Source organism: Panicum virgatum, chromosome 4N (assembly GCF_016808335.1).
Source record: "Panicum virgatum strain AP13 chromosome 4N, P.virgatum_v5, whole genome shotgun sequence".
NCBI lineage: Eukaryota > Viridiplantae > Streptophyta > Magnoliopsida > Poales > Poaceae > Panicum > Panicum virgatum.
The window spans coordinates 10,005,435-10,073,990 of record NC_053148.1 but is presented as its reverse complement, the minus strand read 5'-3'; the positions used below and the strand labels follow the sequence as shown (position 1 = coordinate 10,073,990).

Below are 68,556 nucleotides of genomic sequence, written 5' to 3'. Positions count from 1 at the left end.
CAAACTCCTACTTTTTCCAAAGAGTTGGTGTGGTGTTTGCAGACTGAAACCGTATTAGGCCTAGTTTGGATCCTTCAGTTCCATGACTAATTTTAGTCCCTGGACTAAAAACTTCAGTGTAACACCCGAGTGTTAAAAATTGGGATTTAACTGATTAATTAGTGACCTGAGTTAATCTGTCGCAAATCAAGTCGAAACTCTGCTCAAACTCAGTTTCATTTCCTGGAGTCTGGGGAAACCGGAACCTCCGGAATTGGACCCGGAACTTCCGGAAATATCCGGATACTCCGGGTATTAGACCGGAAACTCCGGATTAACCCGGATACTCCGGGTATTCTTCCGGATACTCCGGACCTGAAGTGCTATATCACGTGTCCTGGGCATGGTGACTGTTCCCAAACGTTATTACTCCGTTTTTCACTCATCCTCACTCTCTCCACGAGCTCTTCCTCTCTCCTTAGCCCTAAACTCCAAATCATTCCCTCCCAATCCATTTCCAAGGCCAAAGAAGCTCAAATCGACGTGGGGAATCATCTACTCCAGGTATTCCACCTTGGGGCGGTTTCGTTTTCGAGTTTTTCTTGCAAGGGAAGCTTCCTCAAGGTACCCAAGCTAGGGCTAAGTGGTTTGATCGTTTTAGGATGTGTTAAGCGATTTCCTTTGGGTCAATCATCTTCTTATGAATCACTCTACTAGGATCTAGAAGGGTTTCAAATTTTGTGGGTTGGTTTTGCCTCAATCAAAGTTTCAGTTTTGGGGGCAAAAGTTGTGCCAAACCCGGATACTCCGGGTATTATCCCGGATACTCCGGAAAATGTCGTCCCGGAAACTCCGGGTTTAGGCCCGGAGACTCCGGATTTGGGAATCCGGATGCTCCGGATATGAATCCGGATATTCCGGGTTATGCAGAGTTATGGACGTTGAGTTATTCGGTTAGTAGTAATTATGATAGATTGGGGTTTATTTCAAAGTTTCAAATTATTTTTGCATACATTCTTATATCATTGCATACGTGTAGCCGCTGCCGCCGAGGGAGCCGTGTACGAGGTGGTTGCGGAGCCACAGGGGCAGGCCCCGGAGCAGGAGGACCATGGGGAGTCGGACCAAGGCCCAACTCACCCCAGTGTTGAGCAGCAGACGCAAGACAAGCCCCGGTGCATGTCCTATTAATTTAAATTATGATTCACTATGTATATGTTTTATCTAATACTTGTGCATTACGTTTTAGGAATTGATTGGAACCCTAGCTGCATGATCCCTAGAATTCCTTGAGTTTTTACTAGTATGTCTAGGTCGATAGGGGTGCCATGCTAAGTAAGCCCGGTAGAAGTCGGGTGACTACGTGTCACTCGCGAGACACAGGAAACTTTAGAAGACGAGTAATTTCCGGTTACTCGCGAGATACATTATTATCTTTATACATCAGTATTTGTGAAATGGATTGAAATGGATATGGAGATGTGAGACCGGGCGGGGATGATGGTATTAGGTGTGACAGCAGGACAGGGTTCCTGGGTGTCTTAGCCCCGTCCGTGTCGATTAAGGACCGGTCGTTGTGGCAGTGCTGATCGGGGATTGAATTGTACTAACCGCATGCCGGGAGTAGGAGGTAGTCGAAACTGGTAAGCCGAGTACTGCTTTGCTTCGAAAGTATAGGAACCCGCACCCAACTCCTGGGGCGAGTAGAGTAGTCGCGGAGAATAGGGATGCGTATGTTTACTTTTGGTGGTCTCACGTTGAGCTCGGCTGACCATATATCGTTGGGCTGGTTCCTGTAGTTCGAGGCGGGGAGGGGAAAGGTTGGTGCATGGGGTCCGACGGGGCTTTTGCGTGCCGTGTTGGTTAGGTCCACCTTGCAAGGTTAAATCGGATCAATTCGCCGTGTCTCGCGGTTATAAGGGCCTTGATCTCTTTGCTGCATCATAGCAGAATGTTAGAATGTGAGTTATGTATAATTATATAAAATGTTGAGCACATTGAATCATGTTTGCCTGCACCACCATGATTGCTATAGAGGGTCTATGCAAATATTAGGTGAGAGTTCATTTATATAGAACCTGGAGCTAAAATAATGAAAGTAAGGAAACTACTTTAGTCGTTCTTTCTGCAAAAGTAACCACCAGCCAAAAGCCTTGCATGTCTAGTTATGTGGGCTAAGTTATACCCACTGGTCGAGCAAGTCTTGCTGAGTATTAGAATACTCAGGGTTTGTTGCCACATTTATTATTACAGGACACCCGGACGTCGACTTCTGCCCCTGTTGTGTCAAGTTCATCCGTCGGGATGCAGAGGGGTGGCAGGTCGAGGAGCGAGACCCTTAGGCTAGGGCTTTGTCGGGTTGTACACTCGAGGGCAGAGTGTTCGGCCTTTTCTGTTTTTGCGCAGGCCGGTCTGACCGGTCATGGTTAGTCAGGGCTTTAGAAGGTTAGTGTAATTGTAGGATCTAGTCTAATTGGATTTCAGTACGTCGGATGTAAAGTTTGTAAGTTATGCAACTGTTGTAAATTATGTGCATATTTGAACTCGGGTTGTAAAACCTAATGTTTCGTCCTCCTATAGTGTTGTATTTTTAAGTATCATGTTGTACTTGTACCATCTGCGCCCTCCTTCACAGGGGACTACCAGTGTTGTTTCGATCGGGCCGTGGGTTGAGAAAGGATCGCCAAATTAAGCCGTTAAGCTAATGCGCCCGATGTGTTCAAATGACGGCCATTACGCTTAATTAGAGTTTTAATTTGGCGGTTCCGTCACATTCAGTCCCTTTATGTTTAGAAACAGAGACTAAAAGGGATCGAAGGTCATTAAATAAATTGTACAAAAAACATGTTACCCCTACAGGTGCAGGTTTGGATGGAGATGGTGGGGGTAGCAGTTGGAAAAGTAGGTCTTCATCAATATGCATTTAGTCCTAATAAGGTCTTTTGTCCTTATGAATTTTAGTTCCAACATACGCTTTTAGACCCTTTTAGTCACTTCTGTTTGTATTCTTAGGGACTAAAAGTGCAGGGACTCGTGCAGTGACTCATGCATTAGTCATGAAACCAGGACCTTTTTAGGTAACGTCAGGGATCCTAGCGCGTGCGCATAACTTTCTTTTCTCTGAACCTAATAAATCCTCAAAGGTAACCCCAGTGATCATCATGATCAATCTCTATAACAATGGTTTCTCCGGGTCTCGCTAATTTACGGTTGACCGTAGGGAGGGGTTCTCTACGGTCGATCTCCCGACCGTTTTTTTTCCATTTTTAGTAATTTTTTTGTCGTTTTCCGATTTTGGAAATTTTTTGTAAGAGAAATTTTGGTGAGAGAAATTTTTTTGACGAAAAATTTTGGAGACCAAAAAAAATTTCAAGCAAAAAACAGGAGAGCAGAAAAAAATTTCAAGAAAAAAAATTGGAGAGCAGAAAAAATTCAAGAAATTTTTTTTGTATCATTAAAAAATATTCATCCGAAAAAATCAAAGGGATTAAAAAAAATTGTTGAAAATTTTTTGAAAAAAAAACTGGATCTGGCGCAGCGGCGGCGCCTCCTCCCCACCCCGCCGCCTCCCCTCCACGCCGCTGGCCCGGCACCGCGCCTCCCGTCCCTGCCGCCGCCACGCCACGCCACCCCTCACCTCCGTGCCGCCGGACCGCTGCGCCTCCCCTCCCCGCCACCGGCCATGGAGCAGAGAGAGGCCCGCTATGCCTCCCCCTCCCCGGCGCCGGCCATGGAGCAGAGGGGGCCCGCCGCGCCTCCCCTCCCCCGCCGCCGGCCATGGAGCAGAGAGAGGCCCGCCGCGCCTCCCCTCCCCCGCCGCCGGCCACGGAGCAGAGGGCCCCCGCCCGCCTATCCTCCCCAGCCGCCGGTCATGGAGCAGAGAAAAAAGGGAGGGGGAGGAGGAGGGCTGGCCATGGAGCAGAGGAAGGGAGGGAGAGAGAGGAAGGGGGAGGCAGAGGGAAGGGATGGGGAGGAGGACGGTCGGCCATGGAGGAGAGGAAGGGATGGGGAGGAGGACGGACGGCCAGCGCCGGATCCAGATCCAGAATGAGAAAGAGAAAAAAAAAGGATAGAGGAGGAAGGGAGCAGGTGGGGGAGGGGGATCACGTGGTGGGCCATGTCAACCGTAACTTTCCTTGCGTGCGGTCATCCGGAAACTCAGCATTGCGGGTTCCTCCGCGACTTTGGCCCAGAACTCAGCCTTTCCCCACGCATCTAGGCGTCTAGCAGTCGTTGGCGACGTACGGTACTCACTGTGTGGCACGTACGTGCACGACACAACTTCTAGCTAGACCGTAGGTGCAGGGACTCCATCCCCACCCGTTTTCTCCATCGAGATCGCGCGCGGTTGTCAAAACCTACCCTCTCCTCCGATCCCCGTGGCACGCACGGTTGGTGACAGACTGCGCGGATAGATCGAGAGATGTGCGTGTGCCGCCGCTGGCCGCCGACGGTAGCAGCGGCAAATCCGTGGTCGGCGCCGCTGGGTTGGACGATCGGCGACCGCCGCGCGCGGCAGCCATCTATCCCTGCAGTTCCTGTGATCCGACGCGTCCCTTGTGCTGGCTGCTGCCTGCCGCCGTGCGCCACGCCATCGTCATGTCAGAGGCGACGACCTGATCGACGATGAGTCGATGGCCTTTTTAGTTTTCGTTCACCCAGCAGTGACAGTGAGCATACAGTGCGCGCACGCACGAGGGCGACCAGACGAATCTATCCCCTCTCTGGTCAGACCGCACGCACCTGATTTGTGTGGCCGCCGATCGAGGGAGGCGACCTTCTTGGTGGGCAGGCTGCGTGCGAGCCCCGGCCGGCACGGCGCGGGTCGGTGGCCAGGGTCAGCGCCGGCCGGCCGTGCGCGCAAAGCGTCCATGCATCCAAAAGGCCCGGCCGACCTGGAGAAAACTACGGCGCCGGCAGCGGCACGGGATCTGACCCCCCCCCCCCCCCCCCCCCCCCGCGACCCGCGCGCGGGCATCTCCACGGTTCCCATAGGTTAACCGGCGGCGTTTGCGACGAGCGCCCCGCCCCAGTTCGTGACGAGAGCTAACGTCCCTCCGCGCGTGCGTGCGATTCCAATTCTTTCTCTACTACGCACTGCGTGCGACCTTTTTCAGCGAAAAAAAGCTCTCTGAGGCAGACGAGCGGGTAGTCGGTCGGAGCTCGAACACCAGTCCTGCATGCCATTGAGCAAAGGTTGGAACCTCGGTCCTTTCTCTAAAAAAAAAGGAAAACTTTGGGAGAAAATGAGTGAAGCTGGTGCAGGAGCACGATGATGATGACGAGACAGATTCCAAGGATTGTAAACTAGGACGCAGCCAGGAACAAGTGCTGACGAGCACGAACACGAGCGCCATGGAACACAGGAAATGAAAGAAAACGCAAAAGGCGGACTTGGCCACGGAAAAAGGAATTTATCCGCGTCATAAACTAGTGCATTTCGGCACGCCATGAGTACGTGCAGGAAGCCATGGAAGAGCGGAAAAAGAGTGCGCAGCGCGTGGGAGTGGGCGGAGGCTAGGCGCGTAAGCGGCAGAAGCCGACGCGAGCGCCGTCCCGGCGACTGGAAAAGGGAAAGGCCTCCCCTCCTGGAGAAGCAGAAGCAGCTGCGAAGGCCGAGATGCTCTCGCCTACGCGCTTTATCCGACGCTTGTCCCCGTCTGCCCAACGCTCGCGGGGGCGCGGTCCACTGGACCGACCCCAAGCAAAGGAGGCAACTGGCAGCAGCTGATTCCATCGGTTGGGGACCAAACACAGCAGCGGATCAAGGATTGGCTCTGGTTCATGTGTTCGTGGGACACGTGGACTTCGTGCATGATTGTACTAGCTAAAGTAGATATAAACTCTGATGAAAATATCACTCTTTATTTCAATATACAGGAAAAGGTCTCATGAATTTAATTTGGTTGCATACTATCTAAGGTGGTTTCTAAACAACTATTAAAAATACTTGTTATTTGTTTTTTTCTTTTCTTTTTCAAAGGTAGCATAGGAAATTCCAAAGTCTTCTATTATTATGAGAATGAAAAAAAGGTTTATGCATCATGATTTAGGCAGAGTAGCGGTATTACTACCATCAAAATAGTCATTCCTTAAAGCTATGGCTTATATATTGCACAAAAAGACACACCTTTATCTAAAAGGAACACAAGTAAATGAAAATGCAATGCTTTGTGACAACAATCAACGCGAATATGAATACAAATGCGAATATCATAGACCACACTATGGAATCTATGGAAATATCTGAACTCTATAACATCATTTTCAATAGAAATGTCTAAAGCTTCCATGCATCTTGAACAAAGACTGTCAACCGACGAGAAGAATTTGAAGAAAATTTAACAAACATTGAAAACATCATATGTCAAACATTGAAAACGTCATGTGTCAAACATTGAAAACGTCGTGTGTCTAGTCCCAGTCCACGTTCGTCAAACCAAATAGTAAAAAAAATTTGAGCCCTGATGAATGAAAAATCCAACGAGCAACTAGAAGCTCTAGCTCAACGTTTAGTATGTAATAAATTTTAATAGAACAAGAAAAATCTAAAGAATTTTCCATATATATCATGTGAATTCTATATTTGTTTCTAAACGGTTGTTTGATGACCAGGGTACAACATACAACAAACTTTACACGTGGAGAGTATGATCCAAATTCTTCTAGTTTGTGGGTGAAAATAAAATACGTGTACAATCTATCATATTAGTAGTTTGAACATCATAACTTCAGTCTATTATTACTTTTCTACTTATCATATTTTATGTGAGAATTTGTATGGTAGAGAAAGGTGCATGTCTTATCTAGTAAATTGTAATAAATGAAGAAAGGGAGACTTTGTACAACATGAATGGAACATGTGAGTTGCTTAACCAAACTATGGGCCGTCCTAAAATATCTAGTTGAAAACAATTATCTTCAACAGAATTGTCCTTCCATTTATCTAGTAAAAAGACTATGCAACCCTATGAAGAACCTAAAAACAATAGAATATGTAAGTCTAGTGTTCTAGTTCCAGGTACTATAGTTTCCATTATTCATCTCAAAAAGGAAATAAGGACTCATGTATCTAGACTGGTTTAGTATTATTCGTACTTCCTAACTGGTTGTGAGTGAATATTTCTTTCTTTCTTTCTCTAAGAAATCATAATAGGAAATCCTAAAGTTGCCTATAGTTTGTGAGTGAAAACAAAACTCTACATACGATCAATTGATGTCAATGGTTATCAGGGGCAGAGCCGCCTTTACTCATAGGGGTGGCCGGACCCCGATGAAATCTGTCAAATTCCATATATATCACTGTCCATCTCTACAGTACTCATCGGGCTAATGAAGCTGACTCTGGTTGCGTAATCGACTAGCTTCGCCCTTGATGGTTATGCATATGATTTATAACATAACAAGTATTCCAATTTCAATAGTCATTTACGAAAGTTATAACTCATGTGGCAAAGAAAAATGCATATTTCTACCAGAAAGAAACATATTTGGATGAACAAACAGAAATATTTACATCAGCTATCAACACGAATACGAGCAGAACATGTGTATCTCTCATAAATCACACTATTGAACTCTATGTAAACCATCATTATTTCCAGTTGAATTTTCTAAAGCACTTGTGAATCTTAAACAAGGAGTCAAGGACCGATCATTGTACCACACGAAGAATTTGAAGGCACTAACAAACACTAAAAAAATAGTCAAGTATTCTAGACCCACTCACCTTTATTCACACTGAACAGGAAAAGATTGAAGCCTCCTGAATGAAAAAAAAACTGACAAGCAACTAGAAGCTCAGGCTCAACGCCAAGTGTCTAGTCCCAGTCCACATTCTTCAAACCAAACAGTAAAAAAATTGAGCCCTCTTGAATGAAAAAACCAACGAGCAACCAGAAGGTCTAGCTCAACAATTAGTATGTAAAAAATTGTTAATAGAACAAGAGAAAACTAAAGAATTTTTCACATAATATCCTATGGATTCTAGATTTATTTCTAAATGGTTGTTTGATGACCAGGGTACACCGTACAACAAACTTGACATGTGGAGAGTATGATCCAAAGTCTTCTATAGTTTGTGGGTGAAATTAAAATAAAATAAAAATGCGTGTACAGTATATCATATTAGTAGTTTGAACATCATAACTCCAGTCTATTATTACTTTTCCAATTATCATATTTTATGTGAGAACTTGTATGCCAGAGAAAGGTGCACGTCTTTATCTAGCAAATTGTAATAAATGAAGAAAGTGAGATTTTATGTCACATGAATGGAACATGTGAGCTGCTTAACCAAACTATGGGCCGTCCTAAAATATCTAAATGTGAAAACAATTATCTTGAACAGAATATATTGTCCTTCCATGCATCTAGTAAAAAGACTATGCAACCCTATGAAGAACCTGAAAACGATAGAACACGTAAGTCAAGTGTTCTAGTTCTATGTACTATAGTTTCCATTCTTCACCTCAAATGGGAAGTAAGGTCTCATGAATCTAGACCGGTTCAGTATTATTCATAGTTTCTAAACTGGTTGTGAGTGAATATCTTTATTTCTTTCTTGCTTTCTTTCTTTTCTAAAAAATCATAATAGGAAATCCTAAAGTCTTCTATAGTTTGTGAGTGAAAACAAAACTCGATCAATTGGGGTCAATGGTTATGCATATGAATTTATAACATAACAAGAGTATTCCCATTTCAATAGTCATTTATGAAAGTTGTAGCTGATGTGTGGGCGAAGAAAAATGCATATTTCTACCAAAAAGAAACATTTTTTTAGATTAAAGAAAAATATTCGGCCTTTACATCCACAAGCTGATGAATACCAAAAAGAAACATATTTGGAGGAAACAAAAACACTTTACATCAGCAATCAACCCAAATATGAGCGGAACATGCGAATCTCTCATAAATCACACTATTAAACTCTATGTAAATATCCAAAAGCTATACCATCATTTTTGGTAAAATTTTCAATTTTCTAAAGCACTTATGAATAGACCGACCGTCGTACCACACGAAGAACTTGAAAACAACTTAACAAACACTCCAAGATAGTCAAGTATTCTAGACTAACTCACCGTTATTCACACTGAACTTGGAAAAGATTGAATCCTCCTGAACGAAAAAAAAAAACGATAAGCAACTAGAAACTCAGGCTCAACGCTCAACCGCCTGCCCAAGCCAGCATCACCAGTTCACCACACAGACCAGATACCGGTAGCCGGAGGCACAAGAGGAACAGAGGCCACAGACTCCGCAGCAACTTTTTTTTTTTATCACAGCACACAGACACAGCCAGACACCCCCGGTACCCATGCACAGGGTTTGAAATTTCGGCGAAATTTCGCCGAAATTCGGCGAAAAATTTCGTTTTCGCTACTTACCGGGAAAAAAAATTTCGGTATTTTTCGGAAAATTTCGTTTGAAAATTCAAAATTCAAAAAATTTCGGCCAAAAGTCACCGAAATTCGCCGAAATTTCAGAACGAAATTTCGTTTCCGCTAATCACCGGGATTTGCAACGAAAACGAAATGGTTAACCCTGCCCATGCACCCTGTCCACACGCCGAGCGGAAGCGCTCGTGCCGCGTGCCCACCTTTGCGTGGCTTGTCGCGTGGTCCCCGTGCCCACTCGGCAACGACACTGACGGCGGCAACGACAGTCAGACAGCGGCTCCTATTAATAGGCAGCAACTCCTCCCCCATCTGCTCCAAATCCAAGCTCCTCCTCTCCCCTCGACCTCTCCTGGCAGACATCGACGATCCAAAGATAGCGCAACCGCCTCCCTCTCCGATCTCCCCCTATTTGAGGATCCCACCGAGACCTCCTCTTCTTCTCCCACGGCACGATCGAGGACCCAAGAATCCAATTCCAGCCGAGAAAGAGAAAGCAAGCAGGCAATTTCGAGAGAGATTTAATCTAAAGGAGCGATCTTTGAGGCAGGCAGAGGAGAGGATCAACATCCATGGCGGCGGTGATGATGGCGAGGCAGGGGCGGGAGCTGCAGCGGTACAGCGACAGCACCGGCGGGCGCATCGTGGTGGGGTGCATCCCGTACCGCCTCGGCGCCGGCGGCGAGGTGGAGGTGCTGGTGATCAGCTCGCAGAAGAAGGGCCCCGCGGGGGGCGTGCTGATCCCCAAGGGCGGGTGGGAGCTGGACGAGTCCATGGACGAGGCGGCCCGGCGCGAGGCCGCGGAGGAGGCCGGCGTGGTCGGCGAGACGGGCCCCGCGCTGGGGCGGTGGTGCTACCGCAGCCGCAGCTACGACGCGACCTACGAGGGATTCGTGCTCCCGCTGCGCGTCACGGCGGAGCTGGAGCGGTGGCCCGAGATGGGCGCCCGCCGCCGGGAGTGGGTCTCCCCCGCCGAGGCCGTCGCGCGGTGCCCGCACGCGTGGATGCGCGAGGCGCTGCAGCGCTTCGCCGGCACCGTCGTCGCCGGGGCCGGGGCCACGGCGGCGCTCCTCGGCTCCGCCCTGTAGCCGGGCGCGCGGGCTCGGCTCCGGCCTCGCGCGTTTTTCGGCCGGCCAAACCCGGACGCGCGCGCGCGGCGGGAGGCTCCGGCTGCACGGAGACATGGGTAACGGCAGTAGATCGACGGTGTGGCACGGCCATCGTACTGTGGCCAAATCGATGTCACAAGGACACGGTTTTGTACAGTCCTGGCTGGTTGGGGATTTTCTTTCGGAAGAAACATGTAAATCTGACGTACTAGTAGTTGACACAATTCTTCATTGTGACACGAGCAAGGAATTTAAAACGGCAGCAAAGATTCACCAATCTGACTCCCTCTCATTCGCCGAATCGCAGCTTACAATTCTTCATTGTGACACGAAAAAGGAATTTAAAACGGCAGCAAAGATTCACCAATCTGACTCCTAGGGGTGTCAATTAGAGACTCTCAGTGCACTTCTAGCATTTTTTAGTTCAAACTTTTGTACTATTTTTCAAAATTATATTTTATTTTAAAAAATTAGTGCAAACTTTGAACTAAAAAGAGTTGTAAATGCATCACCAATTTGCATCTCTACAGGTTCCCTCTCAATCGCCGAATCGCAGCTTCTCGTTCCACACCCGTAGGATTGCTGCATAATTTTGCTGCTTTTTGTGAAGCTGACAAGGCAGCGACGTGTTCGATTGAGGTACGCACGCCAAGATACTTGGAGAGATCCATTCGTTGCGATCGCGAACGAACGTTGAGCGAGACGTCCGTGTGTCCTCGCTCACTGGCAGCTGGAGCAGCAGGAGCGCCGACCGTGCATGGCCAGTTGTGTGTGCACTGTGTGTGTTGACGGCTCGGGCCGGCAGAGCGGAGGAGCTGGATCGGGATCGGCCAAGGAGGTTGAAGCTGGAAAAGGGGAAGCAGGGCCTTGCCTGATCCGGCGAGGCCCCGATGAGCCGATGAGAGTTGGGACGGCGTCGAGATGCGGCTACGGCGCGTGCCCCGCCCGTCCTCCCCGACACCACCACTGTCCTACGTCCTTGGATGGAGTGTCTTGTCCGAGTAGCAGCGGGGGCCACACGCCCAGCGGCCCAGGCCACCGGGGAGGAGATCGCGACGCCCCGTCCGTCACTCTCGCTCGAATTTCGGTACGTTCCTCGTCTTGGCCTGTTTGGCCGAACGCGGGCGAGAAAAAGGCGGCGGATGGAGGATGATGGCATGTTTTATCTAGGAATTGTTTAGTTGCAAAATTTAAATTTTTAAAACTATTCTATCAGAAAAAAAATTTATATATATGGAGTACTAAATCTAGATAAAATAAAAATAAATTGCATAATTTACTTGTAAATTACGAGGCGCTACATCCAACTAGGCTGTTTTGCAGCTTTTGCGAAGCTGACAAAGGCAGCGATGTGTGCGGTTGAGGCACGCACGCCAAGATATTCCGAGAGATTGCGAACGAATGCCGACAAAGGGGCCATTTAGTTCCCAAAATTTTTTGGCCAAATTTTTTTGTCTCCTCTTTGAACATATGCATGAAATGTTAAATATAGTTAAACAACAAAACTAATTGTACAGTTTGGATGTACACGATGAGACGAATCTTTTGAGCCTAATTAGTGCGTGATTAGCCATAAGTGCTACAATAACCCACATGTGCTAATGATGCAGTCAAAGTCCTCAAAAGATTCGTCTCGCGGTTTCCAAGCGAGTTCTGAAATTAGTTTTTTAATTAGTGTCCGAAAAATCCTCCCGACATCTGGTCAAACAATCGATGTGACTTTCGAACTAAAAATTTTCACTAACTAAACACCACCTCGGCTGTGTTTAGATGAGGGGAAAAGGGGGAGAAAAAGTCGCATCAGTCACTGTAGCACATTGTAGCACTTTTCGTTTGTTTGTGGTAAATATTGTCCTACCATAACCTAACTAGACTCAAAAGATTCGTCTCGCAACGTACATCAAAACTATGCAATTAGTTTTTTTATTTAACTACATTTAGTACTCTATGTATGGGTTATTTGCTATATTTAATGTTTCGATGTGATAAGAGATGTGATGGATGTGATGGAAAATTTGGAAATTTTGTGGGAACTAAACACATCTCACTGGGCCGGCAGAGCGGAGGAGGCTGGTCGGGATCCGCCATGGGATTGGAGCTGGAAAAGGGGAAGCGGGGCCTTGCCTGCAGGATCCGGCCGGCGAACCCGGGCGAGTCGACGAGAGGGATGAGATGAGACGGCGTCATCCTGTGGAAACGGAAACGGAAACGGCATCGCCATGCCCAGTGACGTGGATGCTGACGTCACTGTATAAGTAGCCGCTATCATCCCCTGGCCAGCCTCTGTGGACGTCGGCACGCCGTGTCAGCTGGGCTGAGCGCGGATGCGGACATTTCGGCGGTGCCTGGGGGCGTGATCCATGCACGCGCCTCCCTGAAAAAAAATAAAGGAACGACACCATTGGAGTGGAGTGCGGTGGAGACGGGTGGGTCGGCAAGTTTGGAGGTACTCGATCACCCGCCTGGGACCGACCTGGGCCCTGTTTGGTTACTGGGTTCCAAAACTTTGGATGCACAATCTAGAATTTTAGATGATGTGTGTTTGGTTGATCCAAAATTCTAGATAGTTTCAGCAAAAATTGTTAGATACACCTCCCGTTTGGATCCTAAACTTTGGATGCCCGTCGCGTTTGGAAGTTTGGATTATTTCTGTCTAGACTAGAATTTGGAGCCCAGTAAGCAAACAGGCCCTGACCTCGGGTCCACCGTAAACCCTCCGCCGCGGCCCTCGGCCACGGGCAACCGGACGACGGACGCGACGCGACGGTGGTGGTCGGAGAGGATGTGCTCTACCACCGTCCGCTGCTGCGCAAGGTGGCAGCAACGGAAACCCCCCGAACCTGGTCGAATCGAACACAGCACAGCAGCTGGTTCTTCGACCAACGAACTTGTCGCAAGGAACATCGGTTATGCTACGGTAGGGTAGCTTCTTCAGCTTCGAGCAGCGCAGGGGTTACGGCTGGCGAGGAGGATCCAACATCCAAGCAGCTCACACACACACACGCAATGCCTTACAACATCGATATAGCCTCCCAAAATATAAATTAATTGTTACTTCTGTTTACAAAATATTTAAACTGTATAAAACTAGATTTTGATAGGGGTGCCAATTGGTAACCTTAGGTGCCTCTCCAATCCTCCATAGTTCAAAACTCTGTACTAATTCTTCAAAACGATATCTTAATTTGAAAAAATTAGTACAAAATTTTGAACTAAAGAGGGTTGGAGGTGCACCTAAGGGTCACCCATTTGCACCCCTAGATTTCGAGATAAATCTTCATGCCATTACTTAATATCTGATGCATAAAGTCATTAAATTTGGCCAACTTTAAAAATTGCTAGCCCGCAACAATCTCAAAACGCAACTTACTTTGGTCATACAGTGAATACGTGTCTCGCATTAAGGTAAAAGTGCCACTAGAGTTACTAAAAAGAAAATGCAAAATAGATATTTTTAATATCTCAACTTTGCCCCATGGATCAAGTTTATCTCTAAACTATAAAATTGGTCAATCTCCACTTTTATTTTTTTTATCAAACTCATCCTTGTGCTTGTGTAGTTCAACAAATTGACATGAAACTAATATGAAAGTTATTTCTGCCCTTGCCTCTGTCTTCCCCTCAATTTCTTAGAAATACTGACACAGACTATCCTATTTAGTGCTAGAATTTATAATTAAGTTGTCTAATTTGAGTACTAGAATTCAAGTTCTAAAAACCGGTGATCCAAGTTATGGGATTAGATAGGCCAATTTGAAATATGAGGGATGAATCGGACCCTCGTAGTAAAGTTGAAGGATGCAAATGCCTGTTTTATCTACTCCCTTAGTTCCAAATTATAATTCGTTTAAGTTTTTTATATTCCAAGTTTGACCGCTTGCCTTATTTTCCAAGTTTGACTGATTGTCTTATTCAAAAATTTATGCAAAATATCACTTTTTTATTGTGGCTTGATTTATTAATCAAAGTACTTCAAGAATAATTTAAATTTGATTATATTTGCATAAATTTTTTGAATAAAAGGAGTAGTCAAACTTAAGATTTAAAAAGTTAAATAAATTATAATCTAGAACGAAGGGAGTAAAAATACGAAGAGCAACTTTTAATGTTTCTTAATACGAAAGGCGAATTACAGACGGAGGTAAAGATATAAGTGGGTACCCAATAGTGTTATTTGGAGCAGTTAATTAATTACGATAGTATGTCATTTTAGTTAATTGTTCTTCCCAAATTATTTAGGTATAATATCAATCTAGTTCATTTTGTCAACTTCTTATGTCTAGGTCGACTCAATAATTTAAAATTTATCTAACTTGCATTCCTAGGCGGAGAGGATCGGACACGGCAGCATTAATTCCGCCCATAATCCCCCAGGTGATGATTACCCGAAGAAGATCAACACGGTGGCGATCGACCCGTTGATGGTGACGACGGATCGCGATCCACCACACCCTTGAGTCCTTCACCGTGGGGCACGCTCATACACACGTGGACAGCCGACGACCGGGTCAGCGCTCGCCAAGTTGACCGGTCGCCTCTTCGAGCTTTCGATCATCGCAAGCTACAGCGCCACTGGCCTGCTTTTCGCGGTCAGACCAGGGCCGGACGTGCGCCGGAGCTCCTCTGCTCCTCTAGTCCTCCACCGGCCAGCTCCATCATCGGCAAGTCAGCGTCGGACCGGACGACGACCGCCGTGGCCGCGCCAGCTCCGCTCACGGTCTACGCGGGTCGGATTATTACCAGGATCCAGGCTCGTGTGAGTTGTGCAGTGCTGTGCGTAACTGTCATCCGTTCATGTGATGCCGACAGTTACGGCCTTACGGGACGGAGTAAGTACGGTAAGAGAGCTGTGTCAATGTCGCCATGTCGGCAAGCCCTGCCCCTCTGACGAGCAAGGATGGATTTTTATTTCTTTTCTCCTTTTGACTGAAGAAGTTACCGGAGTCGCATTCAGATTCAGGATATTCCGGCACGTTGCTGTCTCCGGTGAACGCGTTAAACTGGCAGCTCGCAGAGAGGAGTGCCGTGAGGCACTTCACGAGTTTCTGAATCGTGGGTCTGCAATGCCAGTGCTGTTCAGGAGAGGTGCTGCTGGTTGATTCCAGAGGCAGTTCTTTTTCTGTAAACCTGATTGGTTTCTGAAATTGCCTTGGCAGCTGATGGACTGATGGTTGCAGCAAGAAGAAGATGCATAGTTTTTTTGAGCTGTATATATGTGCTGTTGTGGTGGATACAACGGCGACACGACTCGGATGGGCATGCGTGATTGATCACAAGTCTTCAAAGCGGTTCTTTAGAGCACCTTTGAGTTGGAGTAGACGCGAGCATAAAACAGTGAAGTGGCTGGGCTCGTCACACAATCAATCCAGCCGAAAAACCGGCCCAACCCAAATGGGCACACAATCGAACCAGCCAGAAACTTGGCCCAATCAAATGCCATGCCTTTTCCCTTCTTCCATTCTCCACTTCTCTTTGAAGCTTGATCAAGGGTATGAAGTACTAACAAAAAAAAGACTTATATACATGTACTTCCAATCCTTTCAATTCTTAGTACATTCTGACTTCTGAGCAGCTACCACCCAGTGAGCACCGGGAGTACAGGCTCATATTGCTATTTGTTTTCTGACAAGGTTCGTTCCTTTGGGCGTGCCCGTTGATGGGGGTGCCCTTGAAAACCTGATCACTGAATTCCAGCTTTCTCAGGCCATGGATAGTAGGCAACCACCCGACCTACATCACCATCAGTATGTACCATCCACATTCCGGAGGAACTCAATCAAAACACACTAGATCAGGCCACTACTTCAGTTTGAATAAATCCAGACCATAGTGAACTTGATACTCAGTAGATTAAGCATCTGTCTGGGGAACAGGCAACATTGTTTAGAATGGACAGATTCATGCACAAATATTTACAAGGATGATTATGTACACTAATTCTTTCCAAGCATATCACATAGTCGACCATGATGGTTAGCAAGCACCTTCCACATAGGATGGCGGCACCAGTCTTCAGCTAAAGTGAGTAGGGATGCCCACTGTTCAGCACTCTGCGGATGACGTCGGTGTTCCATCCAAATACAGAATCCGAGGAGCTGTCAACACGTCCAAGGAAAAGGGTCACCTGGAGATCCAGATATATGTAGAGAATCTCAACAAAAATTTGTCTGGGCCAACTAAGGATAGGCCTTATCACAGGCCGGTCAAAATCAAATGTAGCACTCACCTTGGGATCATGATCTCGTGATTGAAAATTCTGTCAGGGATGGCAGGAATGTGGTCCTTTTTTTCGTTGGCGAAGTTAATGATCTGGAATAGCACTTCATTAATTGAAGACTCCAATGCAGCACGCCTTGAGCTAGTCTCCTCCAAGGCATTCCCTAGGAGTATATTGTGTAAAATGTTAGTGTTACATTCCATATGACTAGGACAGCTTTATGCAGGCCGTGAAAGTTTAGTTAACCAAGCTACCTCCAATGTTTGTTAGCCCTTTGGAGCTGTTTGATTTGCTGTATCTTTTTGGGCTCATAACATGCAAATTGATGAACCATTGTTCCCAATAAATGCGCTCTGTTTTGTTCACAAACCAACCTGGGTTTTTGCTTTTCTCGTCAAAAAAGGAGAGGCACACCTGACATGTTCAGTTCAAACACAAATTTTAATCAGAACAAAGATAATATTGTTCAGCAGCAAAAGAAACAAAGTGCATAGCAATATAAAAATGGCCAGTGATAGCTGGTAGACATTCAGACCTGGCTTTTGCGATTTGGGTGCTTCTCCACCCAAGCAATGAACTGGTCTATCTTTTCATCTACTTCCTTTTCTAGTTCTGGGAGCCCACATTGGACCTAAACAGACCAAATCATTAAGCAGCAGCAAAGAAAATGCAAACAAATATGAAATCATATACTAGACTACAAACACAGCAAAATTTGCAAGGTAATCATATTTGGATGATACATCTGGATTCTGGCAGCATGATTAAGTTGGAAATTGATGTCATGCAGTGAAACCTAAATTTAAACGTTCTAAGATTTCTAACACACAACACACAAAAGATGTACTTGCTGTCTACAGTACATATGAATCAGTTGATCACTTTAAACTCTTAATTTCACAGCTACACATTAACATCAGTTAGCTCCCCGGGCAGTTCTAAAGGTGGGGAGGCTAGGGGGGCGCTCCCTACCGGCCTAATGTCCATGGATCCCCCCCCCCTCCCCTCTCCTAATTTTCTAGGCTGCGTCCGCACTACTTAGCTCCTATTTTGATTCAACGGTTCCAGATTACCAAAATGTAGATCTCAGTGATACTAGCAGTAATAAAGCTAACATTAGTAATACTGAAACATGGTTCAGGATGTACAGTTAAATGATACATTATGATGACATAACCGATTAGATTGGCCATAAGAATACTAGGAAACAGGAGAAGGCCTGCATTCTTGTACTTCACTAGTTCACTTCCCAATCATAGAATATGTAAAATGACAGAAAACACTCTAGTCACAGATTTGGGTTCCAAACATGTTTTGAAATAATCTCAAGTCATGTAATCTTGTAACTTACTGAACTCTCAACTACCAAATCTTCAGAAAATTTATGTCTTTGAAGAATATAGATTACATTCACCCTAGGAAGAAAACCTGGCTTACACTCATATATCATGAAAGAAGTAGTGAAAGTACATCTAGGAGACTTTGAAAAGCGAAAGCATTTATGATTCCGAATGGAAGTAGTATCATATGAATATAACTTGCAGCACAACAGCATCACATGCCTTGAGAAAATGCAATGAATCCAGATCTAAATAGAGGGAAATACTCACGTAAGTGATCTCAAGGAAATCACAGTCAACATCTTTGGGGCGAACGAGGCTGAGGGTTCTATGGAAGAATATGGTATGCAAGATGCCTGCAGCATAGCCATGTTTAGCATATCAATTAGCAAGCTGTGTAGCATAGAGGGCACACAAAAATACACCATTTTCTTATTACTAACTGCAGGACCCGAAGTTTGAGAAAAAGAGAGGCACCCTCATAGAAATGTCAAGAATTCGTCTAAGCGATGATGCACTTCGCAATTCTAAAGACCTAATACTGAGGCCCAAATATGAAAGCTTTAGTCCAAAGAGCAGGGGTCCATGAACTTAGAAAATCTGAAGAGCTCACAATACATAGGACTCCAGGACCTATATGAGCAGAGCAAACTTTTGAATAAATACAACACTAGTGTCATAATATGATCAAACGAAAAGTAGAAAAATCCTTACTGCGCTAGTTAATCTTTGCAATTCTTGTTGAGTTCCACTGGCAATATATCCATACATCATTATTTTTCCCCATGGTAGGAAGCTAGGTGAATTTACCCTAGTATCCACTAGTTTTCATCATTATTCCCTAATTTTGAAATTGCTCAACTCCATAAATTACTGAAGCCAAAACAACGAATAAGCATGTGAATGAATACAGCACATTAGGATTTCGGTGTGATGTTACTAGAATGACATTTGTTCTGTTGAGCCAAACAAAGGAACCCTTTTTTTAATGAAAAAGCAGAGATTGGAAGGGACTCACATCGCAGCACATCCCTGATCTCTGTTGTTTCCAGCTCCTGCGGCCCAAACAACCAGCAAAGCAGATAAAGAGAAAATCGTCAAAATCAGCGAGGGGAAAAGAATCAAAACAACCGGAGCGAATCTGAGGCAAGGGATGGGTTCGAAATCGGACCAGCTCCTTCAGCTGACAGGTTTCGCAGTTCATCTCCGCTCACGTCTGCAGATCGGGGCAGATGAAATCGATCCGAGCAAAGCTAGGTCTCCCTCACGAACAGGAGGAACAGTCGATCCGAGGGCGGAAGGATCCGCGCTTCCAGCAGTCCCCGATGGGGGATTGGGAGAGGTCCACGGCGGCGAGCCGGCGAGAGAGGAAGTTGAGGTGGCGTGCTGAAGCGAGGAAGTCGTCGGAGATGTTTACCTTTTTACTTTTTTCTCTTTCTTTTCCGAAACTGAAAACGGACCAAACGCGAACCCGAACGTATATACACGTATAGTACTCTCCAGTCAATTATTGTATGCTTTTTTTAGTCGCAAAAGGAAAAAAATAAACTTTTGAATATTTGATGCTTTTTTTTGTGGGTTTTACGTCCGTTGGAGATGCGTTCACCGAGGAGGAAGATGCTAGACTAGGTCATGGAACTGTTTTGCTTGTAATTTTTACGGAGGGAGAAATCCACTATTTCTAAGTAACAGGGATGTGTGCTTTGGCTATGATAAAAAATATTTTAGTATCAGAGTTAGGATTGAGTGCCTACCATTACCAAAAGGATAGATGCTCTGCCATGTGATTCCTCCCACTATCGTTTCACAATCCAAACTTAAGCCTTCGAGACTGGTTAGTTTACTTCCAAAATATTAGCATGGCAAAATATAGGCAAGTTATAAATTTTGGCACTTTTTATGGTATTTTGGCACTTACTTGGTTGAAGGCAAAAAAAAAACAGCTAACCTAGCCAAATGCTATTCTAAACTTGCCAAGGTTTCGATAAAAAAATTGGCATGTCAACATTTTTGACATACCCATATTTTGGCATCCAACCAAGCAGACTCTTCATTCTAGCGAGGAATTATTTTTGCTATGAGCGATAAGAAACATAACCCCGTATCTAAGAGAGATGCCTACCAGCATTAGTTGCCGAAGGTGATGGCCCGAACTTGTTCCTAGATATCACTGGATCATTGGACCTGAATTTTCCCCTGCTTCAAACAACCTTCATGCACCAAGCCTTCAGCTGCTGCCAGTTCTAATCGTGTAGCAAACCAGTGATGAAATAAATTGACGAGGAAAATTAGCTCAATTGCACTAGGAGCACGTGTAAAATTTGAAAATTGCGTCCCATGTGCTGAATTGAACAGTCCATTTGAGATTTATTCAGTTCGACAAATATGAAATGTCGCAAGTGTTGACAAAAAAGATGAAGTCACACGTCCTGGCAACCAGAAAACCGCACCCAGAAAACCGCACGACATGGTAACAATTTCATGATGCCATCTAAAATTAACAATGCCTTTTCATAAAAGAAAACATTAACAATGCACGAAGCAGCACATAAAAAATGGTCAGCCATGTCCAGCACATTAGCATTTTCTCTTCTAAATAATAATCAACTATGCAAAATGTCAATGGCCACCACTTTGGCTAATTGTAAATGTCACCCAATATTACAGAACAGCAATTGCCTTCACAAGATCATCACGCTATTTCAAAATTTGACAAGACTATCATTAGGCACACTTAGGTGTTTCAGAGCATAGACTAATCTGATTTTGTTACATCTCTACTACTAAAAAGATTGTAGTGTCCTCACCTCCCTTGTTTCTGCCGGCAGAACCATCCCCTGCCACGGCAAAACCAAGGTGGGCCACTCAGCTCCCACCCGACCCCGCCCTCCTCCCCACAGGGACGCCTAGCGCGGACGCCGGCGGGCAGGGGAGGGCTCAGGATTTAGAATTTGGGTATTCAACATTTTCAAAGGATAAAAAAAATTTTGGCCGCCAATGTGCGTTACGCAGTTTCCAAAGCCGCAGGCCGCTTGCGTCTCATCGCCGGCAGTCATCGCCTGCCGTACCGTTAGAGTTTGCTGCCGCTGATCGGAAGTGGAAAAAACGCAGCTACGCGGGAAGGAGAATTGGAATCGGGATGGATAGAGAGCTGGGGACCTGTAGTCGGTGCCAGTTGGGAGTCGCGGTCGGACTTAGAGGAGGGGAAGTAGGTCATTTGAGCCCAAGAGGCAACATGAGATTGGAAAGTCTATTTTGTGATGTTAGATCATCTCCAAGATACACTCTAAAAACTATTCTAATTACGAATTTAGTATTTTTAGTGGAAAATCTCTCTCCAAAAGTTCTCTAAAACCAATCCCTCAAGGTAGCAACATCTATCATAAATTATCTTTCTCCGTTCTCAGATCTGAAAATAAAAATTCACACCCTATCCCAAATACTTGCCATTTTAAAACCGGATCTTAGACCTTCATCCTTCAAACTCGTGAGTCACGTTTCCTAATATGTCGAAGTTCAAATAATAGGATATCTGGTATATGGAAACTGCCATGGGTACACTATAATATATACATGCCGAAGTAAATATTTAGGATAACCCTCTACGTAAGGATATATAGAGAGTTAGAGACTAGGATATAAAAATACGTAGAAAAGTTAGAGACTAGATTTAAGAATTCTTTTAGAGATACTCTTACTTTCTATTTTTTTATATATATACATGTTGTATACTATGTATATATTTTTTTTCACAAAATTTTGGATATTCAATGAATACCCATGCATCAATAGCAGGCTCGCCCCTGCCGGCGGGCGGGCGCAAGCGCTCGTCGGGGACGCTCGGCGCGGACGCCGGCGAGCTAGTGCAGGTGCTCGTCGGGGACGCTCGGCACGGACGTCGGCAGGCGGGCTTAACCGCTCGGCGCGGACGGCGGCGCGGAAGCCGGGAGGGTGGCCGGCAGGAGGGCACCGTCGCCAGGGAGGATTGCCGCCGGGAGGCACGAGTGTCCGCCTGACCGCCTGGATGGCTGGATAGGCCCACGTCCCGCTGGCTCGCGGCTCGCGCTCAAGGCGGTTGCACGAGCTCGGAAGCTCTGCAATTCCTGTATAGTTCGTTGACATAGACCTAGCTGCAGCTCAAATCCAACATCAAGTCCCTGACCTCGAGCTAGCTCCCGCCCAAATTAAGCTTCCCATGGCTGCATTTGAGCTCTTAGCTTAAGCTTTGCGCCGGCCAAATCAAAGATCTAACCACCGGTGGAAAGCTCGAACGTCAGGCCCCTTATCCTTGTTTGCTTTGCCAAAGCTAGATGAACGTGGTGCTTGGCTACAGCTACTGGTGGCGCGGCCGCTCGGCGCTGCCGTCGCGGGAGGATGCGGTGCGGTCGGCCGGGACTTTGCTCTGGAGCACGCGTCAATCCTCTGGGGCCGCTGGAGCCGCGCACGTTTGTGGCCGCCAGAGTCGCGCCCGCCTCGCGTACGTCGAGCTGCCGAGCTGGAGGGGCAGCCGGAGCCGCGCGCGTCGGGGCGCTGGACGGTTGGAGTCGTAGCTCCTCCCCCGCACCGGACCACCCGAGCGGCTCGGTGGTGGCTCTCATGCTCCGTTGCCGCATTGATGCTCCAATTGGAGGAGCTGGTTCGTGCGTGCTGCGCCGCTGTGCTGGCCATGGGATGGGAGAGAAGAGGAGAATGTGCAGGCCGCGGGGTATTTAACTATTTATCATTTTTATGGATTGCACATGTTCATTTGTCATCCTTCCAAATGAACTTAATTTTTTTACCACCGTTCTCTATTCGAAGCTAATATTTTGCTAATTTCGCCTACGTGGCACGCCAGCTCAAGCCGGATCAGCTCGCCAGCGTGTAAGGTGCATGCGAAAAGACCTTCATACCCCTGCCTTATCTCAGTATATGTTGGTCTCTCTTACTCTATCTCTATGACTGGTGGGACCCACACATCCTCTTCTACCTCCCTATTCTATCTGTCCGGCTGTCCCCGGCCGCCCGCGCGCAAGCCGATGCTGGCAGCACGCGCGCCCCTGGCCGCAGGGCCCTCTTGATGTTTGCCCAGCGCGCACGACGCCAGGCCCGCCATGGTCTCCGCGGCGTTCTCCGCGGCGTCCGGTGGGAGCGCGGCGTCCGTCGGCGACGAGCTGGCCAGCGCCTGGAACGCCACGGTGACCAGCGACCTGCCCGCCTCTGCCGCCGCAGCCCTGTCGATCACCGGTCGCAGGGTTGCGGCGCCGACCGGCGCGTACGCCACGGCGGTGTCCTCGCGAACAAGCCGGCTAGCAACCTCGCCGCCTCGGGCTCCCGCTCCGCGCGCGCGCTGGACGAGTCCATGGCCGTCATCGACTTCCCTGAGGTGTCCAGCGTTGGCGACGAGCTCTGCAAGTAACAGGTGCTGCTTCGTCTTTCCTCCGCAACGGATTGGATTGGCCACGTGTGATTTAGCACATGATTTTGCACCGGGCAAGCTCTAGCTCGTGATGTGACATGCAGTTATTTTGATTTAGGAAGAGAAGGACTGAAGGAGGTGTGACGGGTGCCGCCGTCCCCCGCGGCGCCGCGGGCCTCGTCAGCCGGCACGAGCAACTGCGGGGCCGACGCGGTGGGAGAACTCGCGCGCCGCGGCACCCACGCCGAGGAGGAGCGCGAGCTCGGCGTCGGCCACCACCGCGACACCGTCGGGAAGAGGGAGTGGCGAGCGCGGAGGACGCGGCCAAGGAGCAAGAGGCCGAGCTGGAAGAGAACCGCGACCCGCAGGTGAAGATGCCGCACGGCTCGGGCCATTGCCGTCGAGGAGAAGAACCTGGACGCCGGCATCGAGGAGGAGAGTAACGCGCGGGGCAGAGGCAGCGAGGAGGTGAGGCACAAGTGAGTAGAGGTACAGGGGTCATTTTGCGTGTGCCTTCCATGCTAGCGAGGTGACATGGCACGTCAGCTAAATTAGCAAAAGATTAATTTCGAGTAGAGGGTGGTGGTAAAAAATTAGCTTTGTTTGGAATGATGGCAAATGGACATGTGCAAATCATAAAGATGGCAAATAGTTAAATACCCCGCGGGCCGCTGGTTTGCTTGCTCAGCGCCGCATCGTGGCGGCGGCGGCGGCGGCGACACCTGGGCTCAATGAAGCTTCCGTGAATAGGTGGATGACCTAACGCTCTACTGTAAATGGGCCTCCAGCCTAGTTTGTTTTTTCTTTTTATTTTGTGGAGTCTAAAAAAGGTGTTACAAATTAAATTTAGGGAAAATGGTACAAAAAGATTTGATCTAGGAACCTTCTTCCTAATAGCCGTGTAGAATATCCGCGTTCCATGGCTAGGTTTCGGGACATCGTCCTAATTATTTAAAAATATAAATCCATCCTTGAACTAATCGTTCCATGTATCCCCTTACGAACTGGGAACTTAGAAAATTATCGATTCACCTCTCAGGTACCACATATCACCAATTAGCGGTGGCACAACTGAGCAAGATAGGCTCTACCACCAGAGGGGTGCGCGTCATGGGAGCACGCGCATGAGAAGATAGAGATTGATGCCGTGCGTGAGGAATGAGTTGGTTGATCGATTTTTATTACTTTTGAATGAGCCGGTCCCGAATCATAAGAGAATATTTTTTTTTGATTGTTCTATTCAGGATGGAACGGTTCCATCCTAACACACTACTCCTATATATCCCTAACCCTAAGCTAGCCAGTCATATCCCAACTCATTTCCCGGCCTCTGACCTAAGATCTATCCAAGTGCAACATTAGTAGATACTCGTCGGGTTTTGATATAGATATAGACCGGCACCCTTACCCGCCGAGTTTACTATCGGTAGGAACGTGGATATTTCTTACCTGTTGCCATCTTTAACCGGGAGTGTTTCATGGTCTGATCCGGACTGTTACGCTAAGCTTGACTATAGAATACAAATCCTTGGTGCCAAGTTACCAGCTTGACTTTACTTCAGTTAAAATTGTTAATTCATGTGATATCATTTATAAAATTCCACCCGAGATGGAAGATATCATTTTTGAAATATAAGCCGAACAATGAAGACATCTGGCCGGTATATCTATTCTTTTCTTATAATATTTACTAAAAGTTATTTTATTTTGTTAAAATTTATGTGCCCGTAGCATCGCACGCGCTTTTACCTAGTAACTAACAACGTCTGGAGTCTGGAAAGAAAACCGAAAAGATATATCAGAATAAAATACTCAAAGGGGACATGCTCAACCTGTTTCAGCATGCACATTCAAAGAATCAAAGGTATCAGTTTTGGCCCAATTTGCCTTGATAGCATGTCGTTAGTGCCGAGAAGAGTTTCAGTACAAAGCCCAAGAGATATGAAGTTAACACATAACACACAACAAAACAGACAAGAGTAACTAATTGCAGGACACACATACAGCAAAACGACTTTCAGTGTACACATTCAAATGGATCGGTTATGGACAGATCACTGACATGCATGATATGATCAAGATAGCAGCCATTAAGATAGCGGTGACATCTACGACCAGTTGTAAAATAAAACTGAGCACCTCTAGATGCCCTATTCTCCAGCTGAAGTAATCTATGCTGCTCAGCAATAAACACTTCATTGTCATTGTGTTTTGAAATCTCAAACCGCATTAACTCCAGCATTTTCGCATTCAGCACAAAGAACGACGCGAAGTTAACTTGTGCCTTTATGCCTCGATAATTTTTCAGAACATCTTTCTTCAGACGGATGTCAAAGCATCTGATAAGATCATGGTGCTTACGGCGCCATAGGTTGTTGCATCTGATAAGATCACGGTGCTTACCGCTCAGAAAGTTTCTGGATACTTTCCCATGTGGCTGAAAAGAAAACAAACACAGCAACTTCCAGATCAAGGACTGATGCAATAGAAGTCTGCTAAAAAAGTGCAGTCGAACAATATGAAGAGTTGAATAAGTTTTGTTACCACCAGGATGTACAACTTCTCCAAGCAAGGAAAGCATCTCATTAAGTTGATAACCATATCCAGGTTGAGGCTATAAAGACAGATGGCTAAAATCTTGACACTGCTCACCACTGTCGTAAAGCTAAATGCACACGATTTCTTCAGCAAGCAGAACACAGTATTAGGTTCTCTGTAAATGCAGATAGCACAAAATTTCTTTGAGCATGCAGAAATGCAGTGAGAAGCCTCGTGAAGGCAAGAAGTCACCTGAATTACTGAGGTGCCAAATAACAGGTTGGAGTCGTAACCAAGGCAGCCCAAGGTCTCCACTTTGGGTGCTGAAATTACTGATACATTCAAGACACAACGTGGTTGAAGTTGAAGCAACCTTTGGAGCAAAGGTGCATCTTCAATGATTAGTTCCCCTGAACAGGCTGAACTGATGGCAACACTTTTAAGGCTAGGGGAATTAATCCGCAGGCAACGGAAGCCAAAGCTGCCGTTGAGCAGGAAGTACTCCAGAACTGACTGGTCTAGCCAAGAGGACATTAATACCAACCTGTCACAGAATACTACACAGAAAGAGGTCCCTGATGAGAAGATATCCCCCGAATGGGCGAAAAATACAGAAGAAGAAACTGTCGATGAGGTGGGACAGACTATGGGTGAGGAAGACATGGAGATAGCTGTAGACACCTCAGGGCCAGTGGTGATAGCTGAGGAGGATGTGCAGCTCAAGAGACAAAGCAACAGAATCAAAGAACAGGGGACGGGATATCTGAAAGTTGCTGACAAAGCTGAGGCCTTGAAGTCCAAGAAGAATCTGGAAGGTACATCTATTCACCTCAAGAACTCCTTTGCAGTTCTTAATAATAATGAATTGATTGTTAGATCTCAAAAAATGGGTGTTAACACAAATAATTTAGACCTAGAACATTTTGATATTATGAGAGACCTTGAAAAAGCTAGGAGTAACCTGACTGATAGGTCTGAGGATCTGGCTAAAGGTAAGCAGATTGTTGAGGAAGAGCCACTCCCCTTTGAGGAGCTTAAGTTGATAACTTGGCATTCTGATGAGTCTGGTGAAGAGGGTTTCAAATTGGTGAGCAGTAAAAAGAAAAATAGAAAAAAGAAAAATGTGCGTACGAATAAAAAAAAATATGATGCTGCCCCCCAACCTCTTGATGGGGTGGAGCTATCTAATGAGGATGTATCTAAGACTCGCTCTAGATACAACCTGAGTAAAGGGCCTAAAGTTCTTACTAAATCAATTAGATGATAGGTCTTATTTGGAATTGTAGGGGTGTCTCCAAGAAGGGGATGATTACTTTTATAAAAGAGCTGCTTTATGACTATCATGTTGACTTTGTGGGCCTGCAAGAGACCATCAAGAAAAATTATAGTGATAAGTTTTTTAGGCAAATTGATCCTGGGATGGCTTTCTATTGGCATTGGCTACCTGCCACTGGCAGGTCTGGAGGCATGTTATGTGGAGTTAAAAAGGACAGGTTTGAGGTCTTAAAGTTTGAACAAGGCCAATTCTCTGTTGTGGCCAATGTTCTGGATAAAAAACTAAAAAAGAATTTGGTGTTTGCTACTGTTTATGGGCCAGCACATGATGATAAGAAAGAAGAATTCCTCACAGAGTTATCGCAGCTATGTACGAACAGGAAATTCCCTATGATTATAGGGGGTGACTTCAACATTCTAAGATTTAGTTCTGAAAAAAATAAAATATTTTCTAGGAATAGATTTACTGAGATGTTCAACTACATTATTAACTCCTTTGAGATGAGGGATTTGACTCTGAATGGCGGAAACTTTACTTGGAGTAACAATCAATGGGATCCTACACTGGAGAGATTGGATAGGGTCCTCATGAGTGAAGACTGGGAACAGATTTTCCCTCTAACCAATTTGAGGAAGATCCCTAGATTAATGTCAGACCACAACCCTCTGCTGTTGTGCTCTGACCAGGAAAAAGTCCAGACAAGTAGACCCTTCTGTTTTGAAACCTCTTGGATCAAACACCAACAGTTCATTCCTAAAATAACAGAGATTTGGACAAAAAATGTGAAAGCTGATAAGGCTACTGAGATTTGGAGTATAAAATTGAAAAGAGTTAAAAAATTCCTGAAAGGCTGGGGACAGAGTCTGAGAGGACACAACAAGAAATACAAAAGAATCCTGCAAGAGGAGTTGCTTAAGTTGGAGAAGTTTGAGGAGGATACTATTTTATCAGGGGCTTTATTGGAAAAGAAAACTTTCATCCAAACTGAACTGCTCAGAATCATTAAAGAGGAGGAACTATATTGGCATAAAAGATCCAATTCTAAGTGGCTGTTAGATGGGGATAATAATACTGAGTTCTTCCATAGAATAGCAAATGGCAGGAAAAGGAAAAATACCATTTTTAGCATGATGAATAATGGATCCAATTTGGAGGATGAGGCGGCAATCCTTGATCATGCTACTCAATACTTTAAAAATCTGTTTGGGCCCTCTGATTGCCCTAGTATATCTCTTGACCCTCATTGCTGGAAAGAATGTGAGAAGATTTCACCAGAGGAAGATGAGTTACTGGGTCAACCATTTACAGAGGAAGAGGTTAGAGGGGTGATATTCTCAATGGAAACAAATACCGCTCCTGGCCCCGACCATATGCCTATTGAATTCTTTCAAGCATGTTGGGAAGTGATCAAATTAGATATCATGAGAATGTTTGATGAGTTCCATGATCACAAACTAGAGATGGAAAGGCTCAACTATGGAACTATTACCTTAATCCCAAAGATTAAAGACGCTAATCAAATCCAGCAATACAGGCCGATCTGTCTGCTGAATGTGGTTTACAAAATATTTACTAAAGCCTTGATGCTGAGAATGGAAAAAAGCATGAGCAAGATAATAAGTAAAAGTCAAAATGCTTTCATAAAAGGAAGGAACATCATGGATGGTGTGATGAGCCTCCATGAAATTCTGCATGACACTAAAGTCAGGAAAAAGGAGGGGTTGGTGCTGAAGCTGGATTTTGAAAAAGCATACGACAAAATAAACTGGAAGTTCCTTATGAACTGTCTGAAACAGAGAGGTTTTGGCACAAAGTGGTGCGCTTGGATTTGGCAAGTTATGACTAGTGGGACCCTTAGTGTCAAGGTAAATAATAGCTTGGGCAGTTATTTCAAAAGTGGAAAGGGGGTGAGGCAGGGGGACCCACTTTCCCCTCTCCTCTTCAATATAGCAGCTGATGCACTTGCCAAGATGATTACCACTGCTCAAGAAAATGATTTGTTTACTGGTCTGGTCCCGGAATATGTTGAAAAAGGGGTTGCAGTGCTACAATATGCGGACGACACCATTCTTTGTTTACAAGATGACATTGAGGGGGCGAGAAATATGAAACTATTGCTGTATTTATTTGAGAATATGTCAGGTCTCAAAATAAATTTCAACAAAAGCGAGGTAGCGATGGTTGGTGAAGATGAAGGGAAAACACTGATATATTCTGAGATGTTCAACTGTGCTATGGGAGTTTGGCCCATTAAATACTTAGGTGTACCAGTGTCTGGATCTAGGCTGCATGTCAAGGACTGGCTGATTCTTGACGAAAAACTCCTAAAAAGACTTGATGGGTGGAAGGGAAGTGCCCTATCCATTGGAGGGAGAACCACTCTTATTAAAACTTGTCTGAGCAGCATTCCCATTTACTGTATGTCTATGTATCTTATCCCAAAGACCATTCATAAAAAGATGGACTGCACTAGGAAAAGATTTTTTTGGCAGGGAGGGGGTATGAAAAAAAAATATCACTTGGTTAAGTGGTGCAAAATAGCCAAACCAAAACAGAAAGGTGGCCTGGGAATTCATGATTTGAGAAAGATGAACTTAAGCCTGTTATGTAAATGGTGGTGGAAAGTAGAAAAGGGAGAAGGATTATGGCAAGAAATAGTGAGGAAAAAATATGTTAAACAAAATTGTAGCTCCCACCTGAAGTACAAAGCTACCAACTCACCAGTTTGGAACGATCTACTGAAAGTAAGAGAATATTATTTAAAAGGAAGAGTGATGGTAGTAGGGAATGGAAAGATAACAGATTTCTGGCTGGATCCCTGGTGTGGGGCAGCAGCCTTAAAAGACAAGTTTCCTGACCTATATATTATCTGTAATGAAAAGTTCTGCTCTGTTGCGAGTATGGCACAGAGAGGATGGAGGCTAACATTCAGAAGATGGCTGGATGAGGAAAAACAAAATCAGCTGAGGAGGCTACAGGACATAACTACCTCTTTTGCCTTAGGAAGGGAGCGTGACTGTCCTAGATGGATTTGGGGAAAAACTGGAAGGTTCTCAGTTAAATCAATGTACAAGCACTTCTTCAGTGAAGAAGCTAATGAGCCTAACAAGAAGATTTGGAAAACTAAATTACCACTAAAGATTAAAATTTTCATGTGGTTGATACAACAAAATTCGATCCTGACCAAAGATAATCTCTTGAAGAGGGGCTGGAATGGGGATAGTAAGTGTATGTTTTGCAGGGAGGATGAATCCATTATTCATCTGTTTTTTGAATGCTCCATGGCCAAGTATGTTTGGAGCATGGTAGCAATGGTTGTTGGGGGTGATTGTAGGCCCTCATCGTTTGACCAATTTTGGTACTGGGTTAAAATTTTTATGCCCCGTGCTGAAAAGTTCCATATGGTGGGTTTGGCCGGGATTTGTTGGGCACTTTGGAGAACTAGAAATATTGTGTGCTTTGAAGAGAAAAAGGTAAGATCTCCCACAGAGGTGATTTGTCTCGCCTCATCGTTTATCTCCTTTTGGGCAGAATTACAGTCGGAAGAGGACAAGCTGCTGCTAGAGGGGGGTGCGGATATCCTCAGAGCAGTGGCGCTGAGTATACACCCACATGAAGCCCCACCAGGAGATGCCGGTGTGGTTCTGCTCCAGTGAAGGGGAGCTGAAAGACTGAAGCTTCGACATATGTCCAACCGCTTTGGAGATTTGATAAAGTTTAACTAGCTATCATTTTGCTACTCTTTGTCGCTCTGGTGGTGTTGCTGGGTTTGCTGGAGGCTGTTAATCCGTAGACTTTTAGCCTTTAAATTCTCGTTTCTTTCGTGTCGAACCTTGGTTTGTGAACTGCTGTAATTTCGTTACTACCAGTAATGAAATCAGGGGCATACCCCGCGTTGGAAAAAAAAGGGCAGCGAGAGATGATGCCGTGTAGTGCAACCTCCGAAATTCTGACATCATATAGTGAGAGCTGCCTGAGCTGATGGAATTGAAATGTTTCGACTGTCTCGTCCAGGAGATGGCATCCGCTCATGGTAAAGACACGGAGGGTGGTGGTGAAGCGGAAGGCGGAGGCCGGCAGCGATCGACGCAGCGCCGTTGCTCGGTCGTTGATCTCGAGCTCCTGGAGGCAGTCAAGAGCCGGGGACCGGAGCCAGGCGTCGACCGTAGCGTCGAGGTGGTAAAGGCCGTCAAGCCGGGGCACGGAGAAGCGGCGCACGGGGCCTGGGTGGGCGGCAAGGATCCGGGAGATGATGCCCGCTTGTGCTTCCCGGTCGGGTGGCATGCTCTTGTGATCAAGGTTGAGCGGAGAGGAGAGCCAGAGGTGGCGCCACCGGGAGGCGAGGGTTTGGGTGCGGACGTGAGGAATGTTGAGTACTCTATCCTGCGTGTGATGAGTGAATTGTCAACCGTGCGGTGTGATCGTGCGCTTGTTCTTTGGATTGCAGGTACACGGGCGTCGAGTGTCGACGGGGAGCTGCCGTGGAGGTGCTGTGGCCGATGGACCGTGTGGTGGACGGCGGTGAAGGGCAGCCGGGACCGGAGCTCGGACCGGGCGGCAGCTGTGGCGTCCACTCCTGGATCGAGGGCGCAACCGGCGACGGAAGGTGGGTTTCTTGGTTTGCGCCACAAAACCAAGGAGGCGGACGGCGGTCGAAGACGCCAAGTCGTGGAGGCACGGGCGTCGGTCTCGGGACTGACGGAGGCGACGGGCGTCGACTGCGTCTAGGGCCTCGCTGCGGGCGAGGAGGTGACGGGCGTCGGGCGGCGTCTAGGGCCGTCAGAAGGCCGAGGCGGGAATGGCGTCTAGGGCCACGGCGTGGAGGCGGGAATCTTCCCGCGCGTGAGGTTTTGGCGGTTTTCTCAAAACCGGCCACCTACCCGGGTTTCGCGGACCCTCCAAAACCGCGGACTGGATCTTCATCAAGACGGCGGCATCGCGGAGAAGACTTCATTTCGAAGAAAGAACCTCGGCCATCGGATGAGATCGTTGTACAGGGGTGCTGCAGGCCAACCGGTCTGACCGGTCCCTAGCACCGGTCTGACCGGTCTAACCAACCGGTCTGACCGGTCCAGCGTACCGGTCTGACCGGTCCCGCGGGTATAAATACCCCTTCACTTATGTTAGGTTAATAGCGGCTTTTGTAATCTGTTCGTGGACTCTCTGTTTCTCCAGGCTGCCGCCCCTGCGTCTCCCTCCCTCTGCTCCTCTCGTTTGAGTTGATTTTGTCAATGGATTGTTGAAACCTTGTAAGGGATTTGATTGGGAAAGGAGGCCCTATCCTCCTCATGCCCTCTGGGCTTTTTAATTCGATTCAATCCCCTGGTTTTGTGCCTTGTGCAATGGATTTTCGATTTCGTTTTTGGCACACTTGATTGAGAGGAGGCTACAAGTTCTTTGCTGTGATTCCCATGCTTCTAACTCTGTCATAAACCCTCTGGAATCACTGGCGTGTTCGAATTCGATTTCTTGAGTTCTTGAGAAAACCCCAATCCCTTTTAATCTCCTCCATAATTCTCACGATTCGTTGATCTTTAGGACGAGATCTTTTGAGAACATGTTCACGGGGTAGGGGCGAAGCAATCCCCCAAATTTCATTGGTTTTCGTGGTCGTTTGCTCGGGATTCACCATTTGAATCCAATTTCTCGGGGGTTTTCTGGGTGCTACCGGTCAGACCGGTAGGCACGACCGGTCAGACCGGTCCAGCGCACCGGTCAGACCGGTCCAGGCAGATCAGTTCTGCAGTTTTCCTGATTTGCTTCATGGTTTCGCTCGCTCGTTCGAGGCCTTTTGTGTTGGTTTAGCTTTTCCATAGCTACTCCAAACTTTGGCCAGAACGCTTGAGGACTTGGGTGATTTATGGGATATAGGCCGACGGTTTGAATTTCGGAAGAAATTTTGATCGGCTCCCATTCACCCCCCCTCTGGTCGCCGGCTTCGGTCCCACAGGACGCCGTCCTCGGTCGGGAGGAGGGAGATGATCTCGCCAAGGATTACGTCGGGGAGGGAGCTGATGCGGTCTACGTGCTCCCCTTGTCCTCCTCCGGTGTCAGGTGGTGGTTCTTGGCGGTGGGATGTAGACTCGGGATGGAGCCGGAGCGCACCCATCGCCGGCGGCAGCGGCTGCAGATCTTGTGGTGGGAGGCTTTCGATTCCATCCGGTTCCTCCCGCCGATCTGCCTCCGTCCTCCTCTTCTTGGTGCGAGGAGCCACCACCTCTGTCACCATGATTGGCGACTCCAGTGCCGTCCCCCGGATAGACGGGGCGAGGAACAGGCGAGAGCGACGCCGACGAGGGCTAGGCGCTGCGGGGACTGGCGGCGGCGGCAGCAGCGGCGCTTCCCCATCCTCATCCATCAATACTTGTCTATAGAATTGGGCTTTTTTTTAGAAACCGAGATTATATTTCACACAATTCTGATGGTTTACATTCCAACACTTACAAAGGCACCCTTGACAAATACAAAAAATACAACCACGTCCCTGCAAGCTTCTCCCAGATGTTCTCGTCGCCGACGGCCGGAACAGTCTCGTTGAAGCCGACCTCCTGACGAAAAAACACAGATTTTAAGCGGCACTCAGAGCGGTACACCGGCAATATCGACACACACTTTACTCGCTGAACGAGCAGGCCTAACAAGATGGCCAAAGGCCATCACATCGCCCGAGAATGGATATCTGACGCCTAAGCAGTGGACAGCTGCAGTTCGCCAGACAAATGATACACCCCGAAGAAATGGTCACGCAGGAGGCCCATATAAATGGTGCCCATTTGGCAATTGGCCGGCCCATCGATTCATCCACATCCTTTCCTAAATCGTCGTTACGAAGCCACACGTGCACGTGCTAATGGATGTTGGCACTAGCGACCTCTTCCCAATCCAACTTATGGAATATGTAATTTTAGTTTAAAATTGTATAAAATTAAAGTCCGATCTTTAGATTATCTATACTAAAATTAGAGATTCTTTATCATCCCTAGTGGTCTGCATCAGTCGTATCCTAAATATTAACATCACACAGGGAGGGAGGGGATTTTCCAGCCTAGTGGAAATTGCAGAATACTCCATCCGTTTCAAATTATAAGTCATTCCAAGAATCTTGGAGAGTCAAATCATTTCAAAATTTGACCAAAATTATAGAGAGAAATACAAAGATTTATGTCATCAAATAAGTATACTATAAAAATATAACTAACAATGAATCTAATGATACTTAATTGGTATCATAAATATTATTATCTTGTTGTATAAATTTGATCAAACTTAGAAAATTTTGACTCTCTAAGATTCTTAGAATAACTTATAATTTGGAACGGAGGGAGTAGTTCTGTAGCGAGACGGAAACGACAACAGTATAACATCATAATGTAGAGCGTAAAATTAAGCTTCCCCTGTAATTGAATATAATATGAAATTTGATTGTGCATGGGAAATATAATGCATTAAGAAGTCCAATGAAGGAAGAAAACATGTGCTACCTGAATTACTGTGATGCCAAATTCCAGGTTAGAGTTCTCATCGCGATCAGAAAGGTAGCCCAAGGTCTCCAGTTTGGGTTAGGTAGCCCAAGGTCTCCAGTTTGGGTGCTGAATGCTGAATATATGGACATATGGAGGCCACAATATGCATCAAGGTGTAGCTACCTTTTAAGAGCAGTTGCATCCCCAATTAGGGATGAAAACGGACGGAAACGGACGGAAAAACCTCATTTCTACTTCCGTTTCTATATTTTTTTGGCGGAAACGGGATCAGGTTCAAAAAATATGGGTACGGAAACGGGATCGGGTTACGCGAAAGTACGGAAATGAACCAATACGGACGTTGAGCCGGAAAGAATAACGCGATCAAATATTCTCGAGTATACATTAACAAAGTCACAAAATAATATACACGTACAAAGTTATTGGTCCAATATTCACTAGTATGCCATGTGTTAACATGTTAACATGCATGCTTAGTGATTGGTATGTTTTTGAACATATCAATTTTTAGACATATCTTATGTAGATTAAAAACGGAATAAATACGGGTCAATTCCATGTAAAAACGGGATTCCTCGGAAACGGACGGAGAAACCTCATTTCTACTTCCGTAAATACGAAAACGGGATCCCACGAATACGGAAATGGACGGACAAAAATAGAAAAGGACAAAAATAGAAAATGGAACAGGTCGGAACGGGAATATTTCCGTCCGTTTTCAACCCTATCCCCAATGATGAGTTAATCAGCCATTTGGGGAGATGGTAAATGCTACCAATTGGATAATTTCACATCTCATCCGTATTCCGGAATAAAAACGATTACCTTCCAAAGGTCATTGCAAAAAGTTTGTATCCCGTGTGTAAGGCTATCACTGTATACCAATAAAGCATTCAGAGCATAGTGATTGCCTTCCCAAGGTCAAGATACAAGAAGAGAACAAAAGAAGTTCGGACAGAATACAAAATGAGATCGTGCAAGAAATATGAAACCCAGTTTCAACATCTACATTCAAAGGGATCGGTTATAGACAAATCACTAACATGCTTGACATGAGAAAGTTGTGCAGCATGGCGACACCCGCTTGTAAAACAAAACTGCGCATTTCTAGATGCCCTTTTCTCTAGTTGAAGCTTTCTATGCTGCTCTGCAATAAACATTTTGTTGACATTGCCGATTCCAACCTCAAATCTCATGAACTCTAGCATCCTGGCATTCGATACAAAGAACGTTGCAAAGTTAACTTGTGACATCATGCCTCGGTAATTTTTTAGCACAATTGTCTTGAGGCGGATGTCAAGGCATCTTGTAAGATTGCGATGCTTACGGCGCCACAAGTTTTTGTCCTTTGCCCCATATGACTGGAAGAAGAGATAAAAATAAACTTCCAGATCATGGACTGATGAAACAACAAGAAGTGCAAAATAAAGCAGCTTAACAGAATGAATAACCAATTAGGTGCTATTACCTGGATGTACAACTTCTCCAAGCAGGGAAAGCATCTCATTAAGTCAATAACCGTATCCAAGCTAAGATTATTTATACTGATCCCTAAAATCTTGACACTTGACGCCACTGTCGACGCCACTGTCGTAAAGCAATCTGCACGCAAGTTCTTCAGCAAACAGAAGATAAAATCAGGGTTGTCTCTATAAATTCAGGTAGTACAGAACTTCTAGAAATGCAGAAAGATATGCCACATGAAGGCAAGGAGCTACCTGAATAACTGTGGTGCCGAATACCAGTTTATACTCGCCGAGGCAGCCCAAAGTCTCCAGTTTGGGTGCTGAAATTACTGATACACGCAAGGCATTATATGGATTAAGATTGAGTAACCTTTGAAGCGAAGGTGCATCCTCAATGATTAGATTCACAGAACTCATGGCAATGCTTCTAAGGCTTGGGGAGTTGATCCGAATGGGAGGACTGAAGCAGATGCCCATGTCGATCAGCAAGTACTCAAGGACAGGGCAGCCGGCAATGATACTATTTAGGGCAGTATATGAGATATCGACACGTTCAAGTCCAAGCTGCCTAAGCTGGGGAAACTGAAGCTTCTCGGCCATGCCCGTCAGGTCGAATTTGCAGAAGGTGGCCACGCGGAGGGTGGCCGAGAAACGGAATGTGGAGGCCGGCAGAGGTGGCAGTTCATCCCACAGAAAGTGATAGGGTACTTCTCCATCAACGACTTCGAGCGCCGGGCATTGGAGCCAGGCGTTGACTGTTGCAAGGCGGCAGTGGGCGAGGAATGGGGGCACGGAGAAGCGGCGGGCGGGGCCAGGGTGAGCAGCGAGGATCCGGGAGATGATGCGGACTTGGACTTGCTCGTCGGCGGGGAGGCTGGTGTGGTCGAGGTTGAGCGGGGCGGAGAGCCAGAGGTGGCGCCATCGGGAGGCGAGAGATTGGGTGCGGACGGCGTCCTTGGTGGGGAGGAGGGAGATGATCTCACCGAGGACGGCGTCGGGGAGGCTGCTGATGCGGTCGACGCCATCCCCTTCTTCTCCTCTCGAGACATGCGTTGGTTCCTGGCCGCGGGATGTAGGCTCGGAATGGGGCGCATCCGCCGGCGGCGGCTGCAGCTCATGTGGCGATGAGCTCAAGATTTCCTCCGATGCTTGCCTCTTAGTTGCCTCCATTCTCCTCGTCTTGGATGGGGGAGCCAGCGCCTCCGTCTCCTCGTCCTGGCGGCGGCGGCGGCGGCTTTTGCTCTCCCACGGTTCTACCCGCGGACTCGGCTTCAGTGATAATGGAACCGGGGTTGCCGCGCAGAAATATGTCCTCCAGTTCAGTTTTATTTTAAAAAATTGAACTGCAAAAAATCGGGAGTTTCGTAAAATTGTTAGACTACAGGGGTTATTTAATAAATTTGGCGTCGACGGAGTACCGATCGATTACTGAAAAGTTCAATGGGTTTTTCATAAAATTGATGGACTTCATAATTATTTTAACAAAGTCTAGGGTTTTTTACAAAATTCACGGAGTACGGCACGATTACTAAAAGTTCAGATTTTTTTTGTAAAGTAAAGTTGCACAAAGTCCGAGGGGTTTTCCGTTAAATTGATGGACTCCGTGTTCATTTTAATAAAACTCGGGGTTTTTTTACAAAATTTACGTCTCTATCTATTTCTCGACGGCCGTTGTTTTCCGGCCTACTTAGCTCATCTCCCTGGCCAGGACCGCGACGCGGTTTCAGTATTAAAAGATTGGGTAAATGTAACATTAGTTAGATCTCAGCCCTCCAAATCCAATCCAATGGCTCTCGGCATTGGGCCCGCATGCAGGCAAAAAAAAATACCCCAAAGTGGCTAACAGACGGGAGACAGGAGGCGGGGACGGAACGGACGGCGCGCCCTAATCCCGCGCCGGCTGGGAGGACGCAGCGCCTGGCCGCCGGGCCGCCGCCGCACCTACCGCGGGAGGCCCCTGCCGGACCGCAGCTGCGGGAGGCAGCGCGTGGCCGTCGGACCGCCGGGCCGCCGCTGCGGGAGGACGCAGGGCTTCCCTCGCTCCGCCGCTGTGAAGCCGCTAGGAGCGGGGACGCCGCCCCTGCCGTGGTAGTCCTCCTGCCCTGTGCGATGCCGGGGACGCAAGGAAGACCTCACGGACTCGAGTAGGAAGCGCGAGAAGGAGGCCACGGTGACGGCCGCGACTACCTTCTATCTCTAGATCATGAGGGGCGCGAGGGACACCACGCCGCTGAAGGCGAGGAAGCCCAGCCCGAGGCCAAAGCCGCCGCCTTTGCCACGGCGAGCGGGCCGGACCGGTTGATCCGACAGCGAGACGTCGACAGCGTCCGGCGAGGGAGGCGGAGAGGTACGTAGGCGGCGGGGATGGCGCCGGCGATGGGGAAACGGAAGGGGATGGCGAAGGCCAAGCGGCGGCGCCGCGCTTCCCGCGCTTGGAGGATAGGGAAGGCTGCTTCTTGAGGCGGCCATGGTTCTTGACGATAAGGTCGGCGAGGGAGGTGGGGAAGCCGGTTTGGACAGGGAGGGGCGGAGCGCAGCGAGGAGGTGCCCGAGGCAGTCGGACGGGCGTTCCTTCGGTGGGCTGGGCATAGGCAGCCGTGCCCCTCGCCGGCGAGCATAGGAGGACGCCGGCCTGGGCGGTGCCGATTTCGGGCGCCGTCCGCTCCGTCTGCTGCATGGTGGCCCTGAAACGGATTATTTTTTGCCTGCATGCGGGTCCAATGCAGAGAGCCATTGGATTGGATTTGATGCCTCAACTATTCAATACAAGCTGTAGTATCTGAATTCACGCACTAACTCACACCACCACACGCACACACTCACACACTCATGCCCTAGTGCGCAAGCTAGATCTACCCCTATATGAAGAGACTGCATGTGACTGAGAAGTATTCGAAGTTAACTAGGCTTCGAACGTGATGGGCACGTCACCCTGACCATTGTGGCACATCCACGCGTGAGGCAACAGCTACAAAACCTGCAGCAGGAGAAATTGGAGAAAACCCCGGTGAGACACCAGGCGAGCCCGAGGCTCGAACCCTGGTGGGCAGGAAGCCACCCACCGGCTCCTGCCACCCGTGCTACGCGCGGTTCTCCATTGGATTGGATTTGGAGGGCATTGCCACCCAATGTCACTGAAGCTGGGTCGTCTACCCGCACGAGCAAAGATACTTCGTGGGGAAGGGCTTTGGCTTCAAGCCACAACTTTGACATGTCGATGATCTCGATATGCTACACGGTGAGGCAGTCAAAACCTTCGTTTCTTCGTGGGGAAGGGCGGCTTCAAGCCGCAACTTTGACAGCTTCATCCTCCAACCTCTGGTGCGGCGGTGGATTGTCGAGGGACAGTTCCTTGTACCGGTGACGAAGACGACCGGGAGATCCTTGTGTGGACCAAAATGTAATTTTTTATTTTTTAGGAGTGCCTTTGTAAGAGTTGCAATGTAAACCTTAAGACATATATGTGAAATGCAATCCCGGTTTCTAAAAAAAAATCAAAGAAACTATTACTATTTAGAGTATTAAATACAATATTAATTATAATTTTTTGCGGTGCTAATTTTCTAGACGAGTCGATTAGCTACAGTGATGTTATGGCAAACATTTGCTAATCATGAATTAATTATTCTTGTTAAATTCATCTCGCGAATTAGCCCAGATGTTATGCAATTAGTTTTATAATTAGATTGTATTTATTACTTCTAAATAACATGATTCTTTTTAATTAATGTAATAGAGCTAAAGTTTAACTCTCCGGAACCAACCACCCCCTAACTTTTGCGGTGGAAATGTCACTTAGGAGGTGTTCCAGTATATTACCAACAAGGAATATTGACGCGCTAACGCCGAGCCTGCAGGGCAGGTGTGTTAGGCCTTTGGTGGTTCGTCCGCTGCAAAGTCAGACAGTTCAAATAACGAAAAGATGGCAGATCAAACCAATACACAGTACACATAGGTATTAAGTGGCAACAGCCACAGCCCATAGAGCTCAAAGATGTTGCCAAGCCATCCAATCATTCATCATAGAGACAAAACAAAGATAGGTCAATTACAAATGTAAATAATAAAAGCAAAAATAGCAGCATAAGTAGGGGTCTCCAGGTTGTGCGGCATGCCATCCATAGTTGGTCGGTCTCCTTTGAACTGATACCTGGAAATGAATTAGTACTCAATTTGTTGAAGAGAAAACATATTACAGAATGAGATGATATTGATGCTTTTGGTTCGGAGATAAAAAATTATATCATCATCTCAGATTTGTAGTTGTTTAGAATATTAAAGAAAACCAAGATTATTACCTCACTTCCTAAAACCAAAGAACTTGCATGAGCAGCCAACAATGAGAAGAGGAGAGGAAAGGAAAGGACCTTTGATCCAAAGGGCCAAACTTTTAGAATGAAAGGCGAAACTAATACCACCTACCAATTTCATGGCTGCACCTAAAATTCTTTAAAAAAAAGGATCTTGTTTATGGTTCTTGCTATTTGAAATTGCAATTCATGAGGTAAAAGTCTGCAAAGAAAGATATGTAATAAAATCTATTATCTCTTAATTTAATAATAAAGTGCATAGCTACATATGGTTGCTGCACTGTAGGGCGCCTCGAGCAACATTTCATATCTGATGCTTTAATCAAATGATCTGGCATTGCTGGAGAATAGAATACTGCAAAAAAAAAGGAGAGGAAGTGAGGAAATAACCAAGCTTATCATGTTTGAAATGAGAATTATAATGGGAAAAAAATACTTGAGTAATCCATAGACTACACTGATTTTAATTACCTTCGTAACCTATGAAATTCTAGTATGCTAAAATCATACTATATACTAATTTGAGATAAGGCACTTCAGAGCATTGAGTATGACAGAGCTGCAAGATACATCCAAATATATTTTAAAATATTATTTATTTTAATAAAGAAACGAATCGATGGAATTTCTAATAAGCTTAAGTCAGAGCATTGTGTACTCAACTATACAAAAATTTGATACCTGCAACTTTCACTTGATAAGTGTTGGTTGCCCCCGGTCCACTTGACGAAACAGAGATAAATGAAATAGCAGAGATTAAATCAACATGATGGGAAATATAATTTACAAAACTGATAACAGTCATCTAAATTTTTTCCATAGCTAAAATATATCTTGTTTACCATTCAGATGTAGCCAAAACTGCTCACATGATTTCCCAATATCGAAAGCAAATGCAAGGATGATTTATGAGGAGATATGAAAAGTATAAGAGTTGAGGTGCTAGATTTGTGTCATGATGAGAATAAGATTTAGAACATTGGCAAAAAAAATGATCAAGTAGATGTAGTTTATCATCTTTTCTTTTGCGATTCAATTGTATTTTATTTTGTGAGAAGAACAGCATCTTTCAACTACTGAAAGACCTACAATTTTGTATCTAATTTATTTAGTTTGTTTATGATGCATAGGTGTAGGCATAACAGTACTCGACTATGACATAACTACATTTCTGCAGCTAAATTCTGACCACTGACTCTGAGGTGCCTCACCGGGGATTGCTGCATGCTCGACCACACCTGCTTGACAAATCTGTATCAAACTCATGAGCAGCCACTATGGTTGCAGGTTTCCACCAACTATTTTGATAATCTGTCTTTCATTATTTTAACCAAGCAACAAATGATTGTACAGTAAAGAAATTCTGCATTCTAAAAAGAACATTTGCAGAATTAAACAAAGTCACTTATAAGTTATAACTAATCAGCATCAAATCAATTACCTAGTGAGTTCTATTAGTATTATACTACTGTAGCTTCTATATGGCAATTAAGGTACATCACATGTTTTTCTCAGTATTAGCAGTCAAATCAAACATTGCACGAATAGCTAAACAAATTATTGAGGTCCAAGATGCGAGAAGTCATAGGAGAATGCAATCTTTTTTGTTCTACCACAAGTAGCAGTTGAAGGAGTGGATGTTAAGATGGCCTCTTGCCTTGCCTCTATTCTCCCGGCAAGTCGCTGCCTTCTATTTTGGCCAGTCCAGACTCCAGAGTGGCGCATCTGAATGATGCATGAGATGCAATTGTGCCATGTGCCATGGAGAAGGACCAACGAACGGTCAGTAAGGAATGTCATTGCAAGGAGGGCAAATGAAAGAATCAAGAGTTCACTTTGCTTGTGAAATCCTAAAACATAAGGTGGACTAAGATAAAAAAAAATAACTTGGTAAGAATGGAAAACTGTGAAATGTTTGATGATAGAGCTTTCCTCCTCTTCTTTAATTTAGAAAAATTATGAATATACAAAGAGCATCATAGTTTCGTTGATTGTTTAGAAATCCATATAGGCTTGCAGAAAAGATGGATTCATGACCTCTGGACAAACAATATGCAAGCATTGCCACTCACCCATTTATGGAGGATCAAATAAGGGAGAAAGCCTGTTGATTAATGAGTTCACAAATTATGAAAGTACTGATTATAGTTGGATATATACCAAACTCACAGGCATATCTATCCAGGTAGTCCATGTAAAATAAGATCTAGAAATGGATAGGTATTGAACAAAAATTCAATGTACAAAATTATTGGCAGTCAAATTGATATAATGTTGGTAACACTATACTCAGCAGGCCACCATGAATATTAACCACTGATTGTAGAAATAACACCATGAGAAGGGAGGCTCAAACATTACTTAGCAAAAGGGGTGTCAGAAAATTTAGTGTGTCCTCATGATGGTACAACGGGTAGCTCCATGCTCTAACATACCTGCACAACTGAATTTGGCAAGCTACAGATTGTAATCAGCACATACCCAAATGGTACTTAGCATGTTCTTAGATGTGGTGTACAGAGGTGAGAGGTTCATGACATGTTCATGTAGAAGCTGAAAGAATAACACATATTAATCAGAAGATATCAGAAAGGTTCATATAGAAGCATATTTATTTATTAGATATAATCAGTAAAACCATTAGCCAGTCCATCTAGCTATTTGGTATGGACCTCTGATTGGTACGTCTAAGAAAAAGACCACACCTCAAAAATAGAAAGGGAAATATTCGTGCGTTTACACAAAATCATCCCCTACTAATTTGTAAAAAGGGGAAAGAATTAAGATCTATCTGAGAGGGGGAGGGGGGTGGGGGGCAAAGACTGGACAGGCAAGCAGAACACCAGAGTAAAAGGCCGCCGTGCAGGGGATGCGGGAGGAGACGGAGTGCCTGCGAGGTCCGTAGGCGCCAGGCACCAGCACCGTATTCACTTTGACCATTGAGGCCGCCGCCAGCACAAAAAACCAGATTTGATGTTCACATCTGTGGCAGGCACGAAGCAGGATAAGGGTGAGAGCATGGCCTTGAGCTCAACGGGGACGGCGGCTTGAGGGTGCTTACTCGGTATGGAGAGGTGAGCGAGGAGGAGCATGCGACCTCCATTGCCGGCGACACACAAGCCTGCGTAGGTAGGATGGGATCTGGGCCTGGGGACGGGGTGCGCGGCTCATGAGGGGGGAGATAGAGGCGCGGGCTCGCATCCAAGCTAGCGCGACTCTCCTCAAACCGAAACCATGATCCCTCTTCCTTTTGCCTCCTCTCGCTTCTGTCGCGTTACCCGCGGCACCCGCAGTGGGAGGTAGTAAGGGTGTAGCAAGAGCTTCAAATATTGTGTGCATGTTTGGATCACTGCTACCATTTGCTGCTGGTCCCATCTTCCTACCACTTGTGCCGGATGCACATTGCGGCTGCTCTAACAATCGCTTCATCCTCCGCAGTCGCGGTAGCTCTAGTGTGAGAGGTGACAGCTGCGGTTGGCCTTCATCGCAGCTGGCAGAAACAACGGTCGTGGGGTTGGGCCAGAGCGCCACCTTGGAGAAGGCCGTCGACGGCGATGGAAGCGAGGGTGGGAGGCGATGGAGAAGGCCGTCGAAGCGAAACGAACCAGGCGGAGATGAATTGGTCGGCGGACAAGGACGATGCGTAGGCCTCTCGCAGTCCTTGCGTGGGCCTCTGTCGCAGTCACAGCGCATACGATGGACACAATCTGCTGATGGTCGCCAGTGAGGCGCGGAAGGCACGTGGCCAGCAAGGTCGACGGCGATGGAAGCGAGGGTGGGAGGCGATGGAGAAGGCTGTCGAAGCGAAACGAACCAGGCGGAGACGAATTGGTCGGCGGACAAGGACGATGCGTAGGCCTCTCGCAGTCCTTGCGTGGGCCTCTATCGCAGTCACAGCACATACGATGGACGCAATCTGCTGATGGTCGCCAGCGAGGCGCGGAAGGCACGTGGCCAGCAAGGACGCGCCGAGCTCTGGATGGGCTCCTTTTCTTCGAGCGACATGGCATATTTGGCAGGCTCTAAAATTTTATCGTTGTTTGCTTAATAGTCAAAATTTGGCAGGCCAAAGTGAATATGGCACAGCCCAGCTACAGCTCATAGGGTATAGCTAGGACATGAGGTGGACGGCCAATAGGCTCACCCCAATATTTGCTGGCAGGCTAAGAAGTTAAGGGCGTCCGCAATGGTTAGCTATTTGGCTAGCTAAATCTAATGTGGCAAAAAAAAATAGAAAAGAGAGTAGTCACTAGTGACGAGCAAATAACTGATCTATTTCACATAGTCCAAGAATATGTGAGAGGAGCGTGTGTGTCCAATAGTATTAAATAGTCTTTTCTCTTCCCTCCCACCTCCACATCAGCTGACCAAATGGGTAATACTAGTTATTACCATTGCGGACGCCCTAAGGATGGGTGGTAGCCATGTAGTGGCACAAAGTTCAACAACCAGTCTCTGCATGATTTCATTGCACAATTATTTAGAGCAAAGCAAAGTAACCAGTCTCTGCATGGCTTCATTGCACAATTATTTAGAGCAAAAACTAAGTAACCGAGTTGGATGAGTGTCATAAGCATGAAACTCCTCTCAAATCATATTAAACTCTCCATTCTATCTTCTCATAAATATTCCATCACATCAGCAAAATTAAATGCTCATGAAACTCTAGTGAAACTCCAATGAGATTGGCCTAATACGTACTAATACGTACTGGCAGTTGTTTGCACCATATATAGGCCCTGTTTGGATACTCTAACTAAGTTAGAAGTTAGAGTTAGTATCCAACTCATGACCAACCATAAACTAACTCTAACCAAAGAGATGTTTAGATGGAAAGGTTAGATGGACAATAAAGTCACTTTTTCTATCATTTGGGAGGGGAGAGAGGGAGGAAAGGTGGGGGCCATCCCAATCTAACCACAATAAGCACCTCTAGGAGAGGATAGTTTTTTTTGGTGGGTTAGATGCATCTAACTCCACTCTAATCCCCTATTTGAATACTTTAGGGTTAGATGTGTCCCAAAAAGCTAAATCTAACTCTAACCCTAGTATCCAAACATGGCCATAATATTACTTGTGATTTTGTTTACCAAACATGACCAATGTTGACTATATTGTTATGCTAAAAAAGTTGTGACATGTGGGTCCCACATGTCATGCTCGCTATGGTAAAAAATGTTGGCATGTTTTAGTATTTTGGCTTGTTAACCATACAAACATGTCTAATAAGACCCAATTTTGGTCATGCCCTAATCAGTGTTTGCCAAGTTTTTGTTTGGCTATTTTTCAAAGGCAACCATCCAAACATATCATTATACCTAACCTTAAAATCATTAGCACCTTGTCATAAAAGTAAAAATACAATCTTGATGGATGGAATATTTTATACTAGAAAATATTAAGAAGGATTTGTAAATGCTCACATCTTAATAAAATGAAACGTGTCCTTAGCAAATATCTCTTCGAATTGTTAAATAAGGAGGAAGTTTTTCATATTGCTACTTAGAAAGAAGTATTTAGGTAATAAAATCCCTTATACAAGTACAAAACCAACGGGAGTTTCTCGCTTCTAGTCAAAACTTACGAATGTAAAGTGTGATTTTTACAAATGGAAAGTACTAAAAATGTACGAGTGAGAGCAGTCTTCACCCTCAGTTTTTCTCATGAAGTATTGAAATTTTACCAAGTTGACTTGTTTCTCCAACAGCTTAGTACACCACTTCCATCTCCACCACGACGACGGATTGAAACTTCGAGTGAGACGAAGGGGGACGCGGCGGGCTATGCTTTTTTACCTGAACTTTTTGCTGCCTCACGGATTGGATTGATCCACCACCACACTGGAGTACGGGTGATAAAAGGGTCTTAAATTTTAGTCCAGGTAATAATCTAAGAGCATGGACTTTGAAATGATCTGGTTTTTATCTTATAAAATCTTAAACTAAAATATATACGGATTAAATTCGATTGTGAAGAGAGGGTCGGGGATATAGGATCTGATTGGTTCACTTCAAAAACGTTGGCAAGCCCATAAGTTTTGGCACTTGTTTAGTTGAAAGCCAAAAAAACAGCCCATCCAACTAAGTGCTATTCAAAATATACCAATATTTTGGTATTAAAAATTGGCATGCACATATTTTAACATGCCAACATTAAGTATCAAACCAAGCAGCCTCATAGTCCGTTGCCACCCTATGCTGGACACAAGACTTTTTTTTTTATGAGATTGCTGGACACGAGACTTCTTCTAGCCCAGCAGGGCCCATAAAGAGAAAAATCCCTTTGCCAGCCCACAACGACCAGCGCGTGACCGCGTCCCTGGTCGGTCCCACAGTGCAGTTTCTTTTTCGGAAAAGTCTATACCACCCCCTCACTTACAGAAAGTGAACTACATAACTTCCAACCTATGAAATGATCTATATCACCCTTTGAACTTTCCAGAACCGATCAAATTACCCCCTAAAACAGTTTTGAAAAACCATTATAAATCACAAAAAATCATAAAATAAAAAATCCAATTGTGTTGGACTCCAAATGAGTAGATCTATACAGTAAACATATAATATGGTTCGAAATCGCGGATTTAGTATATTTTTTTACAGCTATGAAGAAAACATAGATTTAAAGCTACAACAAAAAATATACAAAAGTATACCATATTATATGTTTACTGTATAAATCTATTTATTTAGAGTCTTACATAATTGGATTTTCTATTTTATGATTTTTTGTGATTTACTGTAATTTTTCAAAACTGCTTTAGAGGTAATTTGACCGGTTTTGAAAAATTCGGTGGGTGATACGGTTTCCTAAGTTGGAACTGATGTAGTCCACCCTATCAGGGAGTGATATATATATTTTTTTTCTTTTTTTTCCCGTTTCCCTCCCCACGGTTCAAATTCTCCCTTCTTCCGACGCCCAAACCCCAACCCCTCTCGACCCTCCCCGCACTCATGGCGCCCGCCGCGGCCGTCGCCAGCGCCGGCGCCGGAGAGTCCGCCCGCCTCGCGCGTGAGGTGGCGCGGGTGCTGGACGACTGCCGCGCCTCCCTAGCCGTGCACCAGCGGAAGCTGCGGGAGCTCGCGGCCATCCGCGCCGCCTCCGGAGGCGGCGGCTGCTTCCTCCCCGCCTTCTGCGTCGCCGTCACGCCGCTCTTCGACCTCGCCCGCCGGTCCCCGGGATCCGAACGCGCTGCCCGCTTCGTCGCCGCCTTCGCGTCGGCGTCCGCCTCTTCGGCCGACGGTGGAGGGGACGGGTTCCTCGAGGGCTTCATTCGCTTCCTCATGACCGCGTCCGAGGCCGCGCACCGCCCCGCGCGACTCCGCGCGTGCCAAATTATCTCCGAGGTGAGCCAAGGAAAATTACTCTAAACTTTGTCTCCATTTCGTTTTTTCCCCCACTCGAGATGGGGGAACTTTATCTTGGTGAAAAAATAGATTCCCTTGTACGCTTATAGAATTGTTTGGATGTTAAAAGTGATGTTGTTGCTGTGTTTAATTGTGCCATTCTTTAATTAACTTCGGTTCAGCTCTCTTGTGCAAATATGCTCCAATAAAGCGCTAGTCTGGATGCTGCCCTTGTAGCAAATCCTTTGATTTCTTCAGCCTGCATCTCGAAAGTAAAATTTTGGTAGGGCTGTGAAGATGTCTGTAAATATTTATAATTCTGCTTGCAGATTATAATGCGGTTGCCAGATGATGCTGAAGTGAGTGATGACATTTGGGATGATTTGATTGATGCCATGAAGGTTCGGGTTCAGGATAAAATCCCTGCTATTCGTTCCTTTGCTGTGCGTGCATTATCCCGTTTTGCGGGTGATGGAGAGGATGGTGGAATTGTTGATCTCTTTCTAGAGACCCTAGACAATGAACAAAATGCTGTAAGTCAAATAATTCCTAATAACTTCCCAGTTATTATTAATATCTGACTTCTTCTTGTTGCATCTGATTGTTGGCGTTGTTTCATTTTTGAAGGAGGTCCGAAAGACAATTGTTTTGTCTCTTCCACCATCTAATGCTACATTGGAGAGTGTTATTGAATCAACACACGACGTTAGTGAATTAGTTAGGAGAGCAGCATATTCTGTGCTTTCAGCTAAATTCCCTCTGCAGAGTCTTAGGTAAGTAATCATATACATTGGGAGGAGAACAGATTAAAGCATACCTAACTATGTATGAAATTCACATTTTTTTACTGTCATTGAATTTATTGTTTTTGTTTTGGTTTCAGCATCAAGCAAAGGACTACTGTCCTTCACAGGGGCCTCTCTGATAGGTCTGCTTCAGTAAACAATGAGTGCCTGAAGATGCTGAAGGATCAGTGGCTTACTAAGTACTGTGGAGGAGATGTAATTGCCCTTCTCAGGTTTCTTGATGTTGAGACATACGAATCAGTTGGAGAATCTGTGATGGTGGTTCTTCTGAAAGATGGCGCTTTGCGAGTGCAAGATGGGCACAGTATTAGGCAGTACTTCGCTGCAAATGGTGAGAATGAAGGTAAATCCTACGAAACCACCCATTCTATCTCCTACTTTCCAATTGACCTTTCTGCAGAATTTGTTGAACAATTTATGTCTATTGTGAAATATTAAACACCAAAGAAGGACAAAGCAATTAACTACAACGAAAAGAACAAACCTGAATGATAAGTCCTGGCAATTGCTGTGTTTTCTCAAATTGCTTTGATTGGAAATACCAGAAAAATGAAGTTATCTCTCGCCATTCCTCCTTTTTCTGCTGGTTGACAATGGCATCCTGATAACATTTTTCAGGAGAACAAGTATCAAATATTCAACTCATGGATGCTGAGGTTGCTCTTTACTGGAAAATCATGTGCAAGAATTTGCAAGCTGAAGCGCAGGTGACCACCAGACTATATCTCTGCTTACTATATGGTATTTTTATGGTATTCTTGAAAGAATCAGATCATTAACATAGTACTGTCGCCAACTGTTCAATGTCAATAAACATGCCAAAGCGTGGCAGTACTAACTAGCTCTAGGATGCTTGGCATAGCAAAGAAGTGACTTCTAGTGAACGTGATGAGAAGAAATGATCACGTGGAAGCATCATTGATCTTATATCAAGTTTCTTATGAATCAGGATTGTATGTCCAACCATTGCGGGTAGAATGCTAGATGCCCGGACCACCCCAACATGTTGTAATATAACAAATGCTATTTCACAACAATAACAGCTTTGATTAGTTGCAAAGGCTGCAGACCGTGAGTTAATTACTTCCTTTATGAAATGAATTATCCTATGATTTTATCATTGACATTTGTTATGTATGAGGACATGATTTTAGGCTGACTGATTTAACAAGAAGATGCTGATAGGAAGTGAAAAGACACAAAAAAACCCCTAAATTCTTTCTCTTCTTTTTCTCTTTTGAAACCCATCATCAGGCTTTTGCTTTTGATATTCTATATCTATATAATATTACAAAGCCATCTCACTGCTTTGATTACATACCTCAGTCATGTTGTTTATCTAGCCTTCAATCATAATAGCCTCCCAATTAGAATTTGTTTGTCCCCAAAGGTTCTTTCTCCCAGTATATCTTGGTATCTCCTACTTTCACCTACCTCCCCCTCCTTCCCAGCCAGCTGACCATGTCTTTCTTATGGTTATCCACCTTCTGATAGATCATAGGATTGTTGGATGTAATCTTGAACAGGCATGGAAAGATGTGGTCTGCTAATTTTTATAAGATCTATCGAGATTATGGAAGTTTTTATGCTAGTTTTGCTCGCTCATATTGGCTTGTTCCTGGATAGCAATACCATTCTTTGAAGTTTAACAAGCAAAAAAAAAAAACTCGACCGGGCGGGGGAAAGACCGCCCCTGCGGCATTATATTAAGAAGAGGCCAAGTTGACCCCGGCTGAGAAACCCCCCGAACCCCGGCTCTTGATCTTGGGTCTGGTGCCACGTTCCTGGGACCGTTACCCAACGGGCCGGGACCAAGCTGACCACTCAGCCCACTGGGTCTGGCGCCACGTTCTTGGGACCGTTACCCACCGGGCCGGGTCCAGGCTGACTACACAGCCCAAGCCATCAAGAGCACAGCGAGGGGGATTTTTTTCCGCAGGCGGGGGAAATCCGCCCCGGTGGGGGTTCGAACCCCCCACCTGCGGGTGCCGCCGGTTGCGCCCAGACCGACTGAGCTAACAACCTTAGGCGAAGTTTAACAAACATCAACACTTTATTTATCAAATCAGTAATTTTTCTGCAGGTCAAAGGCTCAGAGGCTGCAACAACTACAGGTGCAGAAGCAGCAGTTTATGCTTCCGAGGCTTCTGATACAAATGATCTTCTAGACAATGTCCTTCCCAGCACAATTACTGATTATGTTGCTTTGGTAAAAGCACACCTTTCTGCTGGTAAGCAAGAGTTATAGTGGGCTGCTTTTTTCACAAGAGATAGAAGTTGAGCATTCTTTGTACACACTGACTAATTCCTTTGCTTACTTGGGCATCACAGGACCAAATTATCAGTTTACATCAAGGCAACTGTTGTTGCTTGGTGAAATGCTGGAGTTTTCTGATACAATGAACCGAAAGATAGCGAGTTCTTTTCTGCATGAGCTTCTGGTCAGGCCTCTTGAACATGAAGTTGATGATGATGGGAACCAGATTGCAATAGGAGATGGTGTGAGTCTTGGAGGAGACAAAGAATGGGCAAAAGCAGTGGCAGAGTTGGCCAAAAAGGTGCATTCTTCTGTTGGTGAATTTGAGATGGTGGTCTCCGCTGTTGTTGAAGAGCTGGCCATACCTTGTAGAGAGAGAACAGCTGACTTCATGCAGTGGATGCATTGTCTTGCTGTGACCGGTCTTCTTCTTGAGAATACTTCTACCCTACGGAATCTGCAGGTCACAGCAATCGGGCCTTCACAACTGCTTCACTCTTTGTTGCTTCCTGCTGTAAGTCCAATTGTTCTATAGTCCTCTGCGTATACTGGATGCTACCTTATATGCTAATATTGTTCAGCTTTCGTATATACAACTGCACTTGCTCTTAAGGCTATTGCATTGGGCTGAATGTATGAAGTTTCTGTCCTTGATCTTATCTCTTGCAGGCAAAGCAAAATCATGTTGATGTACAAAGGGCTGCTTTAAGATGCCTTTGTCTTCTTGGATTGTTAGAGAATAGACCTAATGCAGAATTGGTGAAGCAGTTACGTGTATCTTTCATCAATGGGCCTGACCTCGTTAGTGCCATGGCATGCAAGTCCTTGATTGATCTTGTAACTTGGCATGGTCCACAAGAAATAGATCAGGCCATTGGAATTGAATTGCCAGATCCTAGCTATAAAAAGTCTCAGTTCACTCAAGTTGACCTTTCTGAAATGAATGATGATGATCTAAACATTAACGTTCTTGATATTCTATTTTCTGGTTTCCATAAAGATGACTGGGAATTCAGTCTCGAGGGCGATAACCATGATAATGTCCCAACCATACTAGGTGAAGGTTTTGCAAAAATTCTTCTTAGTGAGAATTTTCCAAGTATACCTTCTGATTTGCACACTGTTATCCTATCCCAACTCATTAGATTGTATTTCTCGGAGGAAACTAAAGAACTTGAAAGGTTGGTTTGCTCATGTGTCCTCTGTTGTTTCAAGGCATTTGATTGGCGCTTATTCTAACATCTATCTTTTTGGGTCCAGATTGAAACAATGTCTGTCTGTCTTCTTTCAGCATTATCCTGCACTTTCAGACAAGCACAAGGCAAGTTGATATAGCATACAATACGTCCGACTGAAACTATTTATGGTACTTAATCCCAGATTAAATTTACTGAGTGAAACTTTCTTTTCAGAGTTCTATCTGTAGTGCATTTGTACCAGTCATGAGGGCTATGTGGCCTGGTTTATATGGTAACGCTGGGGGTAGTCCGCATGTTATTTCGAAGAGACGTAAACTTGCAGTCCAAGCTTCTCGTTTTATGGTGCAAATGGTGCAAACCCAATTATTCTCAACAGAAAGTATGGATCAAGCTTCTAAGAGTCCTGAAAGTGTTTCAGGTTCAGCAGATGTGTCGAACAGTTTTAACATCAGTGAGGAAGGGCTCGCTATCCGCATAGCAGTGGAGGTATGCTTAAATATTCTTGGGGATGCATATTTCTACTATTGTAGGATGCTGAGCTAAACATCCGACAACTTTAGTTAAAAATTATATCGTACAGGTTCTAGAGGAAAAAACTAACATCAAATCCTATGAATGTTCTAGGTAGCCAGTTGCCCAGATAAGAAGACCGCAGCTGGGAAAGCATATGCTTTGGCATTGTGCAAAGTTGCTGTGCTTCTTAGATTCCGGCAATCAGAACAGAAGGCCATCAAGTGCATGAGAGGCCTGATTAATTCTTTGGCGGCTTCAGTGGCTTCCGATAAGGAGCTCATGAAAGAGCTAGCTCAAATGGCAGCACGGCTTAGATCGCTTGATGCATGCCCAGACAAAGAATTGCCACAGGATGAAGTCGAGGCCATATTCAGTATGTCCGATGAATTCTTAGAACCCATTTACCATGTTGATGCAACTTTACATCTTCATAAGCTTGCCTTTCTTGTTAACCTGTCACCTTATTTTTGTTGTTTCTCAGAGGAACTAGGATTAGATGGTGGCTTCAAGTTGGACACCAATCAAGCAGTGCCTTTAACGCCAGCAGTGCGGCCGGTCCGACCTCCAGCTCCCTCCAGGAGAAGAGCAAGACGAGCGGCATCCTCCAGCGATGAAAGTGACGAGAATGAAGTTAACTTGCCTGCAGCCTCGGTGAACAGGGTTCCAGCCACTCCCAGCATGTCTGCCGCCCGTTCCCAGAGAGCAAGCAAGACTGCCGCTTTGAGCAAGATGTCAGCAAAGCCTACTGCTACTGCTGCTTCCAGCGGTGAATCGGACGACCAATCTGACCTGACGAGTGATGAGGATTCCTCCGGTGAGGATTCATCGTAGGCAGTTGTCTCAGGGTATGAAGTTTCTTCTGGCGTTCTTGACTGGAAAAACCCAGTAGTACCTATTTACAGTAGGTTGGTGAGATAATCTTATCTCGTTATGTATCATCTTGTGCTAGTAATCACCGTGTGATTCTGCAGTTGACAATGTTTAGTTGACCTCTGACATTGCATATGTATGGTTATTTAAAGCAGCATACCAATGTGCGTGTAGGTTGTGAGGTTTTCCAAAGAGCAGAGGGCTTCATAAGATTTTTCTTTCCTTCTTTTACAATTCTGAATCACATTATTCCAAACAACTCATCTGACATCTTTAAAATATGCGCTGCTCTTAGTAAAATGAAAATTATAGCGTTCAGGTTAAGCCTTTACTTGATCAGCAGTGACAGCAGAACACCATGATACGTAGCTACTCCTTGCTTTTCTCTCCTCTTCAAAAGACCCAGGTCTAAAGATCCAAACAGGGTCACGTCAATACTCTTTCTACTCCCATTCACACGACTCTCTTTTGCTTACGCGCTATTACTTTTGAGCAAGGCTTGGAGAGGTAGGGTTAAGTTAACCACTCCGCTAAGTCATCAATCAGAAGTTACTCTAAACATGTGGCCGCGATTAGTAATTCGCCATCAAAGAACATAGTGCAAACAAATATGAGGTTGAAAGGATGGCGAGATAGACGCGGGACGGCTCAGAATTTCGTTGAAATCCTCCAAGAGAGCTGCTACGAAAATTGCATCATGGACACCAAACTAGACTCCCGCGTTGGTCGGCCGCAAAGAGGAATCCTGCATCCGAAGACTGATCTGCCACAGTCACCAACTCACACGGTGTCGATCGATCTCCGTACGCAGATGACGCGAGGATGCTTTCTCCTTCGCTGAGGCCTCTCCGGACTTCCCATCGGCTTTCCGAATCCAGCTGCAGGCAGGCGCCGCGTTGTGCCGTGCGGCTGCGTACTGAAACCCCGCGTGCATCCCACGCCGTGACAGGCGAAGAGACCTTGCTTCTTCCAACTGAAGTAACCGGAAGGAAACAGGGCAGGTGTCCACGAGCAGTGAAGCCCGCCGGGCCGGCAGGTAAACGCTAGCATCACCACCCCCCTCAAGGGTTGCTGGGAACTGACGCGGTGTGTGATGCCTTGGCTTGACGGCTAGCGTTAGCATCAGGCTCGCCATCTATAAATACTCCTTGATCGTCTCCTAGCTCGATCGCCATCTATCCCTCTCCATACCCACGCAGAGACTAGCGGTAGATCATCTTCATCCAAGGGTCAGTCACGTATTGTGCAAACATGCAGGCCGCCGCCGGCACCACCACCACGACGACGACGGAGATCTGGAAGTGGCAGTGCGCCGTGTGCCGAGCTGATTGGAAGATGCTGCGCCAGGTGACCACCAGCTGCCCGCACGGACATGCTGACTGCCGCTGCTACCAGGGTACTCCGCCACCACCACTTCTGTCGGTACTCCAGAACTGAGGCACCCTGTGTCGAGGCAAGAGTCTCGTGGTTATCCTTAACTACGTCCTGACGGACGAGTGGCCGGACCCTGTGGTCCTGAGCCCTGCTCTCCCGGCCAACGGCCCCGGACCCGCACCCCGCTTAGGAAGGGTCCGATGACGCCACGTATCCCGGAGGAGGTGGCTCTCGGCCAAAACAGCTAGGGCCCCCCGGACCTCCCAGGGAGTCTCGGACACCTGCCGGCTCCGGACCCCAGGTGCTACCGGACCCCTCAGTAGGGAGGGAACAGACACCCCGCCTAGGGGGGTCCGGAGCCGCCACGTATCCGCAAGCGCAGGTACGAGCGCGGCTGCCAAGTTTCTCCTGGAAGACTTGCCCACTTACCGCATTCAATACGGGAGACGTTAAGCGCGCTCTGCCGCAGCAGAGCCCGGAGAGACTTTTGCCAGGCTGTACTGTTGGTTGCGCGTTACCAAGGTGCACAGTACAGCCGCTGGCGCCACTTACGCCACGCGCGTCAGTCTACTATGCCAGTTAGACACGACAACTCGGTGACGGAGTATCATAACGGCTACGCGGTAGACCCAACAGACTACGCCGCAAGCTACACTACCTCAACGGGCGCCTCGCCGATGGGACAGGGGCAGACCCCCCTCGGTCAGAGAGTCTACAAGACGATGAAGAGTATCCGGCAAGAGATTCTCTGTCACTATACCACCATTAGTATCTATCTAGTATAATATACACCAGTGTTGGGCCCACCCGTCGGGGTCCAACACCTGTGTACGCGTCCTCCTTGCTCTATAAAAGGGAGACGCCCGCTAGAGAAGGACTTAGGCCCGGCTGGGCAGAGGATAGACTCATTCATATAAGTACACCACACAGTGGATGTAGGGTATTACGCTCCGGCGGCCCGAACCACTTTAAATCCGTGTGTTCTTGTGTTCTTGCCCCTGAGCTAGATCAGCCTAATAGCTTGGCAGTTCCCCGAGTACTCCCCCTCGGGGAATAGGCGGGTGCGTTCCGCCACCCGGCTGTGGGTACCCTCAAAAGCCCACGACATTTGGCGCCGTCCGTGGGGATGTGCAAGCGTTGGCTAGATCTCCAGACTTTTGAAGCTGAGCTCATCCTCTGCAACGGCGACGAGAAGATGAAGAGAGGCATGGCGCACGGCAGCGGCGCCTACTGTGCGTCGCCCTACAAACACCTCCGCGTCGGCTCAAGGTTTTCTCTCAAGCAACCACCAGGACTCCCCTGCGGCGGCATGGCGTCGGCTCAAGGCTTTCTCTCAATATGAAGCCTGGAGCCGACCGCTGTGGCCCGGGGGAAGTCTACCGTCGTCTCCTCCCTCGCCAGGACCAAGACTCTCTTGGTGCTGCTGCAGACAGGATTCCGCCACCAGGCGCGGGGGCCTAACGCCAGCACCAAGGTCGAGCCGGCGAACGACCGCCCTTCTCCACGCTCCGTGCATCATCCAAATGAGCACCCAGCTCGTGATGAGCAATCATTGGGCTGGCTTCCGGCGGCAGACGGCAGCGGCTGGGCCACTCCCATTCAAAGCCAAAGAATTCGTCTCTATGCTACCTAGGCATATGACAGTTCTTAGGCAGGGAGGGGCCCCCCGAGCTCCCGAGGTGATGCTGGATGATGCAGTTCAGGCACGTCCAGGATGCCTTCGCCTCCGACGACTGTGGAGAACTCAAAGGTGGCGATTCCGCTCTGGTTGGGAATATGCATGCCTTACAAAAGGCGGCTGTAGGTTACCCCTAGATAGGACTAGGAGAGTACATCCTTGTAATAACATGGCGCCTACGTGTGGTCCGGAGCGGTAAAGGTCCGCCCTTGTAAACCCGATCTTTGGCTTCATCGCACAAACAGGCAACACCAGCAAGTGATCCAGAGCGGTAGAGATCCAGCCTCGTAATCCCGACCTCTGATGTACACCACGATAACCACAATAAAGGAGAATTACTTTCTCAAGTCTTATCTAAACTTTACCTTGGTTACACTTATCCGTTTTGGTTTAACTGTGACTTTCTTCCAAATGGAGTCTTTTCTTTAGTTACTAACGATCTAAGTTGAGTTGCTTGTGGTCAGGTGAGGTGTAACATCCCTAAAATTCACTAACCAAATTCACTCGCTAAAAATCATTTTCAGAACCTATTGCAAAATATATCTTTTGAGCCCAACTCCTTGATCATCTAATCTTTATCTTATACCTAATATGTACATCCAATTATTTTTGCCATCGTTGAAGCTAATCATCCTGGCTCCTCTAATCTCTTACTCGCTCCCTCTAACCTTTGTGCACGCAGTGTATAGGCAAGCTAAGCACTAGAAATAGCAAACCCATCAACGCGCCCATGCACGCAAGCAGCAGCAAGCTTGCATGTTGCTAGTTTTTCCAGCTTGCTACACCACACGAACACCACATACAAGCTAGCTACGCTTGAACACACACAGCACGCAAGCAGGCACAGCACAAGCATCAGCATGCAAGGCAAGCTACACAAGCACAAGCTAGCTACCCATGCATGCATACGAGCAAGCTCGTCAGCTAGGCAAACTACACACGCACAAGCAATCCTTGAAATGCGGCCACGCCTGAGCAGCAGCTGCTGCGCACGCCCACTGCGGCTCGCCAAACCCGCCCCCCCTCTGCCTCGCTCACGCTCACAACGCACGCGCGACACGCCGGCCCACCGCGCGCTGCCGCCGGCACCATGCCGTGCCGCCCACCGCCTAGCCCCCACCCGCTGCAGCCTTTCCGCCGCACGCACAGCCGTGCCAAGCCGCACGCGCACAGCACCGGCGACCTCGGCACAGCACCGCCTGCGAAGGTCGCCGCCAGCCCGAAGCGTCGCATCGCCTTGCCATCCGCATCGTCAACTCCGCCGTCATCTCAGCAACACCGCGCTGCACGATGACGCCTGGGAGCTGCCCGGCCTCGTTGCCAGCGCCGTCAAGTACAGTGCCGCGGTTGGCCGCACATACCCGGCTGCATCCCCCCTCCCCGGCCTATAAAATGCAGCGCTGAGCTCTCTTCCCCGCCGCGCCACCCAGTCCTCACCGTCACCGAGGATCCCCGCTCTGCTAGCTAGACCACCGCTCTCAAGAGCCAGAAGCCGTCCTCTCTCTCGAGTGCTTCCTTGTGAAGGTGAGACCCCGAGCAGCCTATCCACCCGCAGCTCCATCCACGCCATCATCCCCATCACAGCCGCCCTCCAGAGTTGAGCTCGGCGAGCTCAGGAAGCCACGGCCATGGCTGCCACGCGGCCGGAGACGACTTGCGCCTCCCATGCTCGAAGCTGCCAAACCGGAACCCCCTCGGCCCCCTCTATCTCCCCATAACCTCAGTTTCATTTTTAGTGGCCCGTGCTGCCGTGCGGCAAGCTGCAGAGCTTGGCCGGCCTCCCATGGTGGCCAAGCGTGAGGAGAACGAAGCCCCTGACTACTGTGTCCCTCTTCTGTTTTATTTTCAAAGGCCCAAAACTCTAATCAAGTCTAAAGCCCAAATGCACACAGCATGTACCCAGCCCAACAACCACCACGTGCAGCTCCTTCCAATTATATTAGTCCATTTTCGGAATTAATTAAACACCCAATCTTATAACTCCAATATCTCATCCATCCAAGCTCCGATTTAATCAATTCTTTTTCCTATATTCCCATAAAATCATACACTATCCACTCCTCCTATTTTCATTCCCCCTGTGAACTCATTTGATTTTATATTTGTGCTTGTTTATATTCGTTTGTTGTTGTGCCATTCTCGCCCGTAGCCGACGGAGTGACTGACGAGGAGAACGCCTAGGAGTTCGCCGACCAGTTCCGCAACCCCGAGCCCGAAGGACAGGACCTCCCCGAAGGCTACGAAGACGGCAAGTTCAATCCCATCCTTTGATGCATGTTTCTGTCCTAGTTTTTATAAACACAACCCAATGGCCTGCTTTATAAAAATTGCATATGTTTTGCTTGCATAAAAACACGGTTGGATAGCCACCCCTTGATTTGTGATGACCATTCCTTGACCACCTAGATTAATGTCTGATTTTGCTTGGACGTTAATCGATATTAGAATGCTTAGGACTTTACTCATAACACGATTTATTTATTTTTATAAAGGAAATGTGTGCGTATGTGGGATGTGACAAATGTGGTGTTTTTGTAAAAAAAGTTTAGACGGGATGGATGGCATTTCTACGGATTTGCCTTTTGGTGTGCTCGTGCCATTGTGGCAGGGCAAGGAAGGGAGATATCCATCTTGTCACCCCTAAGGACCGAGTTGGTGTTACATCTCACCTAACTCCGCTATCGTGCAAACCACTCGACCGTTGAATGGGCAACGGCTTAGCATAAACCCCACTAGTTGATGTGATAGCCATCAGGAGGGCTGAGAGCAACGGGTGACCAAGAAAAAGGGATATGTTCAGTGTGGCTTATACCCCGGTCGTACCTCAGAGATAGGTCGATGACCCCTTGGTGAATCCCGTGATGGCGAATCAGGTCTAGCTAAGGTGGGTAATGGCTATGTCGGGATCTACACTGACACTTCGGTGCTCGTGTTGTGGTAACCGCTTGTGGGTAAAGTTGCACACCTCTGCAGAGTTAAGAATCTATTCGAATAGTCCGTGCCCACGGTACTGGGCGAGTTACGGTGTGGTCTCACTACTAGTGTTTACCTTGGGATGGGCTAGCGTGAGTTGTTTTGAAAAGGCGACCGGCAGTTGTGCCGTGTGCTACGACGGACGGGGAGTCCGGTAGCAGTTTAAAACTTGAACTCAGTGTTACTCAATACAAAAACTGTTTTCTGAAATGCTTTTCTGCTAAATAAACCCCTGCATAAAAGTTAGCTTTCTGCAAATTAAACCGTAACCTTATCCTTGTTTTACCCGAGCATGTTATTCTGATATAACCCCCTCCGTGGGTGTGGTTGGACTTGCTGAGTACGTTTGTACTCACCCCATTCTTACTTTTTACAAAAGAAGACCCAGACTACGTACCAGACGACGCCGAGTAGGGTTATCGTTCTACACCCAACCTTGCCTGTGGACCGGCCCTGTTCGAGATGTTTTCGCTGACGCAGTACTCTGAGCCCGAGCTAGACCCCATGTGGGTTGCAGTCTGGTGTTATGTCGTAGCTTGGTTACTTATTATTATTATCTGTATCGAGTGTCCTCCTCGGAGGTTTGTACGGTAATGAACCATCTGATGTAATAAATATGGCATCAACCTCCTGGGACTGGTATTTGTATCACATTTAAGTCTTCTCTTATGAGGGGACGCTTCAGGTGGTATCAGAGCCGTAGGTTGGCCGTAGGACGTGACCCTAGGAGCGAAACTCTGTTTTAAGCCCTTTCACACTAGGATTATTCCTTCCTTAACCCTTTCTTCACACAAGCAGTCACCACTGGTTCTTGCCCTGTTCCAGATGGCTGACAATGGATGGATCGGCGAAATCTGTCACGCAGAGCCCGGCCTTCCTAAGTTATTGATACTCAGCCTAGAACGCATCGAAGTTGTGGACCCGCCAGAGTTTCTCTATCGGGAGTACGACTCCAAGGGCACTCTTCGGTGCGACCTGATGATCTTCGTGGCAAGGAGCACCCGCTACCCAGATGTGGATCCCTGGTTCATCTCCACCACTGGTTTTCGCTTCCCGGACACTTATCGAAAGGCCGCCCGCAAAGCCCTGCGACGTCTACGCGTGATCTACAGGCATCACCTCCAGCGGACTCCTATGGGATTTTTCCCGCCGACTGAGGGAAGAGGACACACATGGATTGCCCGGATGAGAGGACTAGGAAGAGAAGAAGAAGACCTAGAAGACACAGTCTCCCATCTATCCATCTACCTCACCGGCCTGGATGAGCTCTACCGCGAACAAGCGGCACAACTGAAGCGACAAGTCCACAGGGCAGAGAAGGCAACCCAAGAGCTGGATGAACAACGGACAAGAACCGTACACGCTGAGTATTCCCTAGCCGCTCTCCAAGTCTAAATGGAAGAAAAAGAGGCGGAACTGGAAGAACAACAGGCAAGAGTCACACGCGCCGAGAATTCCCTAGCCGCTCTCCAAGCCCGAATGCGAGAGTACGAGGCTCGCAGAGGAATAGGTGGATGGATAGAGGAGGAAGAAAAAGAAGAACCCATGGAAACCCATTGGGATGTTGGTACTCAGACCGAAGAAGAAGAACCCGAAGAAACCCATTGAGATAAAGGTACTCAGACCGAGGATGACTTGATGGATCAGTATCTCCCACTGAAGAAGCACCCTCTTAGGATCGAGGAGGAGTCTCCATGATAGGAGTAGCACCCCAAGCTAGAGCCTTTGCCCTAATAATCGTGTAACCATGAAGTTGTACCCCACCATGTTGCAATAATAAATATCATCTACTCCCTTTGTGTACCTTAAATATTTGTGCAAGTTTTTCACCCTATCTTTGTTTTCAGATGGCCGAGGAAGGATGGACCCAGGGCGACTGCCAAGCTGCACCTGGCTTCCCTAGCCTCTTGATCAACGCCCTGGAAAGCCTTGGCGTCACGGAATGCCCAAGGTACTACAGCAGAGAGTACGAGCATCATGGCACTCCCCGCTGCAGGGTGATCCTAGTCATCGCCAGAAGTGACCGCTTCCCCGACATCCTGTCATGGCGAGTGACCGCTACAGGGTTTAGGCACCAGGACACCTATCCCTTAGCCGTCAGGAAAGCACTCCGTTACCTGTGCCGGATTTTCAAAAGACACCTCGTCCCCACACCAATGAGGTTCTTTCCGCCGGCCATCAGAACCCCAGTGTGGGAAGCCTGAATGAGAAGCCTCGAATGGCGCCGCCATGAAGAAGGCATCCTGTACCAAGTGGCTACCTACCTAGCCTCCTTAGATCAGCTCTTTGACGTGCAAGCCAACTTGCTGAGGGAACAGACCCATCGAGCCGAGCAAGCAGAGCTCGCGGTAAGACTGCAACAGATCCGAGCAGTCCAAGCCGAGGCAAGAGCCGCAGCCGCGGTCAGCAGTGAAGCAGTTGCTCAGGAGAGCCTCAGGCAAGCCCGGGACCAGCGTATGCAGGAATGGGCTAGAAGTGGAACCCCAGTCCCGGCAATAGGAGAAGACCATGTTCTGCTCGGAACACCCGTCATAGGATGGGGACCACTCTTTGGACACCCACAAGCCCCACCCGAGAACCCTGGGAGGTCTACGGCCGCCGCCGCAAGAGAAGCCACTACGCAACCCCGGGAAAACGAAGATCTAGAGGACGGCGAGCAAGGACCGCTCATTCCCCTAGAAGCCATGAGTTCCCTTCCAAGGGAAGAACCCACTCAAGCCGATGAGTTTGCCTAAAGTGCTAGCGACCGTCGAGGGATGAAGACGTGTGGTCCGAAGAAGATGTGTGCCCCTTTCTTTTGATGTTATGTACCGGACGTGTAGTACGCATTGGCCTTGCCCGTGTTGTACCCTCCCATGCAGTAATAAAGTTGTTTGTGCTTGTCGTATGCTATGTGTGTGTGCTTGTTGTTTGTGTGCTTATCGGCAGTAGGTAGATACTGCTTTTTCAAAATACGTATTAAACAACTTAAACATCACCTAATCTTAGTCCCAATCCACTCGATCTGCAGATGGTTTCCCGGAGCGTCACGAGGGCCTCCCGCAACCGGATCCCTCCAGTCGCTGATGTGGGAGTGCAGCCGAATGGACAGAGCCCTCCTCAGGATGAACAAGAAGTGAGCCAGAACCGAGGAGAAAACCAAGAAATGCCGCTGCCACCACCACCACCCCTCGGGGACCTGGCACAAATAATCCACAATCAGACCCTCATCCTTGAAACACTGGCCAATGCCCTTGTCAATAGGCAGCCACGAGGAGAAACCATGAATGACAAGCTGACAGCATTCCTGAGGACCAAGCCGCCCACCTATGCTGGATCCAGCAACCCGTTGGATGCAGATGACTGGATGCGTGTGATCCAGAGGAAGCTTGAGCCATTCGAGTGCCAGGATCGAGATAAAGTTCTGCTGGCAGCACATCAACTCACCGGGTCTGCCTAAGCCTAGTGGGAGAATTACTGCGCTGCGGCCAAAGATGCCTCCACCATCACTTGGAATGAATTCGTGAGGGAATTCCACCGCTACCATATCCCCTCGGCCACCATGAAGCGCAAGGCGGATGAATTCCACGCACTTCAGCAAGGGAGTATGTCGGTGGAAGAGTATACCCACCAGTTTATGGAGCTAGCTCGCTATGCACCAGAAGAAGTGAACGACGACGAAAAGAAGCAGGATATGTTCAAGAAGGGACTAAACCCAGAACTCATAACACTACTCACCCCTCAGATCTATCCTGATTTCAACACCTTGATGAACAAGGCAATCCTCACAGAGAAGGCCAAGATTGATGAAAGAAAGGATAACAAGCGCAAGTTCCTGGAGAGCAAGTCACGCCAGCAGGATCGTTTCCAGAAGCCCAGAAGTTTCAGCTACAACGCACCAAGGTCCCAAGCCCCAATGCAGTACAGAACTCAGTCTCAAGTGACAGGACCACGGGCCCCTAACACCCAGCTCAGAAGCCAGAACACCATGAGGGCCCCGCAAAGTAATGCAAGCCAGGTCACCACCAACAACAGCAATGTAAGGGCCTGCTTCAACTACCGAGAGACGGGACATTTCATCGCCGACTGCCCCTATGCCAAGAACAAGCCCGCTATGTCAGCCTTCTCCAACACGGTGAACGGACCAAAGCCAGTCCTGACCGGTGCCAACCGAGTGCCCATCCGCAACAACAGCAACACCATCAACAACAGTCAACAGATGAGGTAGCCTCAGCAGTCGTTGGAACGAGCCCGCGTCAACCACATCGACGCACAGGAAGCTCAGGGAGCTCAGGGCGTAGTACTCGGTGAGTACCTAGTCAGCTCAACCCTCGCAACAGTACTGTTTGATTCTGGAGCATCACACTCATTCATATCCTCAAGTTTTGTGGAGAAACATAAAATACCTATAGTACTACTAAAAATGCCCCTATTAACCCGAACACCCGGAGGTGACATCAGGTGTCAACTGGGTTATCTACGGGTAAGGATCAATTTAAGTGGGGTAGAATTTCTAGCAGACCTAGTGGTACTTAAGTCAGAAGGGATAGACGTTATCCTTGGAATGGATTGGTTAAGCCGACATAATGGTCTCATAGGCTGTACTGACAAAGTGGTACACCTAACAAATCTAGAAGGAGTACGAGTGACCTGCCATACCCGGGAAAGTGGATCAAACCCAATGGTATTTAGCATGGAAGCCAAGTTCTTGGAAGAAGTCCCAGTAGTGAACGAGTACCCAGATGTCTTCCTTGAAGAACTTCCTGGTATGCCACCGGATAGGGATGTAGAGTTTGTTATCGACCTTGTCCCTGGAACCGCCCCTATAGCCAAGAGACCCTATAGGATGGCAGCCTCGGAGTTAGCTGAATTGAAGAAACAACTAGAAGAACTACAACGAATTGGTTTCATCAGGCCAAGTTCGTCTCCTTGGGGAGCCCCCGTTCTATTTGTCAATAAGAAGGATGAAAGTATGAGGTTGTGTGTAGATTACCGGGCACTAAACGAGGTCACTATCAAGAACAAGTACCCCCTTCCCAGGATCGATGACCTTTTTGATCAGTTAAAAGGGGCCAAGTACTTCTCCAAGATCGATCTGAGGTCCGGATATTTTCAGCTCAAGATTAGGGAGAGCGATATCCCGAAGACAGCCTTTGTCACCCGATACGGGCAGTTTGAGTTCACAGTGATGTCTTTTGGTCTGACAAATGCACCTGCTTATTTCATGAACCTTATGAACAAGGTGTTCATGGACGAGTTGGATAAGTTTGTTGTAGTCTTCATCGACGACATACTTATTTACTCGAAGAGCATTCAGGAGCACGAGCAGCACCTGAGGGTAGTTTTGGAAAAGCTGAGAGTGCATAGGCTATACGCCAAATTCAGCAAGTGTGAGTTCTGACTGGAGAAAGTAGCCTTCCTTGGTCATATTCTGACCGTGGAAGGAGTAGCAGTGGATCCCGAGAAAGTCGAAGCAGTCTCCAACTGGCAGCAACCGACCAACGTCAGTGAGATCAGAAGTTTTCTTGGGTTAGCTGGTATTATCGGAGATTCATTGAAGGATTTTCCAAGGTAGCCCGACCCATGACAGAGCTACTCAAGAAGGAGAAGAAATTCACCTGGACAGAGTCATGTGAAAGGAGTTTCCAGGAACTGAAGCGAAGATTGACTACCGCTCCAGTACTGACCCTACCAGATATTCATCAGGATTTTTTCATCTACTGTGATGCGTCCCGACAAGGATTGGGTTGTGTGCTGATGCAAGACAGGAAAGTTGTTGCATATGCTTCCCGCCAGCTCAGGTCTCATGAGCAGAACTAACCGACCCACGATTTGGAACTTGCAGCCGTAGTGCACGCTCTTAAAATTTGGAGGCATTATTTGATTGGAAATAAGTGCGAGATCTATACCGACCATAAGAGCCTGAAGTATATCTTCACCCAGCCAGATTTGAACTTAAGGCAAAGGAGATGGTTGGAGTTGGTTAAGGATTATAACCTGGAAATCCATTACCACCCCGGAAAGGCAAATGTAGTAGCCGATGCCTTAAGTCGGAAATCCTATGGACCCAAAGATGACCATCTGCACGAGGAGATGGCACGATTAAATGTGCACATGGTCCCTCGAGGTTCCAGCCAAGTACTGAACGTTCAATCCATGCTAGAAGACAAAATCCGAAAGGCACAAAGTTCGGACAAGAGGCTGATGGAAATCAGGAAACAAACCGGAGAAAATAAGGCACCAGATTTTAGAGTGGATAATAAGGGAATGTTATGGTATAGAGACAGAATCTGTGTACCCCAGAAAGGAGACTTCAGGCAGATAATCATGGACGAAGCTCACAACTCGGCATATTCCATTCACCCAGGATCCACCAAAATGTATATGGACTTAAAACAAAAGTATTGGTGGAACGGGATGAAGGCAGATATTGCACGATTTGTCGCCCGTTGTGATACTTGTCAAAGGATCAAGGCCGAACATCAGAAGCCAGCAGGATTGTTGCAACCCCTACCTATCCCGGTTTGGAAGTGGGACGAGGTAGGAATGGATTTTGTGGTGGGTCTGCCTAGGACCCAGAAAGGACACGACTCCATATGGATAATAGTGGATCGACTTACTAAATCAGCTCACTTCATACCCGTACGAACCAACTACGACAGAGAAAAGGTGGCCAAGCTCTATATAGAGAACATAGTGAAGTTGCATGGTGTGCCCAGCCGAATTGTTTCAGATAGAGGGACCCAGTTCACCTTTAAGTTTTGGAAAAGTTTGCATAAAGCCATGAGCACCAAGTTAGATTTTAGCTCCGCTTATCACCCGCAGACAGATGGCCAGACAGAAAGGGTAAATCAAATTATGGAAGATATGCTGAGAGCGTGTGTCCTCACTTATGGCAAAGATTGGGAGCAGAGTTTACCCTATGCAGAGTTCTCATACAACAACGGGTACCAAGCAAGTTTAGGCATGTCACCATTCGAAGCCCTCTATGGAAGGAAGTGCAGAACACTGCTGACGTGGTCAGAAGTTGGAGAACGTGCCCTAGTCGGGCCCGCACTCATAAAAGAAGTAGAAGAAAGAGTTGCTGAGATTAGAGAAAAGCTAAAAGCAGCCCAGTCCCGATAGAAGAGCTACGCCGACAAGAAAAGACGGGAAATAAATTTCAACCCAGGAGATTTTGTGTATCTCAAGGTGTCACCCATTCGAGGAACCCGAAGATTCCAGATACAAGGAAAGTTGGCCCCTCGATACATTGGACCATACCAAGTTCTGAAAAAAGTTGGAGCAGTAGCATACCGCCTAGAGCTACCGGAGGAAATGACAGATATCCACCCAGTGTTTCATGTCTCACAATTAAGAAGGTGTTTGAGGGTACCCGAGGCAGAGCACGTGCTAGTAGAAATGATAGATCTACAGCCAGACTTGCGATACCAGGAAGTACCGATCAAGATTCTGGACACGGTCACCAGGAGGACAAGCAACTCCGAAGTACGGATTTGCAGAGTCCAGTGGAGCAGACATGGAGTAGAAGCGACATGGGAGCGCGAAGATGCTCTGAAGAAAGAGTTTCCCCATCTGTTTAGGAGCCAGCCGAATCTCGAGGACGAGATTTATTTTAAGTGGGGTAGGTTTGTAACATCCCTAAAATTCACTAACCAAATTCACTCGCTAAAAATCATTTTCAGAACCTATTGCAAAATATATCTTTTGAGCCCAACTCCTTTATCATCTAATCTTTATCTTATACCTAATATGTACATCCAATTATTTTTGCCATCGTTGAAGCTAATCATCCTTGCTCCTCTAATCTCTTGCTCGCTCCCTCTAACCTTTGTGCACACAGTGCATAGGCAAGCTAAGCACCAGAAATAGCAAACCCATCAACGCGCCCATGCACGCAAGCAGCAGCGAGCTTGCATGTTGCTAGTTTTTCCAGCTTGCTACACCACACGAACACCACATACAAACTAGCTACGCTTGAACACACACAGCACGCAAGCAGGCACAACACAAGCATCAGCATGCAAGGCAAGCTACACAAGCACAAGCTAGCTACCCATGCATGCATACGAGCAATCTCGTCAGCTAGGCAAACTACACACGCACAAGCAATCCTTGAAATGCGGCCACGCCTGAGCAGCAGCTGCTGCGCACGCCCACTGCGGCTCGCCAAACCCGGCCCCCCCTGCTGCCTCGCTCATGCTCACAACGCACGCGCGACACGCCGGCCCACCGCGCGCTGCCGCCGGCACCATGCCGTGCCGCCCACCGCCTAGCCCCCACCCCGCTGCAGCCTTTCCGCCGCACGCACGGCCGTGCCAAGCCGCACGCGCACAGCACCGGCGACCTCGGCACAGCACCGCCTGCGAAGGTCGCCGCCAGCCCGAAGCGTCGCATCGCCTTGCCATCCGCATCGTCAACTCCGCCGTCATCTCAGCAACACCGCGCTGCACGATGACGCCTGGGAGCTGCCCGGCCTCGTTGCCAGTGCCGTCAAGTACAGTGCCGCGGTTGGCCGCACATACCCGGCTGCATCCCCCTCCCCGGCCTATAAAATGCAGCGCCGAGCTCTCTTCCCCGCCGCGCCACCCAGTCCTCACCGTCACCGAGGATCCCCGCTCTGCTAGCTAGACCACCGCTCTCAAGAGCCAGAAGCCGTCCTCTCTCTCGAGTGCTTCCTTGTGAAGGTGAGACCCCGAGCAGCCTATCCACCCGCAGCTCCATCCACGCCATCATCCCCATCACAGCCGCCCTCCAGAGTTGAGCTCGGCGAGCTCAGGAAGCCACGGCCATGGCTGCCACGCGGCCGGAGACGACTTGCGCCTCCCATGCTCGAAGCTGCCAAACCGGAACCCCCTCGGCCCCCTCTATCTCCCCATAACCTCAGTTTCATTTTTAGTGGCCCGTGCTGCCGTGCGGCAAGCTGCAGAGCTTGGCCGGCCTCCCATGGTGGCCAAGCGTGAGGAGAACGAAGCCCCTGACTACTGTGTCCCTCTTCTGTTTTATTTTCAAAGGCCCAAAACTCTAATCAAGTCTAAAGCCCAAA

At 47.1% G+C, this 68,556-nt stretch overlaps 5 protein-coding genes and 1 long non-coding RNA gene across 7 annotated transcripts; 2 read left to right on the top strand and 4 right to left on the bottom strand.

Moving 5' to 3' along the window:
• Nucleotides 1–9,683: 9,683 nt before the first annotated feature.
• On the top strand, nt 9,684–10,765 carry LOC120670744 (nudix hydrolase 21, chloroplastic-like). Its single transcript, XM_039950890.1, has one exon. The coding sequence runs from the start codon at nt 9,950–9,952 to the stop codon at nt 10,463–10,465; it is 516 nt and encodes a 171-aa protein (XP_039806824.1). The 5' UTR covers nt 9,684–9,949; the 3' UTR covers nt 10,466–10,765.
• Nucleotides 10,766–16,273: 5,508 nt separating this feature from the next.
• LOC120670497 (autophagy-related protein 101-like) lies at nt 16,274–19,493 on the bottom strand. Of its 2 annotated transcripts, none has more exons than XM_039950608.1 (7): nt 19,215–19,493; nt 19,062–19,098; nt 18,314–18,399; nt 17,239–17,334; nt 16,958–17,117; nt 16,713–16,866; nt 16,274–16,610 (listed from the first exon to the last, which is right to left on the bottom strand). In XM_039950608.1, the coding sequence occupies exons 1-7, from the start codon at nt 19,245–19,247 to the stop codon at nt 16,607–16,609; spliced, it is 570 nt and encodes a 189-aa protein (XP_039806542.1). In that variant the 5' UTR covers nt 19,248–19,493; the 3' UTR covers nt 16,274–16,606. The 2 variants fall into 2 exon arrangements, with proteins under 2 accessions (XP_039806542.1, XP_039806541.1); XM_039950607.1 differs by having other exon boundaries at nt 16,278–16,581.
• A 5,815-nt stretch (nt 19,494–25,308) lies between these two features.
• Nucleotides 25,309–33,629, bottom strand: LOC120670254 (putative F-box/FBD/LRR-repeat protein At5g44950). Its single transcript, XM_039950334.1, has 5 exons — nt 33,210–33,629; nt 31,162–31,615; nt 26,232–26,489; nt 25,986–26,123; nt 25,309–25,878 (listed from the first exon to the last, which is right to left on the bottom strand). Exons 1-5 carry the CDS (start codon nt 33,611–33,613, stop codon nt 25,459–25,461), a joined length of 1,674 nt encoding a protein of 557 aa, XP_039806268.1. The 5' UTR covers nt 33,614–33,629; the 3' UTR covers nt 25,309–25,458.
• A 1,962-nt stretch (nt 33,630–35,591) lies between these two features.
• LOC120670833 (F-box/LRR-repeat protein At3g26922-like) lies at nt 35,592–37,483 on the bottom strand. Its single transcript, XM_039951005.1, has 3 exons — nt 36,458–37,483; nt 36,208–36,354; nt 35,592–36,100 (listed from the first exon to the last, which is right to left on the bottom strand). The coding sequence occupies exons 1-3, from the start codon at nt 37,373–37,375 to the stop codon at nt 35,738–35,740; spliced, it is 1,428 nt and encodes a 475-aa protein (XP_039806939.1). The 5' UTR covers nt 37,376–37,483; the 3' UTR covers nt 35,592–35,737.
• Nucleotides 37,484–40,734: 3,251 nt separating this feature from the next.
• LOC120670076 lies at nt 40,735–43,736 on the bottom strand. Its single transcript, XR_005673041.1, has 2 exons — nt 43,577–43,736; nt 40,735–43,498 (listed from the first exon to the last, which is right to left on the bottom strand). It is a non-coding gene; the product is annotated as an uncharacterized LOC120670076 (long non-coding RNA).
• Nucleotides 43,737–47,386: 3,650 nt separating this feature from the next.
• LOC120669584 (condensin complex subunit 3-like) lies at nt 47,387–53,698 on the top strand. Its single transcript, XM_039949373.1, has 12 exons — nt 47,387–47,861; nt 48,191–48,394; nt 48,489–48,634; nt 48,745–49,010; nt 49,286–49,374; nt 50,751–50,898; nt 50,999–51,438; nt 51,594–52,105; nt 52,185–52,245; nt 52,337–52,609; nt 52,748–53,009; nt 53,118–53,698. Exons 1-12 carry the CDS (start codon nt 47,469–47,471, stop codon nt 53,465–53,467), a joined length of 3,144 nt encoding a protein of 1,047 aa, XP_039805307.1. The 5' UTR covers nt 47,387–47,468; the 3' UTR covers nt 53,468–53,698.
• Nucleotides 53,699–68,556: the final 14,858 nt, after the last annotated feature.

What these genes read in the sequence shown, in the direction of transcription:
- LOC120669584 (XM_039949373.1), top strand. Translation starts at nt 47,469, where the DNA reads ATGGCGCCCGCCGCGGCCGTCGCCAGCGCCGGCGCCGGAGAGTCCGCC. An exon ending in GAAACTAAAGAACTTGAAAG is followed by an intron (nt 52,106 to 52,184) that starts GTTGGTTTGCTC and finishes TTTTGGGTCCAG; the next exon opens with ATTGAAACAATGTCTGTCTG. An exon ending in TGAAGTCGAGGCCATATTCA is followed by an intron (nt 53,010 to 53,117) that starts GTATGTCCGATG and finishes GTTGTTTCTCAG; the next exon opens with AGGAACTAGGATTAGATGGT.
- LOC120670833 (XM_039951005.1), bottom strand. Translation starts at nt 37,375, where the DNA reads ATGGAGGCAACTAAGAGGCAAGCATCGGAGGAAATCTTGAGCTCATCG. An exon ending in TCGGCACCACAGTTATTCAG is followed by an intron (nt 36,355 to 36,457) that starts GTAGCTCCTTGC and finishes TGTTTGCTGAAG; the next exon opens with AACTTGCGTGCAGATTGCTT. An exon ending in TGGAGAAGTTGTACATCCAG is followed by an intron (nt 36,101 to 36,207) that starts GTAATAGCACCT and finishes CTCTTCTTCCAG; the next exon opens with TCATATGGGGCAAAGGACAA.
- LOC120670497 (XM_039950607.1), bottom strand. Translation starts at nt 19,247, where the DNA reads ATGAACTGCGAAACCTGTCAGCTGAAGGAGCTG. An exon ending in GATCAGGGATGTGCTGCGAT is followed by an intron (nt 18,400 to 19,061) that starts GTGAGTCCCTTC and finishes GCTATGCTGCAG; the next exon opens with GCATCTTGCATACCATATTC. An exon ending in ACCCAAATCGCAAAAGCCAG is followed by an intron (nt 17,118 to 17,238) that starts GTCTGAATGTCT and finishes TGAACATGTCAG; the next exon opens with GTGTGCCTCTCCTTTTTTGA.
- LOC120670744 (XM_039950890.1), top strand. Translation starts at nt 9,950, where the DNA reads ATGGCGGCGGTGATGATGGCGAGGCAGGGGCGGGAGCTGCAGCGGTAC.
- LOC120670254 (XM_039950334.1), bottom strand. Translation starts at nt 33,613, where the DNA reads ATGGATGAGGATGGGGAAGCGCCGCTGCTGCCGCCGCCGCCAGTCCCC. An exon ending in GCATCATCTCTCGCTGCCCT is followed by an intron (nt 26,490 to 31,161) that starts TTTTTTTCCAAC and finishes CTAGACCAGTCA; the next exon opens with GTTCTGGAGTACTTCCTGCT. An exon ending in AGAAGTTGTACATCCTGGTG is followed by an intron (nt 25,879 to 25,985) that starts GTAACAAAACTT and finishes TTTTCTTTTCAG; the next exon opens with CCACATGGGAAAGTATCCAG.